The sequence below is a fragment of the Dendrobates tinctorius genome, unplaced genomic scaffold, assembly GCF_039654945.1.
Source record: "Dendrobates tinctorius isolate UK_male_01 unplaced genomic scaffold, ASM3965494v1 ptg000103l, whole genome shotgun sequence".
Lineage (NCBI taxonomy): Eukaryota > Metazoa > Chordata > Amphibia > Anura > Dendrobatidae > Dendrobates > Dendrobates tinctorius.
The window spans coordinates 52,237-124,325 of NW_027361771.1; the positions used below are offsets into that span (position 1 = coordinate 52,237).

General features: G+C 46.6%; 1 long non-coding RNA gene and 1 other non-coding gene across 2 annotated transcripts; both read left to right on the plus strand.

Annotated features, from left to right (window-relative positions):
* The first annotated feature begins 17,136 nt into the window (after nucleotides 1–17,136).
* Nucleotides 17,137–56,781, plus strand: LOC141099850 (uncharacterized). Its single transcript, XR_012234549.1, has 5 exons — nucleotides 17,137–17,205; nucleotides 44,256–44,300; nucleotides 45,476–45,517; nucleotides 45,827–45,881; nucleotides 55,502–56,781. It is a non-coding gene; the product is annotated as an uncharacterized lncRNA (long non-coding RNA).
* Nucleotides 45,679–45,749, plus strand: LOC141100235 (small nucleolar RNA SNORD49). Its single transcript, XR_012234657.1, has one exon. It is a non-coding gene; the product is annotated as a small nucleolar RNA SNORD49 (small nucleolar RNA).
* Nucleotides 56,782–72,089: the final 15,308 nt, after the last annotated feature.

Genomic DNA, 72,089 nt, shown 5'->3' on the forward strand with positions numbered 1-72,089 from the left:
CCAGGTCTAGCGCCTCCCATATTCTTGCGCCCCCGCCCTCCTGCTTGCTTCATGCCTCCACGGGTGCTTCATGCATCGTGCTCCTGCACAGGCGTACTTCACTGCCCTGTTGAGGGCAGAGCAAAGTACTGCAGTGCGCAGGCATTGGGAAAGGTCAGAGACCCAGTGTCTGCGCACTGCAGGAATCTGCTCTGCCCTCAACACGGCAGAGAAGTACGCATGTGCAGGAGCACGATGCCAGGGAGGCATGAAACAAGCAGGAGGGCGGCGTCGCAAGGAGATGGGAGGCGCCGGACCTGCAACACCAATGAGACCGAACTGCACTGGACCGACTCCCCGGCTGAGTATAATAAAACTTATTTTTCTTGTCTTGCAGATCGGACCGGGGGCTTATCTACAGCATTATAGAATGCTGTAGACAAGCCCTGAAAGGCAGTGGCCACATCTTATATCGGCCAAAAGTGCTGACAGATTCGCTTTAAAGAAAAACAAAGTTTATTCTGCAGTATAAAAAAAGTGACAAAGATTCAACCTTTCAAAAGGTCTTCATACAACTCTTCCATAAAAGCCACCTCTATGGAGTGTACGGCTTAGACCTGTTTCACACTTCAGTTTTTTGTCTTCAGTTGAAATCCACTAAAGAATCCAAAAACGGATCCGTTTCCGTTTTGCAACAAACGGATGTCACCGTACCGTTTTTTGGACGGATCCGCTGAAGTTGCAAAGGGCAGGAAATTTAAAGGAACCGTGGTCTGGATGGATCCACTGAAGTTGCAAAGGGCAGGAAATTTAAAGGAGAAAGAGAGAGAGATTTTACGCCGCTTCCAGAACGCTATTGAGGGTTAAATGTCTTCTCAGATTAAATTTTCCGGGCATGCGCACTTGAAAAAAGCGGTCCGCCGCTACAAAAAAAGTTATATAGTCCGTCTGCTCCACCCGGGAGATGCTAGAATTCAAACGGATACGTCAAAAAACGGATACAACGGACGACCATCAGTCAAAATCTGCCGCTTATGCAAGTCTAGGGAAAAAGAACAGATCCGCCAAAAAAGGGGCGGATCCGTTTTTTTTTCCGAAAACTGGCGGATTTTGATGGACATAAAAAACTGAAGTGTGAAACAAGCCTTAATGTGGGCATCTGGAGACTGGACAGAGTTACCTTTGGTCTCTGTGCTGCGTCTTTGAATAAAGTTCTCCTTGCCCGGGCTGAGTGTGGGTGGGCATCCCTTTCTTCGCAGGTTTGTTGTACCATATTCTTTCCATTTGATGATGATGGACTTGATGGTGCTTCAGGGGATAATCACAGATTGGGACATTTTTTATAACCTAACCCGGACTTGTGCTTCTCAACAACTTTGTCTCTGACTTGTTTGGAAATCTCCTTGGTCTTCATGGTGTTGTTTGGTTAGGCTAGGTTCACATTTCGTTAGGGCATCCGTTAACGTTAGGTAGCGCTCAGGTACCATGCGCTACCATACGTTAGCCCATACAGTTCTATGCACAGCGAACGGGTCCAACGCACCCAAAAACGCTGCAAGCAGTGTTCGAGGGTGCGTCATGAATTAAGGCATACTTTCTAACGCATGCCGATTTTTGACATGCGTTAGTATGTGCTACATTCATTGCGGGTAATGGATGCGTTAATGGATCCGTTACATACCGTTAGTGCCGCTATGTAACGGATATGTCAGGGCATTGCCCCCTAACGCAATGTGAACCCAGCCTTAGTGGTGCCTCTTCCTTAATGTTGTGGCAGCCTCTGTGGCCTTTCAGAAAAGGTGTATATAATGACTGACCATATGACACTTATATTGCACGCTGGGGAACTTCCTTTCACTAAGCATGTGACTTATGAAGGTAACTGCTTGCACCAGAAATTTTTCAGATGTAGAATAAACTAAAATCAGCAATTCACTCACTTTTTTTAGGGTTCAGTGTGCAGTAAAGTGATAAGACCGTTTTATACTTTTCAACAGTACGATAACAGCGACAGTGATTTATATATTTTTTACACACAAAACTATATTTTACAAAAAATGAATTTGTTTTTGCATCGTACTATTCTGACAGCTGTAATTTTTTTGCTGAATGAGACATCTTAGTGCTTGTTTTTTTTTTGCAAGACAGTTTGGTATTTTCCTTTTCTATAGGCTTTTATTACATATGACTTTTTGATTGCTTTTTATTCCATTTTTGTGTGTTAGTGTAAGGAGAACGGGGGCTAATTTAATGCCCTGCACTCCTTGCATACATCCCTGATATATTTCATATGTCATGTAATGTTTATACATTGTATATTGCATTGTACTTATGTTCATGTGTTGTAAAGATACAGGGATAGTGTAGAACTTAGACCAGTAGGGGGAGCACAGCAGAATAGAATAGGGATTAGTTAGACCAATAGGATTTTGTTTGGTTAGGAGGGGCTAGGAAAAGAGTAGTTGGGGAGCGTCCTAGAGTTAGTCAGTGTGAGCTGGGAGCAAGGACAGGACAGTCGTGTCCAGGGGGAACATTTAAGCCAAGGAGCCTAGCAGTCTAGGGCCTTAGAGCTGACATTCACACAGTGTGGTGGAATATCTTGGCAGCATCAGAATGGTAGCAGCTAACTTCGTGGGAACAACCCTAAATGTCTGATGCCTACAACCTGGTAAGGAATGGAAGAGCCATTTCTCGACTTCACCTTTGGAGAGGGAAGAAGGCAGGGAACTCCTGAAGCGGCTTAGTGTGACCAGAAAGGAAGCTGTGGGACCGGTGGATCCAGTGGATATTTCTGGAGGAGTGAGAGACAGTATAGGGAACGAAACGGAATGGTGATATTCTGTGAAGAATCTTGTGCTGTTTCTGTGACTAAACTGGACGAACTGAGTAAAATTGTTTTGTTGAAGATGAACCTGGACTCTGACTGTCTTTGTGTAATGTTAAAGGAAAAGGACTCCCTGCAGTATGAAATGGACCCTGACTTGCAAGAGAGTGAACTACTGTGTGTTAATAGGGCAGAGGGTCAGGGTGTGCCAGTGCTGTCACTCTCAACCACGACTACCCCCTTGGCCTCCGTTTCATTAGTATGATTAAAACACAACAATTTTATAGACTGGGTCGTTCCAGATGCAGCAATACCAATTGTGTACTTTTTGTTTTAACACAAAGGCTGCGTTTTTAGTGTCGAAACAGTGCTTTTTTTTTATATATACAGCTCTGGCACAAATTAAGACACCACTGCATAGTTTTATAAAAATCAGCTTCTCTACATGTCTGACATTCCAGTGTCAGTTGCATTCCAACCAGAGTACACCTCATTCTACTTAATGTGCTTCTGATTAGGTGAACACCTGAACCAAATCTTATTTAACGAAGGAAAGTATAAAAACCCTGCTGTGGTGTTCACAATCCTCTTGCAATAGGACAAGCTGGATGGCAAAACAAGTGCAAGTAATATCCCAAAAGTAATAGGAATGAAAAAATAACATTTAACCATGCCAAAGGAGTTGAAAAGTCTTGAGTGAGGAAAAGAAGGGCTCAATTCTGGCTTTACTAGCAAAGGGATACAGTGAGCGTCATGTTGCCTCCATCCTTAAAATTTCTAAGACGGCAGTCCATTACATCAAGGTCAAGCAGCAGATATTGGGGACAACAAAGCTACAGACCGGCAGAGGGCGAAAACGACACTCCACTGACCATCATCTTATTCTAATGTCACTCAGCAACCGCAGGATGACATCAAGTGACCTACAAAAGGAATGGAAAATGGCAGCTGGGGTGAAGTGCACAGCAAGAACAGTTCGTAAGAGGCTCATAGAGGCAGGGCTCAAGTCATGTTAAGGTAGAAAAAAAGCCTTTCATCAATGAGAAGCAAAGGAGAGCCAGGCTGAAGTTTGCCAAAGACCATAAGGATTGGACCATAGAGGACTGGAGTAAAGTAATCTGCTTTGATGAGTCTAATTTTCAGCTTTGCCCAACACCTGGTCGTCTAATGGTTAGACGGAGACCTGGAGAGGCGTACAAGCCACAGTGTCTTGCACCCACTGTGAAATTTGGTGGAGGATCGGTGATGATCTGGGGATGTTTCAGCAAGGCTGGAATTGGGCAGGTTAATCTTTGCGAAGGACGTATGAATCAAGCCGCATACACGGTTATCCTGGTCCTGGAAAATCAGTTGATTCCTTCTGCTCAGGCAATGTTCTGCAGCTCTGAGGACTGTTTTTTTCCAGCAGGACAATGCGCCATGCCACACAGATATGTCAATCAATGTGTGGATGAAGGACCACCACATCAAATCCCTGCCATGGCCAGCCCAATCTCCAGACCTGAACCCCATTGAAAACCTCTGGAATGTAATCAAGAGGAAGATGGATAGTCACAAGCCATCAAACAAAGTAGAACTGCTTACATTTTTGTACCAGGAGTGGCATAAGGACACCCAAAAGTAGTGTGAAAGACTGGTGGAAAGCATGCCAAAACGCATGAAATCTGTGATCAAAAATCATGGTTAGTCCACGAAATATTGATTTCTGAACTCTTCCTGAGTTAAAACATTAGTATTGTTGTTTCTAAATGATTATGAACTTGTTTTCTTAGCATTACTTGAGGTCTGCAAGCACTGCATTTTTTTGTTATTTTGACCATTTTTCATTTTCTGAAAATAAATATAATATTTAGTGCTTGGAAATTCGAAGGCATGTTGTCAGTAGTTTATAGAATAAAAGAGCAATTTACATTTTACTCAAAAATATACCTATAAAGAGAAAATTAACACAAAAGACCCAAATATGCAGAAACTAACTCAATATCAAATAAGAGCAAAAACAAAATTCGTGGATAAAACACCACCCAGAGTAAAGGTCACAAAATATTTATTGATGTAAAAATACAAAAAAAAATTTCAGAACTGCAAAGTGCCACAAAATCAGAGACACGTTAAATCCATATAGCAGCCATAAAAAATGCAATATTACATAGCGACACAATTTTCAAATATTCTTCCTTTTGCAAAATGCAAATAAGAGAAGGGCCACAAACATGCAATATCTAGTCATATGCACTAAACATGAAAGGACTAGGATACAACAATATAAAATATACATTAAAGTGCATAGCAAGTTTTATATACATAGTGTCATAGCCTCCCATGAGTGCTGCTATTCTGCTGTAATTTCACCAATGTAAACCGCTAGGTAAATAATAGATAATACTTACATAAAAGGGCAATAATGGAGAGTAACTCTGTCCCTGCTACCCCAACGCACGTTTCGTTAAGACTTCCTCAGGAGACGTGCTGCGGGTTGAGGGTTCTGACTATGTAAATGAACGCTGGCCAAAGAAAACCCTGATAATAAAAGCCGGCTAATTAAACCACCTGAGCGCTGATGCATGGGACTGTGTTGAAGGAACCATGAAGAGGGCGGCGCATGCACCACCGCCCGGACATCCGTTAGGACTATCATGCCAGGTGGCAGTGGAGCGCAAACTACCCACGGTCGTTATGGAGACGGCACATGCGCTGTGCGATCCCGTTGCCGTCAGCCCGATGATCCGATGTCAGGGAAGGCGGCGCAGGCGCACCATGGTTAGAAGACTAGTGCTATAAATACTGCGTGAACTGCAAAGACAGTAAATGTGCACAATGCACTAAATAAGTGTGGGTACAAAGTATGAAAGTGTAAATTACAGCACAACCATTATGAAGTGCATAATTAATTATGTGCCTATGTATAATATTCTATAATAAATATGCAAACACATAGCGTGTCATAAATGCCAGAAAAAAGTGACAAGTGCTGCAGACAAATAAGTGAATAAGCAAGTATATAATAAATATACATATCAAACCAATGTGCATAATATTAATATGTGATTAAAAGACATTCTCCAAAAGTGAAAATTATCACATATAACAATCTTCAAGATGTCATTGCCACATAAAATGTCAAAGTGAGTGTGGAGGAACAGGACCCGTTCCTCCCACGTCACCAATGTGACGTAACTACACAGGCACAGCTCTCCGGCGCCCCCTTTGTCTCTCAGGTCAGTAAGGGAACTGCACCTAGAGCAAATGGCTGCCGGGGAGGATGTCCTGTTACCCGCTGGGTATTCTAAGATTCGTAATCAGAGTAAAAGCATCAGCCCAAGATTAATTTTATGGTTTAATTGCCTTAAGGGCGCACTAGATAATTACAGAAATATACAGTAAGCTATACATTGGAATTACAGTGGATTTGCAGTCAGAGTAAAATATAACAATAAGGGTACAAGACTTAGAGATATTAAGCTGGAGGTCAATTTACCAGATTGTAGGTTGCATCTGGGTGCTGGGAGCTCTGCAGTCCACAGGTACAAGAATCTTAGTTGCCGGACAGAACCCAAAGCGCGGCCGCTGCTCCTCTTGGCAGATCTGTCCCCAGTTCCTTGTTAGATCATCATCGTCTGGTTCTTCTGAGAAAGAGTGAGTCTCTGCCATGTGCTGCTAGTTCTTAAGCACGCTAGGCTCCTCCCCCTGTGTCAGGGGGTGGGCTAATAATCTCCACCCTTTAGCTCCCTGCAGAACTTATTCCCAATATCTAAGAAAGGGGGTAACTTTCAACAGCATGATCGGATCAGGACATGAGAGGTACCAGTGAATGCGGTCTGTTTTGCCTGTCGTGTGGAGAGCAAACATGGCCCCATTGGGTTGCAGTGGATGGCCAATCTCTAAATCTCAGGTCCCAGAGCCCTCACCGACTCAGGAGTCGCACTGCCAGATGCGCGATTCCTCAGGGTCACTCGGATATTTTCCATGAGTCCATAACTCGAAAGGTGTGCTCATAATCCATGATCCTAGGATGGAGTCGGGGCGGCTGGGAGAGACAATGGATGTGTATTTCTGTGTCTAGCTGACAGGTATATTCTAATTGAAGCCCCCAGGCCCCTTCCTGCCCCATGCTCGCGTGGCTCCTACTCAAGCTTTGAAGTTCTGTTTTGGGCCTTATCTCATTATCATACTAAAAGGCCTTGCTATTCAACATTGGAGCACTAAATCCTGCTTTGTTCATCACAGTGAGTGATACATATATTATTAAAATATGCAAAAAAAAGTGAACATAGTACACAATGCATAAAAATATAAAAAAGAAAAGACAAATAGAATTTCTCTTAATATGTCCATAAAAAGTGAAGATAGTACCATACTTCATGACCTCATAGCCACATAAAACAACCAGGAACGGCACAGCAAGTTGAAAATTACGCCAACTAAAAAGCAAGAAAAACATTAATAAAAAATAGTTTTAAAAAAACCCAACCAACACCCATAAAAACCGTGAGGAGAACATCCTATAAAAAAGACCCGAATCCGAAACTCTCATTGAGGCCCATGGGAGTAACTGTATTTAGTCTATAAATCCACTGACTTTCTACTCTTGCTAAAGCTCTTGATAGATCACCACCCCGTTGCCCCAGAATAACCTGATCAATGGCCTTAACCTGCAACTTACTTGCGTTACACTCGTGGAACTGAAAGAAATGTCTAGGAATAGTTTTTAAAGATGTAACATCTTTTGTACCTTTTGTCCTTTCAATATCACATATGTGTTCCCTTGTTCTGATCTTTAGCTCACGAGTTGTCATTCCAATGTAGATCTTGCTGCAAGGGCAATAACTAACCCCTTTCGATGCACACATGAGGCGGCAGCGGATTTTATAGGTACGAGTACCTTGAGAATTGGTAAATTCCTTGGATTTCACATGATTTAAGCATCCCTTACAAAAGGTGCAAGGAAAAAAGCCATTTAATTGTGTTAAATTTGTGGCATTTGCCTTTCCTTGAGATGAATAATGGCTTCTCACAAGCAAGTCCCCAAGAGTATCTGCCCATTTTGCCGTGATTATAGGTCTACTGGGAAGAATATTTTTGAGAATGGGATCAGAGTGCAAAATGTCCCAATGTCTAGAGATTATTTCTGTAAACAATTTCCACTGACAATTGTAAGGGGTAATTAATCTAACATGGGACTCATCCTTACTTTTGGTGGATTGTTGAAACAAGAGGTCACTGCGGGGAGTCCAGATTAGCTCTCTATAACTATAAGGCTATGTGCACACGCTGCGGTTTTTGCTGCGGATCTGCAGCCGTTCTGCAGTGTACAGTAGCATGTTATCCTATGGGATTTACATTCTGCTGTGCACATGCTGCAGATTTTTAACTGCGGAAAAGCTGCGGTTTTGAATCCGCAGAAAGAATTGACATGTCAATTCTTTTCTGCGGATTCTGCTGCGGTTTACCATCTCCTCCATTGTAGAGATGATAAACCGCAGGGAAAACTGCAGGCCAATCCGCAGGTTAAAACCGCAGGTCATTTTACCTGCGGTTCCGCAGATAAAAAATCCGCAGACCAATCCACAGCGTGTGCACTTAGCCTAAAGAGAAAAATCAGACAAACCAAAAATTTTGCAGTGGTCTCTTAATTTTTGCCAGAGCTGTATATAAACCTGTTCACTATGTGGGATATGAATATTCTTTACTTCGATAACTAGTCTCATGCACTGCAGTAATTGTACTTGCTTACAGCAGGCTGTAACAGCCCACCATACCTTGGGGTCATCAGATGACCTTAGGGTTACCAGGGCAATCATCGGCGGCTGCATTTACAATAGAGAGAGGGCTGATCGTGTCAGAGAGGGTCTTTCCACCACTTAGATGCCACTTTAGAGATTGACAGTCGTATTTAAGGGGTTAACCGGTCCCGATTGGGTCTAAAACCAGTCGTGTTCTAATACCGCAGGGTGTCATCTGTCATATACAGCTGTCACCAGCGGGGGCACTATTCCCTTACTCCCGATTAACGTTTTAATATGACGATGAGGGATGAGGCTCCTTTAAATGGAATCTGTCACCCCTTTTTTGAGATATCATATACAGTTGTGGCCAAAAGTATTGACACCCCTGCAATTTCTGTCAGATAATACTCAGTTTCTTCCTGAAAATGATTGCAAACACACATTCTTTGGTATTATTATCTTCATTTAATTTGTCTTAAATGAAAAAAACACAAAAAGAATTGTCCTAAAGCCAAATTGGATATAATTCCACACCAAACATAAAAAAGAGGGTGGACAAAAGTATTGGCACTGTTGGAAAAATCATGTGATGCTTCTCTAATTTGTGTAATTAACAGCACCTGCAACTTACCTGTGGCACCTAACAGGTGTTGGCAATAACTAAATCACACTTGCAGCCAGTTGACATGGATTAAAGTTGACTCAACCTCTGTCCTGTGTCCTTGTGTGTACCACATTGAGCATGGAGAAAAGAAAGAAGACCAAAGAACTGTCTGAGGACTTGAGAGACCAAATTGTGAAGAAGCATGAGCAATATCAAGGCTACAAGTCCATCTCCAAAGACCAGAATGTTCTCTGGACAGATGAGACAAAAGTAGAGCTTTTTGGGCAAAGGCATCAACATAGAGTTTACAGGAGAAAAAAAGAGGCATTCAAAGAAAAGAACACAGTCCCTACAGTAAAACATGGTGGAGGTTCCCTGATGTTTTGGGGTTGCTTTGCTGCCTCTGGCACTGGACTGCTTGACCGTGTGCATGGCATTATGAAGTCTGAAGACTACCAACAAATTTTGCAGCATAATGTAGGGCCCAGTGTGAGAAAGCTGGGTCTCCCTCAGAGGTCATGGGTCTTCCAGCAGGACAATGACCTAAAACACACTTCAAAAAGCACTAGAAAATGGTTTGAGAGAAAGCACTGGAGACTTCTAAGGTGGCCAGCAATGAGTCCAGACCTGAATCCCATAGAACACCTGTGGAGAGATCTAAAAATGGCAGTTTGGAGAAGGCACCCTTCAAATATCAGGGACCTGGAGCAGTTTGCCAAAGAAGAATGGTCTAAAATTCCAGCAGAGCATTGTAAGAAACTCATTGATGGTTACCGGAAGCGGTTGGTCGCAGTTATTTTGGCTAAAGGTTGTGCAACCAAGTATTAGGCTGAGGGTGCCAATACTTTTGTCTGGCCCATTTTTGGAGTTTTGTGTGAAATGATCAATGTTTTGCTTTTTGCTTCATTCTCTTTTGTGTTTTTTCATTTAAGACAAATTAAATGAAGATAATAATACCAAAGAATTTGTGTTTGCAATCATTTTCAGGAAGAAACTGAGTATTATCTGACAGAATTTCAGGGGTGTCAATACTTTTGGCCACAACTGTAATGATATCATTCAATTGTGTGTCACAAGGATTCTCTTAGTATTTTTGCTTCCCCCTGACCCTGCACCTTTCATGCATAAATACCTTTTTTATATCGGTTCAGATGTATGTAAACTGCCGCTGTCCGGTCCGCTGGGCGGGGCTTATTCAACTCTCCCTGTCTTGCTCTACGCATTTCTTCTTGTGTAGAGCAAGACAGGGAGGGGGGAAGCAAGTGAATAAGCCCCGCCCATCGGACCGGACAGCGGCAGTTTACATACATCTGAACCGATATAAAAAAGGTATTTATGCATGAAAGGTGAGGGTCAGGGGGAAACAAAAGTACTAAGAGAATCCTTATGTGACACACAATTGAATGATATCATTATATGATATCTCAAAAAAGGGGTGACAGATTCCCTTTAACAACCTCCGTTTTAATGCATAATGTGTAGAACAAGAAGAACCAATCTATTAAATTTGATATTCAATCCAAAAATTAGGCGGTGCTTATAAAAATATACAATCAATGTTAAAATCTCTGACAGCAGCATTTACCATGATTGCACTGGAACCGCGTCACTAATCCCACCCATCGGTGCTCGTGTCACATGACTGCAGGTCGCCGATGGGTTGGCATGACAACCTGGGGTCTGCAGCAGACCCCTATGGTTGTCTTTGCCGAATAGCTATGAGCGCCGCTCATCAGTCGGTGCTCATAGCAAGTGAGCATTTCTGCTACACAGCAGGGTTGATACCAGCAGCTGTCAGTGCCTGGACCCACCGGAGAATCCTCCGGTTCTCTGGTGGGCCAGTCCGACCCTGAGTGAAGTGTGAGGCAGTGACCAGTGTCACATGTAAGGGTCGCTGTGTGTTCCCCCCAGGATGCGCACGGAGGCATATCTAGGCCATAAGAGTGCATTGCAGTCATAGGCATAGCTTTGGCTGGAAAGCAGACTAAAGTGAGTATAGGTCTTGGACATGCTGGTTGTCTAAGGCAGATTTAGGGAAAACCTGCTCTGGGCTTTTGTGTTTGAAACAGACTGCAAATGGTAGTGGTGCAGTCCGTTTAATCCCCAGCCCGGGTTTTCCATGTGGCAGCTGAAGGCCACAGATTCAAGTTAAAACCCCTGCAGTATAGTGATTGGAAGTGTCAGGTTCAGGGTCAGTGTCACTCAGTCACGTGTTTAGAGGAGTACAGAGCAGGAGGCTCTGCAAAGCTTTCCCCTGTGTGAGGCAACACAGGCAAGCGGAGCCAAGGCAGCTGGAAAGCCTGGCACCCACAGCTTACACAGTGGTGCAATCGCCCACAGCAACTGGTCTGAGGAGGTGGACTAGCATGTTTGTTGGCTGTAATCCAGAGGATATGGTTCCCGACTGCGAACCGGAAGATATCGTATTCTGTGCATTATTTGTGAGTTAAACATTAAAGACTTTTGCTTTGAACTTTGCTGAGTCACTGCCTCATCACTGCATACGGTGTTACCGGTGCACTACAGAGGCTACACTTTGAATGAAACCTATTGAGCAGTCAGGTAGGATCACTTGTGTTCCAGGCTGGAATGTATTACATGTCATAGGCTCAGGTGCGCCTTAGCGCCTAACTTGTGTCCCAGCATGAAACGTCTAAGCTCCTGTACATCTCACGTACATCCCAGTTTGGAATGATTGAAGATGCTCAGACCTGAGGAATATGCACAGGCCTGATGACACAGTATGGTGCCGGTGAGGACACATGATGCAGTGGCCAGATTATCAGCGGGATGCCCCGTTTATACCTCTAGTGCCTGAATGTGCAGATGTGGGCTCCAAGTGCCTATTACACATGCACTTTTAGAGAAATGGAGGCACAACAGGCTCATATGATTACTGAGGTTATAAATTTTGGGGAATAAACTAGTTTCTTACTTGATAATCAGAAACATTGGATGAAGCAATATATATGTCAAAAAACAATATATACCATTAGATATTTAATATTGAAAGATTAATGACATATGTATGCTGGGATAAAAAAGGCAGACCAATTGGAATAAATCAGAAAACCCAAAAGAAAGAAAGCATCGAACATGAGGTCATAATTAAGTACAGCACGTGAACAAGAAGTTGAAAAAATTCTTTATGTAATTGGCAACAACATGGCACAACAACGGGTGCACCACACGGATTAAAATACATGAAATTGAACAAATAGTTAAAAATATATGGTCTAGACCACCATGGGGGTTATATATGGGTAGTAGGAAGAGGTATATATACTGTAGATCGTAAGGGGGTAACTCTATAAGTGAAAGACCAATGCCTGGTATCAAAAAAACTAGATAAAAGATGAAAAATGAGGATGATAGAAGGTGTCAGGAACAAATAGAAGAAATGATGATTGGTGCATCAAGCTGTGTGCACATGATTACATCTATAAGTACAATATAAGTACGAATAAGTCAAAGGGGTAAGTATGAAGTAAATGAAGTCATAATTGCAGGACAACTGCACACAAAATGCTGATGGCAGTTTAATGGTACGTACAAATAAACAGCATAACGGTCAAGCCATTCCAGTAAAGACCAGAAGTATTAAATAAGGCATCGAAGGAGGCAAAAGGTCTCATCATACACGCATGTTTGAAGAGTACATTACCCAGAAGGTACAGAAATCCAAGTGTGGCGCACACCCCGATGTGCATTTCGGATATAATATTTTGTCAAGCTTAATGACATCACTGCCGGTCACTGATGCTGCGCTCACAACAGTTCATTCACCAGTGGTTCTCACTTGGCACCGTCCAGGTTGAAAACTATTTATCCCCAGACATGGATTACGATGTCGGACAGGTGATAGGGATTTTTTATTTTGTATTTTTTGTTTATTTTTGTTTTATTACAGGAGACGTTTTCTTCAATGGAATGGGCGTTAGATGAATATAACTGTGTTTGTCATTTTTTAAATAAAAATGGAAAAGTGTGATCTGCTTTGATTCAAATAAAAGACTTTATTCTAGCTGTGTTTTTATTTACCAGATAACTATAGGATTAGTAATGGATAGGTGTCTTATAGATGCTTCTCCATTACTAAGCCGAGGCCTAGTAATTACAACCAGACAATACAAAGGTGACATCAACCACAGAAATAAAAACCACACTTGCCTCCGCTACAGGGAAAGTGGGAAGAGCCGGGCAAAGTGCCAGAATTGACGCATCTGCCTTTTCTAGGCAGCTGTGGGCTGCTATTTTTAGGCTGAGTGGGCAATATCCATGGCCCCTTTCCAGCCTGAGAATACCAGCCCCCAGCTGTCAGCTTTAGTAAGGCTGGTTGTCAAAAATAGAGGGACCCCACGCTGTTTTTTTTTAAAAATTATTTCTATATATAATTTTAAAAAAACTGTGGGGATCCCTATATTTTTGATAACCAACCTTGCAGAAGCTGACTGCTAAGGGTCTGGCTGGTTATCAAAAATACCAGAAAGCCCATGCCGATTTTGTTATTTATTTATAGCGCAGGAGTCATCTGATGAATAATCCCATAAGCTGGCGCCAGCTCTCACTGTTATTTGCGGCAGCAGGTGTAGGCTGATGGGAGTAATAGTCTCATCAGCTGCTGCCTGCTCTCACTGTTATCAGTTGAATACAACTCTCAACATGCTCTCCCTACTCGCGCTGATCACCATCAGAGCAGGAGAGAATGATGACAGCCGTCTTTAGCACCGGGTGATGGGGAACAGCACTAACTGTACCGCTGCTTCCCTGCATCAGTACGTGTGGTAATGATGCGGCACACGGTTGTCACAAGTATTACACACAAAGACACTGAAACCTTTGGTACAGTTTTTTCTGTTACCGGAAATATCAGGACGTGTGAAACCGGCCTTAGAGCAGTTATCTCAAACTTGGCTGGGTATTTGGGCCACATATAGAAAAAATTAGAATTTGGAGGGCCGCATTCTTTGAAGGACAAAGTGACATTTCCAGTGGTACCATTTTTTTTCCTATACACCTTTTGAACACTTTTGCTGTATTTATTTTATTTTTTTAGAGCTTGGGTGATTTTGGATGTGGTGATAACAAATGTGCATTTTTTTTGTTTACTTTAGCTATATAAAACAGCATCTTGCAGTAATGTCCCCCATCCTGGTCCCCATCTTTTAATAATGCCCCATCCTGGTCTTCTGACCGGTGCAGAAACTAGTCCCACCACTGGACTGAAACACACACAAGGGAAAGTAACAAAACAGGGAACACCATTTAGCTCTGCTCTGTTGCTCTTGCTCCTAGCAACAGAGTCCACCACCAGAATGCAGCTTTTCCTCCAGATTTGCTGCAACCTCACCAGGCCTTGTCAGAGCTGCAAGGAACTCTCTCACTAGCTGCTTCCTCCACCAAGGATGGTTGGAAATGAATACTATCACCAACCCTGATTGCAACACCTGTGACTCTTTTATAGCAGAGCCAGCAATCACACCAGCAATCTAATCATGTGCACTTAACTAAAGAAACAGAGTGCAATCACGCTCACCACCACCGGGGGGCAAATTTAGAACAAAAGACACCACAGTGCAATAATCCTAATGGCCACCGGGGGCAAAAACCAAACCTAAGCACAGAAAAAAAAGGTTACCTGTGCTTTATATCAGTCCTGATCCAGCATGGATCATGACAATAGTAATATCCTCAACCTGTGGTAATGCCCCATCCTGGTCCTCTTCTTGTACTAATGCCCCATCCTGGTCTCCTTCTTGTAATGCCCCATCCTAGTCCCCATCTTGTAGTAATGCTCTAACCTTGTCCTCTTCTTGTACTAATGCCCCATCCTGGTCCCTTTCTTGTAGTAATGTGGCCTTGTCTTCATCTTGTAATGCTGCCCCATTCTTACCCCCATGTTGTAGCTATGTCCTCATCCAGGTCTCCATATTGTAGTTATGTCCCCATTCAGGTACCCATATTGTAGTTATGTCCCCACATTGTAGTTATATCCCCATCCAGGTTTTCATATTATAGTTATGTCCCCATCCAGGTTTTCATATTGTAGTCATGCCCCCATCCTGGTCTTCAAATTGTAGTTATGTCCCCATATCCAGGTCCCCATAGTGTAGTTATGTCCCCATCCAGGTTCTCATATTGTAGATATGTCCCCATCCAGGACCCCATATTGCAGTTATGGACCCATCCAGGTCCCCATAATGTAGATATGTCCCCATCCAGGTTCTCATATTGTAGATATGTCCCCATCAAGGACCCTACATTGCAGTTAGGTCCCCATATTGTAGTTATGGACCCATCCAGTTTCTCATATTGTAGATATGTCCCCATCCAGGTTTTCATATTATAGTTATGTCCCCATCCAGGTTTTCATATTGTAGTCATGCCCCCATCCTGGTCTTCAAATTGTAGTTATGTCCCCATATCCAGGTCCCCATAGTGTAGTTATGTCCCCATCCAGGTTCTCATATTGTAGATATGTCCCCATCCAGGACCCCATATTGCAGTTATGGACCCATCCAGGTCCCCATAATGTAGATCTGTCCCCATCCAGGTTCTCATATTGTAGATATGTCCCCATCCAGGACCCTACATTGCAGTTAGGTCCCAATATTGTAGTTATGGACCCATCCAGGTCCCCATAATGTAGATATGTCCCCTATTGTACCGTTCTTCATATACACATAAAAGAGAAAAATAAAAAAGATTCTTCTCACCTGTCCTTTGTTCCATCTACATCCTTACTGTACATGTGGCTGAAGGCACTGTAGACCCCTTGAAGATTGCGACCCGATACAAGAGCTGCTGCCGGCAGCATTTTATTTCGGTTGAATGTGTGACCTTGGACACACATTCAATTGAAATGTATTGCCGCGCAAGGTCTCTCTGTACAGCAATCCCTATGTCAGCCACCGCCAATCAGAGGCCAGCAGCTGACATCTGCATGCTGGAGCATGACAGTGATATCATACGCTGCCGCATACAACATATGTCCCTGCGTACACAATGTTAAAGATAGGTACGCAGAATGCATGCAGAAGGAGGCGGAGCTTAAGGAAAGAAGTCCGCAGCAAACGCTAATGTGAACTTAGCCGTACAGATAGGTTTATTGTAAAATCTGTTTCTACCGCCCCGTCCTGGTTTATTCCTTCTCCAAAGTGACGTCTTCTATGTGTATAATAGGAAGAATTATTTATTAATGGAAAAAGAAAACCCTAAGGGCCGGTTACCAGGATGGCATCACGCTTTTCTCCAGAACGACTATGGCAGCGGTCCAGCAGCCAAACCCAAACTGCACAAATTCCAAGTTACCCCTTGTAAATAAGGAGATCGGAGGAGAGCGCCGGGGACATTACCATTAATATTGGGCTGGGGGAGAGATCGCACCAAAGGATCCGTGATACAGATGCTGGACTCGATTATGCCTTTATTTCTCCATAGGAGGTTAATCGTCCATTTAATTTCTAATTAACTGCCGGCTTAATGGGCCAGTAATATGCAAAGCCTGAAATCTCATTATCTCTGCACATCAGCGGTTCAGCATTTCTAGCCTCTAATGGATCTTTGTGCCATCAGCAGTAATTCACTTCATGGCAGACCCCATCATGGCAGACCTGGTCATACAGGTGACATTTCACAAGGTACATGTTTTACTAAAGTGCCACTTAGTGGTCACTATGCTTCATTACAAGGTTCAGCTATAGCTGAACAGTGCCACACAGTGGCCACTCTGCGGCATTACGATGCTCACATATCGCTAAACAGCGCCACTTAGTGGTCACTCTGCAGCATTACCTGTTATCTGACTGGGAGGAAGGAACACGATTACATTTTCGTCAAAATCATTCACAAGTGTAAAAATAAGACGGCTTTACTTCATGTCATCACTTACCAGGATGATATTGAATCTTGGAGCGCCTTTACAGAAGTGAGCATGCGTGTTAGCCCACTAATAACTACAATTCCCGAAAGGCTTTGTGTAATATCGCGATAACCGTAGACGTGATTTAAACGCTATGAAAGTTTGCTTTACGGCTGTGTTTGTCTGGCGCGCAGCGGCGGCCGAGGAGGAGGTGAGGTGGGGGACGAGTAGTAGGCAGCAGTCCGGGGTCATCCTAGCTAGGTGGGCATATTGGGGTCTGTCCCTGCAGCGCCCCCTTAGGCACGCTCCAGCAGTGTGCATCAGTCCGGTCCCGGGTGCGTCTAGAGTGGAGTTGCTCCTGTGAGGCCTTCCGGTAACTCCACTCTGCACTGAGGGTCTCCCGGTAGTGAGGGTCCCCCCGTAGTAATTCCAGTCTAGACAGTGAGGAGGATTCCAGGAGCTCCGCAGTCGCCTCATTATAGGAAGGGGTAGATTGGGGGTCTGCAGTGAGGGTCCCGGGGTCGTAATGAGGCACAGGAATAAATATTACAGGACTTATTTTCTTTTTAATGAGACTACACCAACTTAATGCCATAATTTCAGTGCTTTTTAATGATTTTGGGCAGGGTGTTTCTTAAAAGGGTTTTTCCACAAATAAGTTAATTTTAATCAATAGATCTTGGACTAATAATAACTTCCACAATTGAATGTATTTAATGAGGAAATCTGGGACTTTACGAAAAACCAAAAAAAAGTGTCTAAGCACTAAAAGGCAGGTGAGTGCAGTGTACCTGCCTGTGGTGTCCGGCGCCGTTCTTCCCCGGCACAGAGCGGTCAGAGATGCTCTTGCTGGGGATTCAGAAGCCTCTGCTGACGTCCAGACTACGGTGTGGAGGAGTCTATTCTGGTCCCCTCTGATGGGATGTCCAAGGTCATTCTCATTAACAGCCGGACCCCCGCTACCTAAATGGGGAGCCTACTGTCGGAAGTCCCGCCCTGTTCTGTCAGCAGAGGCTTCTGAATCCCCGGCAGGAGCGGTCCGGGACCACTGTCGGGGAAGAATGATGCTCTGCACAACAGGCAGGTAAGCTGCAATTACATGCTTACTAATCCTAAGGTACACTTTTTTTTTTTTTTGTAAAGTACCAGATACATCCTTTAAATTAAATATCCCTGTGCTGAGATAATCTTATAAATGTGCCCCTGCTGTGTAATGGCTGTGTCTGACCGTACTCAGCTCCTGGGCAGGGGAGGAAGCAAGAGAGCATACAGGCAGGACAGCATGGTGTCTGAAATTATTTATTTTTTTTTTTTTAAGTTAAACATTTAAAGAGAGGCAGAGAAATGCTTTTTCTTAGGGTATGTGCCCACAATCAGGAATTGCTGCGAGTTTGACGAACATTTATGCACCGTCAAACCTGCAGACGCCAGATATTAGTTTAGTCGATGGGATTTCTAGAAATCCCATGTCCACTATGCCATTATGTGCCCTTCAGATCACCTGGAAAGACTAACATGCGGCATGTCTTTCAGTGAACACATGCGGACTCACTTGCGGTCAATAGAATGGAGTGAGAATACACTGCGTCCAAAGTGCTGCAACTTCTGGATCGTGGGCACACAGCTGTGATCCCATGTTGTAATGGCTGTATACTTTCTTTTGCTTCCTCCCCTGCCCAGGAGCTGTGGTATGATCAGACCATGTCCCTGTACGGTCAGACACAGCCATTACACAGTACACAGCAGGGGCACATTTATAAGATTATCTCATAGTAACATAGTTATTAAGGTTGAAGGAAGACTTTAAGTCCATCTAGTTCAACCCATATCCTATCCTAACTTGCCCTAACGTTGATCCAGAGGAAGGCAAAAAAAACCCATGTGGCAATCAGTAAGCTTCACATTGGAGAAAAAAAATTCCTTCCCGACTCCACATACGGCAATCAGACTAGCTCCCTGGATCAATGCAATATTAAGGAAACTAGTGTATATACCCTGTAATATTATACTTTTCAAGAAAGGCATCCAGTCCCTTCTTAAATTTTAGTAGGGAATCACTCATTACAACATCATATGGCAGAGTTCCATAGTCTCACTGCTCTTACAGTAAAGAATCCACGTCTGTGATTATGCTTAAACCTTCTTTCCTCCAGACATAGAGGATGCCCCCTTGTCCCTGTCACAGGTCTAAGAGTAAAAAGATCATTAGAAAGGTCTTTGTATTGTCCCCGCATATATTTATACATTGTAATAAGATCACCCCTAAGCCTTCGATTTTCCAAACTAAATAACCTGTCTTGGTATTGCAGACCCCCCAGTTCCAGGGCTGTGGAGTTGGAGTCGATATAAAATGGACTGACTCCGACTTCTAAAATATATAATAAATTGGGTACAGTAGTTCAATGCAGAACGTGCTGAATATTTTTTCATAGGAATTTGGGAAAGTTATGAAATGTCCTACAAATGGCTGTTCTATTCCTGATCTAAGGCTACATTCACACAAGAACAGGTTCTTGCTATTGTAACGGACAATGCTTCAAACATAAGTACAATTAAACTGATGAATGAGAGTAATGAACAACAACAGCTAGAAGAAAATTTAGGATTCAGTAAGTTTGAGATGGAAGGCCACAGTGTTGTTCATGTAACTGAGGAACAAACAGATATTACAACAGAACAGCAAAATTATACTTTAGAAATAGATGATCTTGTTGAAGCTGCTTCAAAACACTTTCCTATTCATCACATGCGCCGTGTTGTGCACCAGGGACCGGCTTGAAGCAAGACCATTCTTCCATGGCCCGGCAGGGCGGGGATGGAGGTGTGACAGGGGTGGGGCTTTGGTCATAAGGGGGCGGGGCTATGGTCATGGTTGTAGTTTAGCAGTGCATAATTTATAACATTTTTAATGTGACTCAACTCACCATAGGTTTTGAATGAGTGGGAGCACCTGGCTTGTTTCAGTGGGAGCACTGGGCTACTTCTACTGATGACCGTCACTGCTATTGATGATTGGAACCTACAAGGAAGTGGAGCATTGAGCACTTAGAAAAATTGTACTGGAGTTCTGTACATGCTGATTATTTTCTAATCATCAGAAAATGTATGTGTGGTTCCCCCCGTCCTGTCCAGCTCTGTGTGGCTCCCCCTGTTGTATGCATGGCTCCCTTGTCCCATCCTGTATACATGGCTCTGCTCCCACCCTCCCATCCTGTATGCATGGCTCCCTTGTCCCATCCTGTATACATGGCTCTGCTCCCACCCTCCCATCCTGTATGCATGGCTCCCCTGTCCCATCCTGTATGCATGGCTCCGCTCCCACTCTTTCTCCCCTGTATGCATGGCTCCCCTCCCACTCTCCCTCCCCTGTATATATGGCTCTGCTCCCACTCTCCCTCCCCTGTATATATGGCTCTGCTCCCATTCTCCCTCCCCTGTATATATGGCTCCGCTCCCACTCTCCCTCCCCTGTATATATGGCTCCGCTCCCACTCTCCCTCCCCTGTATATATGGCTCCGCTCCCACTCTCCCTCCCCTGTATATATGGCTCCGCTCCCACTCTCCCTCCCCTGTATATATGGCTCCGCTCCCACTCTCCCTCCCCTGTATATATGGCTCCGCTCCCACTCTCCCTCCCCTGTATATATGGCTCCGCTCCCACTCTCCCTCCCCTGTATATATGGCTCCGCTCCCACTCTCCCTCCCCTGTATATATGGCTCCGCTCCCACTCTCCCTCCCCTGTATATATGGCTCCGCTCCCACTCTCCCTCCCCTGTATATATGGCTCCGCTCCCACTCTCCCTCCCCTGTATATATGGCTCCGCTCCCACTCTCCCTCCCCTGTATATATGGCTCCGCTCCCACTCTCCCTCCCCTGTATATATGGCTCCGCTCCCACTCTCCCTCCCCTGTATATATGGCTCTGCTCCCACTCTCCCTCCCCTGTATATATGGCTCCGCTCCCACTCTCCCTCCCCTGTATATATGGCTCCGCTCCCACTCTCCCTCCCCTGTATATATGGCTCCGCTCCCACTCTCCCTCCCCTGTATATATGGCTCCGCTCCCACTCTCCCTCCCCTGTATATATGGCTCCGCTCCCACTCTCCCTCCCCTGTATATATGGCTCCGCTCCCACTCTCCCTCCCCTGTATATATGGCTCCGCTCCCACTCTCCCTCCCCTGTATATATGGCTCCGCTCCCACTCTCCCTCCCCTGTATATATGGCTCCGCTCCCACTCTCCCTCCCCTGTATATATGGCTCCGCTCCCACTCTCCCTCCCCTGTATATATGGCTCCGCTCCCACTCTCCCTCCCCTGTATATATGGCTCCGCTCCCACTCTCCCTCCCCTGTATATATGGCTCCGCTCCCACTCTCCCTCCCCTGTATATATGGCTCCGCTCCCACTCTCCCTCCCCTGTATATATGGCTCCGCTCCCACTCTCCCTCCCCTGTATATATGGCTCCGCTCCCACTCTCCCTCCCCTGTATATATGGCTCCGCTCCCACTCTCCCTCCCCTGTATATATGGCTCCGCTCCCACTCTCCCTCCCCTGTATATATGGCTCCGCTCCCACTCTCCCTCCCCTGTATATATGGCTCCGCTCCCACTCTCCCTCCCCTGTATATATGGCTCCGCTCCCACTCTCCCTCCCCTGTATATATGGCTCCGCTCCCACTCTCCCTCCCCTGTATATATGGCTCCGCTCCCACTCTCCCTCCCCTGTATATATGGCTCCGCTCCCACTCTCCCTCCCCTGTATATATGGCTCCGCTCCCACTCTCCCTCCCCTGTATATATGGCTCCGCTCCCACTCTCCCTCCCCTGTATATATGGCTCCGCTCCCACTCTCCCTCCCCTGTATATATGGCTCCGCTCCCACTCTCCCTCCCCTGTATATATGGCTCCGCTCCCACTCTCCCTCCCCTGTATATATGGCTCCGCTCCCACTCTCCCTCCCCTGTATATATGGCTCCGCTCCCACTCTCCCTCCCCTGTATATATGGCTCCGCTCCCACTCTCCCTCCCCTGTATATATGGCTCCGCTCCCACTCTCCCTCCCCTGTATATATGGCTCCGCTCCCACTCTCCCTCCCCTGTATATATGGCTCCGCTCCCACTCTCCCTCCCCTGTATATATGGCTCCGCTCCCACTCTCCCTCCCCTGTATATATGGCTCCGCTCCCACTCTCCCTCCCCTGTATATATGGCTCCGCTCCCACTCTCCCTCCCCTGTATATATGGCTCCGCTCCCACTCTCCCTCCCCTGTATATATGGCTCCGCTCCCACTCTCCCTCCCCTGTATATATGGCTCTGCTCCCACTCTCCCTCCCCTGTATATATGGCTCTGCTCCCACTCTCCCTCCCCTGTATATATGGCTCCGCTCCCACTCTCCCTCCCCTGTATATATGGCTCCGCTCCCACTCTCCCTCCCCTGTATATATGGCTCCGCTCCCACTCTCCCTCCCCTGTATATATGGCTCCGCTCCCACTCTCCCTCCCCTGTATATATGGCTCCGCTCCCACTCTCCCTCCCCTGTATATATGGCTCCGCTCCCACTCTCCCTCCCCTGTATATATGGCTCCGCTCCCACTCTCCCGCCCCTGTATATATGGCTCTGCTCCCACTCTCCCGCCCCTGTATATATGGCTCTGCTCCCACTCTCCCGCCCCTGTATATATGGCTCTGCTCCCACTCTCCCGCCCCTGTATATATGGCTCTGCTCCCACTCTCCCGCCCCTGTATATATGGCTCTGCTCCCACTCTCCCGCCCCTGTATATATGGCTCTGCTCCCACTCTCCCGCCCCTGTATATATGGCTCTGCTCCCACTCTCCCGCCCCTGTATATATGGCTCTGCTCCCACTCTCCCGCCCCTGTATATATGGCTCTGCTCCCACTCTCCCGCCCCTGTATATATGGCTCTGCTCCCACTCTCCCGCCCCTGTATATATGGCTCTGCTCCCACTCTCCCGCCCCTGTATATATGGCTCTGCTCCCACTCTCCCGCCCCTGTATATATGGCTCTGCTCCCACTCTCCCGCCCCTGTATATATGGCTCTGCTCCCACTCTCCCGCCCCTGTATATATGGCTCTGCTCCCACCTGTATATATGGCTCTGCTCCCACTCTCCCGCCCCTGTATATATGGCTCTGCTCCCACTCTCCCGCCCCTGTATATATGGCTCTGCTCCCACTCTCCCGCCCTGTATATATGGCTCTGCTCCCACTCTCCGCCCCTGTATATATGGCTCTGCTCCCACTCTCCCGCCCCTGTATATATGGCTCTGCTCCCACTCTCCCGCCCCTGTATATATGGCTCTGCTCCCACTCTCCCGCCCCTGTATATATGGCTCTGCTCCCACTCTCCCGCCCCTGTATATATGGCTCTGCTCCCACTCTCCCGCCCCTGTATATATGGCTCTGCTCCCACTCTCCCGCCCCTGTATATATGGCTCTGCTCCCACTCTCCCGCCCTGTATATATGGCTCTGCTCCACTCTCCCGCCCCTGTATATATGGCTCTGCTCCCACTCTCCCGCCCCTGTATATATGGCTCTGCTCCCACTCTCACCGCCCTGTATATAGGGCTCTGCTCCCACTCTCCCGCCCCTGTATATATGGCTCTGCTCCCACTCTCCCGCCCCTGTATATATGGCTCTGCTCCCACTCTCCCGCCCCTGTATATATGGCTCTGCTCCCACTCTCCCGCCCCTGTATATATGGCTCTGCTCCCACTCTCCCGCCCCTGTATATATGGCTCTGCTCCCACTCTCCCGCCCCTGTATATATGGCTCTGCTCCCACTCTCCCGCCCCTGTATATATGGCTCTGCTCCCACTCTCCCGCCCCTGTATATATGGCTCTGCTCCCACTCTCCCGCCCCTGTATATATGGCTCTGCTCCCACTCTCCCGCCCCTGTATATATGGCTCTGCTCCCACTCTCCCGCCCCTGTATATATGGCTCTGCTCCCACTCTCCCGCCCCTGTATATATGGCTCTGCTCCCACTCTCCGCCCCTGTATATATGGGCTCTGCTCCCACTCTCCCGCCCCTGTATATATGGCTCTGCTCCCACTCTCCCGCCCCTGTATATATGGCTCTGCTCCCACTCTCCCGCCCCTGTATATATGGCTCTGCTCCCACTCTCCCGCCCCTGTATATATGGCTCTGCTCCCACTCTCCCGCCCCTGTATATATGGCTCTGCTCCCACTCTCCCGCCCTGTATATATGGCTCTGCTCCCACTCTCCCGCCCCTGTATATATGGCTCCGCTCCACTCTCCCGCCCTGTATATATGGCTCGCTCCCACTCTCCCGCCCCTGTATATATGGCTCCGCTCCCACTCTCCCGCCCCTGTATATATGGCTCCGCTCCCACTCTCCCGCCCCTGTATATATGGCTCCGCTCCCACTCTCCCGCCCCTGTATATATGGCTCCGCTCCCACTCTCCCGCCCCTGTATATATGGCTCCGCTCCCACTCTCCCGCCCCCTGTATATATGGCTCCGCTCCCACTCTCCCGCCCCTGTATATATGGCTCCGCTCCCACTCTCCCGCCCCTGTATATATGGCTCCGCTCCCACTCTCCCGCCCCTGTATATATGGCTCCGCTCCCACTCTCCCGCCCCTGTATATATGGCTCCGCTCCCACTCTCCCGCCCCTGTATATATGGCTCCGCTCCCACTCTCCCGCCCCTGTATATATGGCTCCGCTCCCACTCTCCCGCCCCTGTATATATGGCTCCGCTCCCACTCTCCCTCCCCTGTATATATGGCTCCGCTCCCACTCTCCCTCCCCTGTATATATGGCTTCCGCTCCCACTCTCCCTCCCCTGTATATATGGCTCCGCTCCCACTCTCCCTCCCCTGTATATATGGCTCCGCTCCCACTCTCCCTCCCCTGTATATATGGCTCCGCTCCCACTCTCCCTCCCCTGTATATATGGCTCCGCTCCCACTCTCCCTCCCCTGTATATATGGCTCCGCTCCCACTCTCCCTCCCCTGTATATATGGCTCCGCCTCCCACTCTCCCTCCCCCTGTATATATGGCTCCCCTCCCACTCTCCCGCCCCTGTATATATGGCTCCGCTCCCACTCTCCCGCCCCTGTATATATGGCTCCGCTCCCACTCTCCCGCCCCTGTATATATGGCTCCGCTCCCACTCTCCCGCCCCTGTATATATGGCTCCGCTCCCACTCTCCCGCCCCTGTATATATGGCTCTGCTCCCACTCTCCCGCCCCTGTATATATGGCTCTGCTCCCACTCTCCCGCCCCTGTATATATGGCTCTGCTCCCACTCTCCCCGCCCCTGTATATATGGCTCTGCTCCCACTCTCCCGCCCCTGTATATATGGCTCTGCTCCCACTCTCCCGCCCCTGTATATATGGCTCTGCTCCCACTCTCCCGCCCCTGTATATATGGCTCTGCTCCCACTCTCCCGCCCCTGTATATATGGCTCTGCTCCCACTCTCCCGCCCCTGTATATATGGCTCTGCTCCCACTCTCCCGCCCCTGTATATATGGCTCTGCTCCCACTCTCCCGCCCCTGTATATATGGCTCTGCTCCCACTCTCCCGCCCCTGTATATATGGCTCTGCTCCCACTCTCCCGCCCCTGTATATATGGCTCTGCTCCCACTCTCCCGCCCCTGTATATATGGCTCTGCTCCCACTCTCCCGCCCCTGTATATATGGCTCTGCTCCCACTCTCCCGCCCCTGTATATATGGCTCTGCTCCCACTCTCCCGCCCCTGTATATATGGCTCTGCTCCCACTCTCCCGCCCCTGTATATATGGCTCTGCTCCCACTCTCCCGCCCCTGTATATATGGCTCTGCTCCCACTCTCCCGCCCCTGTATATATGGCTCTGCTCCCACTCTCCCGCCCCTGTATATATGGCTCTGCTCCCACTCTCCCGCCCCTGTATATATGGCTCTGCTCCCACTCTCCCGCCCCTGTATATATGGCTCTGCTCCCACTCTCCCGCCCCTGTATATATGGCTCTGCTCCCACTCTCCCCGCCCCTGTATATATGGCTCTGCTCCCACTCTCCCGCCCCTGTATATATGGCTCTGCTCCCACTCTCCCGCCCCTGTATATATGGCTCTGCTCCCACTCTCCCCGCCCCTGTATATATGGCTCTGCTCCCACTCTCCCGCCCCTGTATATATGGCTCTGCTCCCACTCTCCCGCCCCTGTATATATGGCTCTGCTCCCACTCTCCCGCCCCTGTATATATGGCTCTGCTCCACTCTCCCGCCCCTGTATATATGGCTCTGCTCCCACTCTCCCGCCCCTGTATATATGGCTCTGCTCCCACTCTCCCGCCCCTGTATATATGGCTCTGCTCCCACTCTCCCGCCCCTGTATATATGGCTCTGCTCCCACTCTCCCGCCCCTGTATATATGGCTCTGCTCCCACTCTCCCGCCCCTGTCTATATGGCTCTGCTCCCACTCTCCCGCCCCTGTCTATATGGCTCTGCTCCCACTCTCCCGCCCCTGTCTATATGGCTCTGCTCCCACTCTCCCGCCCCTGTCTATATGGCTCTGCTCCCACTCTCCCGCCCCTGTCTATATGGCTCTGCTCCCACTCTCCCGCCCCTGTCTATATGGCTCTGCTCCCACTCTCCCGCCCCTGTCTATATGGCTCTGCTCCCACTCTCCCGCCCCTGTCTATATGGCTCTGCTCCCACTCTCCCGCCCCTGTCTATATGGCTCTGCTCCCACTCTCCCGCCCCTGTCTATATGGCTCTGCTCCCACTCTCCCGCCCCTGTCTATATGGCTCTGCTCCCACTCTCCCGCCCCTGTCTATATGGCTCTGCTCCCACTCTCCCGCCCCTGTCTATATGGCTCTGCTCCCACTCTCCCGCCCCTGTCTATATGGCTCTGCTCCCACTCTCCCGCCCCTGTCTATATGGCTCTGCTCCCACTCTCCCGCCCCTGTCTATATGGCTCTGCTCCCACTCTCCCGCCCCTGTCTATATGGCTCTGCTCCCACTCCTCCGCCCCTGTCTATATGGCTCTGCTCCCACTCTCCCGCCCCTGTCTATATGGCTCTGCTCCCACTCTCCCGCCCCTGTCTATATGGCTCTGCTCCCACTCTCCCGCCCCTGTCTATATGGCTCTGCTCCCACTCTCCCGCCCCTGTCTATATGGCTCTGCTCCCACTCTCCCGCCCCTGTCTATATGGCTCTGCTCCCACTCTCCCGCCCCTGTCTATATGGCTCTGCTCCCACTCTCCCGCCCCTGTCTATATGGCTCTGCTCCCACTCTCCCGCCCCTGTCTATATGGCTCTGCTCCCACTCTCCCGCCCCTGTCTATATGGCTCTGCTCCCACTCTCCCGCCCCTGTCTATATGGCTCTGCTCCCACTCTCCCGCCCCTGTCTATATGGCTCTGCTCCCACTCTCCCGCCCCTGTCTATATGGCTCTGCTCCCACTCTCCCGCCCCTGTCTATATGGCTCTGCTCCCACTCTCCCGCCCCTGTCTATATGGCTCTGCTCCCACTCTCCCGCCCCTGTCTATATGGCTCTGCTCCCACTCTCCCGCCCCTGTCTATATGGCTCTGCTCCCACTCTCCCGCCCCTGTCTATATGGCTCTGCTCCCACTCTCCCGCCCCTGTCTATATGGCTCTGCTCCCACTCTCCCGCCCCTGTCTATATGGCTCTGCTCCCACTCTCCCGCCCCTGTCTATATGGCTCTGCTCCCACTCTCCCGCCCCTGTCTATATGGCTCTGCTCCCACTCTCCCGCCCCTGTCTATATGGCTCTGCTCCCACTCTCCCGCCCCTGTCTATATGGCTCTGCTCCCACTCTCCCGCCCCTGTCTATATGGCTCTGCTCCCACTCTCCCGCCCCTGTCTATATGGCTCTGCTCCCACTCTCCCGCCCCTGTCTATATGGCTCTGCTCCCACTCTCCCGCCCCTGTCTATATGGCTCTGCTCCCACTCTCCCGCCCCTGTCTATATGGCTCTGCTCCCACTCTCCCGCCCCTGTCTATATGGCTCTGCTCCCACTCTCCCGCCCCTGTCTATATGGCTCTGCTCCCACTCTCCCGCCCCTGTCTATATGGCTCTGCTCCCACTCTCCCGCCCCTGTCTATATGGCTCTGCTCCCACTCTCCCGCCCCTGTCTATATGGCTCTGCTCCCACTCTCCCGCCCCTGTCTATATGGCTCTGCTCCCACTCTCCCGCCCCTGTCTATATGGCTCTGCTCCCACTCTCCCGCCCCTGTCTATATGGCTCTGCTCCCACTCTCCCGCCCCTGTCTATATGGCTCTGCTCCCACTCTCCCGCCCCTGTCTATATGGCTCTGCTCCCACTCTCCCGCCCCTGTCTATATGGCTCTGCTCCCACTCTCCCGCCCCTGTCTATATGGCTCTGCTCCCACTCTCCCGCCCCTGTCTATATGGCTCTGCTCCCACTCTCCCGCCCCTGTCTATATGGCTCTGCTCCCACTCTCCCGCCCCTGTCTATATGGCTCTGCTCCCACTCTCCCGCCCCTGTCTATATGGCTCTGCTCCCACTCTCCCGCCCCTGTCTATATGGCTCCGCTCCCACTCTCCCGCCCCTGTCTATATGGCTCCGCTCCCACTCTCCCGCCCCTGTCTATATGGCTCCGCTCCCACTCTCCCGCCCCTGTCTATATGGCTCCGCTCCCACTCTCCCGCCCCTGTCTATATGGCTCCGCTCCCACTCTCCCGCCCCTGTCTATATGGCTCCGCTCCCACTCTCCCGCCCCTGTCTATATGGCTCCGCTCCCACTCTCCCGCCCCTGTCTATATGGCTCCGCTCCCACTCTCCCGCCCCTGTCTATATGGCTCCGCTCCCACTCTCCCGCCCCTGTCTATATGGCTCCGCTCCCACTCTCCCGCCCCTGTCTATATGGCTCCGCTCCCACTCTCCCGCCCCTGTATATATGGCTCCGCTCCCACTCTCCCGCCCCTGTATATATGGCTCCGCTCCCACTCTCCCGCCCCTGTATATATGGCTCCGCTCCCACTCTCCCGCCCCTGTATATATGGCTCCGCTCCCACTCTCCCGCCCCTGTATATATGGCTCCGCTCCCACTCTCCCGCCCTTGTATATATGGCTCCGCTCCCACTCTCCCGCCCTTGTATATATGGCTCCGCTCCCACTCTCCCGCCCTTGTATATATGGCTCCGCTCCCACTCTCCCTCCCTTGTATATATGGCTCCACTTGGCTCCCCCATCATACTTACCCTCACGTCACTGAACTTCCCTCCCTGCATCTCGCGGCGCTTCAGCTCCTGTGCGGAGCGGTCACGTGCTACCGCTCATTAAGGTCTATGAATATGGACGCCACGCCTATGGGAGATGAGTGGCGTCCATATTCATGACCTTAAATGAGCGGTACACGTGACCGCTCAGCGCTGGATGAAGCCTCCGCGGGATGCAGGGTGAGTATCAGGCGCTGCTGCACCGCCGCCGGCTCCCCTTCTGTCCGCGGATCGGCAAGGGCACTGCAACGGCCCGGTGCTGGGCCGCGGACCGGTGGTTGGGGACCCCTGGTTTATGTGGACCCAAGTCATTGTATACTGCTTGATGATCAACAGCTTACTAAAGGAAAAGAAGCTCTGACTGAGGTAGCAGTTAGGATGAGTGGCCTACAGGAGGACTGCCAGGCACAAGAGGACTTGGGTCCTGACAGTGCAACTGCTGCCGTTTCTTCATCCTCATCCGATGAGGAGTTTGACTTTGACAAGTATTTGGATGACATGGAGAAGGCAAAGCGTTGCCACAAGGAAAAAGATTTCACTCCGTCTCCTATAGCAAGAAGATTGACCATATTTCAGCAAAATGTTTCACTTGCTCTCAAAGAAATAGGAAAAATTCAACCGTTCATCAAAACTGACTGTGCACGAGGCAATTCCTTTATACCCGGAAATTGTTAGAGATGGTGCCCATGTGGTTACGGCTTTGCCTCCAACCCAAGTTAGTGTAGAGAGGTTGTTCTCTAGCCTTAAAATTATTAGGTCAGATGTGAGGTCATCAATGAAGGAGGATCTGATGGAGGCAATTCTAGTACTTAGAACAAATTCATAGACTGCACAAATGTTATTTAGTATGTTTTTGTTGAAAACTTTTTGCCACTTACATAGTTTATTACATAGTGTTATATATACACAATATATATGTAATCGATATTACATAGTGTATTACATGTTTACAATTAGTTTTTTGTGTTCTAAAGTTGTATTCCAACTATCTAAATATCTTGATTATTGTATCATAAAAATGATTAAATGTCTGATGTTCACATCTACAATCAATTTTTCACTTAAATATAAGCAATATATGTGGGAGTCGGTGTAAGGGAAATGGAGTCGCAGGTTTGGCTTACCGACTCCACAGCCCTGCCCAGTTCCCTAATAACCTTGGTCGCTCTTCTCTACACCCGCTCCAGTTCAGCTATGTCTGTCTTATACACCGGAGACCAGAACTGTACGCAGTATTCTAAGTGTGGTCACACTATTGACCTATATAGAGGTAAAATTATGTTCTCCTCATGAGCATCTATGCCTCTTTTAATGCATCCCATTATTTTATTTGCCTTTGCAGCAGCTGCCAGACACTGTCCACTAAATGTGAGTTTGTCGTCCATCCATACACCCAGGTCTTTTTCAGTGACAGTTTTGCCCAGTGTTCTACAATTAAACACATAATTATACATCTTGTTTGCTCTACCCAAGTGCATGACCTTACATTTATCCCCAGTAAAGCTCATTTGCCATTTATCAGCCTAAGCTTCTAGTTTACATAAATCCTCCTGTAATATAAAATTGTCCTCCTCTGTATTGATTACCCTGCAGAGTTTAGTGTCATCTGCGAATATTGAAATTCTACTCTCTATGCCCCCTACAAGGTCATTAATAAATATGTTAAAAAGAAGCAGGCCCAATACTGACCCCTGTGGTACCCCACTGCTAACAGTGACCCAGTCCGAGTCTGTTCCATTAATAACCATTTGTTTCCAATCCCTGAGCCAGCTCTTAACCCACTTACACATATTTTCCCCTATCCCTGTTGTTCTCATTTTATATATCAACCTTTTGTGTGGCACCGTATCAAAAGCTTTTGAAAAGTCCATGTACACCACGTCCACTGCATTCCCTTGGTCCAGTCTGGAACTTACCTCTTCATAAATGCTTATCAGATAAGTCTGACAGGAACAGTCCCTCGTAAACCCATGTTGATATTGGGTCATGAGGTTATTCTTCTTCAGATACTCCAGTATAGTATCTCTTAGGGTATGTGCACACGCTGCGGATTCGGCCGCTGCGGACCCGCAGCAGTTTTAGCTGCGGTGTACAGTACCATTCAAATGAATGGTAAACAAAAACCGCTGTGTAGACGGTGCGGAAAAATCCGTGCGGATTTCCTGCGGTTTTGAAACCGCAGAAAGAATTGACATGTCAATTCTTTCTGCGGAATCCGCAGTGGGTTCCGATCTCCACCATTGTGGAGATGGTGAATCCGCAGGACCAAACCACAGGCTAAACCGCAGATAATCCGCAGGTCTTTTAACCGCAGGTTTTTGCAAAATCCGTGCAGATTAATCCGCAGCGGATTCCGCAGCGTCTGCACACACCCTAAGAAAACCTCCAGGATTTTACCCACAGTTGAGGTTAAACTTACTGGCCTATAATTTCCAAGTTCAGTTTTTGTCCCCTTTTTGAATATTGGCACCACATTTGCTATACGCCAGCCCTGTGGTACAGACCCTGTTATTATGCAAGATTAAAAATAATGGTCTATCTATGACTGTACTTTAGCATATTGGCTTTTTCCTCATCCACTATTTCACCCAGACTATTTTTAAGAGGGCCAACACTATCATTTTTAGTTTCTTACTATTTATGTAGTTAATGAATATTTTGGGATTATTTTTACTTTCTCTGGCAAGGAGTTTCTCTGTCTCAATCTTTGCTGTCTTGATTTTCTTTTTACAGACTTTATTTAACCCCTTCCTGACATCTGGCGTACTATCCCGTCCACGGTATCCGGGCCTGTATGACCATGGACGGGATAATACGTCGGGCCCTTTAATGCGATACCGCTGCTCACATTAAAATTCCGACGCCATCTCACCTTACAGAAGATGGCGTCGGCATCCCGGGCTGCGGTCCCGGTATCCAGAGCGCTGTGATTGGCTGTTCAATTCTGAACAGCTAATCGCAGCGTTTCTCATTGGCTGAAACAATCAGCTTGGCTGAAATAATGTCCTAGGCTGGGATCGAGTACCGATGTACTCAATCCTAGAGCCGGTGCCTGTCAACGCCAGTCACCAGCAAAAAGCACCCGGATTGGCGCTATCGCCGATCTAATCGATCGCGCCAATCACAGTGCACAGCGGCGCTATATTGCCGCTGTGCCCTGCCAGTACCGGCCCGGATCGGTGCTATATTGGCACCGATCCTAGGCTGGAGCCTGATGCAGGGCCTGCAGGAGCTGGCTGGCGCGATCGATTAGATCGGCGATCGCGCCAACCACAGGGCACAGCTGCGGTCACCATGTGACCGCTCTGTGCCCTGCTGGTGACCTGGGCATGACCTGCCTAGTAATCGGAGCTGTGAGCTCCGATTCTAGGCAGTTGCCATGGTCACCAGGCAGATCAGGGATTGGTGGATCGATGTAATCATTCGATCCCACCAATGACGGGTCACAGCAGCGATGTGACCTGCCTCTGACCTGTCTGCAGGGATCCTCACTCTAGCTGAGGATTCCTGCAGAGAGGTCGGACGCAGCAAGAGCTCCTGTGCTGGGTATTGTGGTGCCACAGCTTGTAGCATCACAATCCCTGCAGAAAAGACCGCCAACCGTAAGTGTTCCTGATCCCCTGCCCAATCTATCTTCATCGTCCCTCCACCCTAATCCCCCTTCCCACTATTTTTACCCCCCCCAACCCACTTTTGCGCCACCTCCATGCGCAGCCGCCGAGCGTTGATCGGTGATGTCGTTCACCGATCAACACTCGTGCTCGCGTTTTTTTTTTCCTTAGCCCCCTTTGCGCCACCTCCGTACACACATCTCGCAGCTGCAAAACTTGGATAAGTGACACACGTCACTTATCCAAGCTTGTGCCTGCCGTTTTTCTTTTTTTTTCACCCCCCCCCCTTTGTGCCACCCTGTGCGCACATCCTGCAGCCTGGTTTTGATAAGTGACACTTATCAGCTAGGGCCTGCTGTTTTAGACTTTTTTCCACAGCTTTTTCTTTACAGAAAGTTTACACCAATCACTCCTCCCCCTCACGTACACATACAGTTTTCAATAAAGTGTACACCCAAGCACCATATTTACACAAAAATGTCATCAAATTCATCCCAACAGCGCTATTCAATGGAGGAGGCATATGCTATACTTGCCTCCGACACTGATAGCGATTTGGATGAGGATCCGACTTTTCTTTATTTTTCGGATTCTTCATCCTCTTCTTCTTCCTCTTCCCCCTCCTTATCTTTCTCCTCGGGTCCTGCGGAACCGCCACGCAGACGCTCCAGGACAGAAGGTGAGGCAGTGCCCACCATGCCCGCAGCTGACCCAGTGCTCCCCGTATGGACCTCGCCCCCCCGAAAATTACGAGCCACTGATTCCTGATTTTGTGGCAGAATCAGGAATCAAGTTTGACACCACCGGCCTCACAGAAATTGTCTTTTTCTCTGAGGATTTTGTTAACCTCATGGTGGAGCAAACTAATTTGTACGCTCGTCAATTTTTGGAGCAAAACCCCGCGTTCAACATTTTCAAACTGGTCTCCTGTAGACACAGTTGAAATGATGCAGTTTTGGGGCCTGGTCCTCCATATGGGGATACTGAAGAAGTCGGAAATTCGGCATTTATTGGAGTGTTGATACTTTATACAACACTCCAGTGTTCCTAATGGTCATGGCCTGGACGCGTTTTGAGGCCATCCACAAGTTTCTGCATTATACTGATAATGCACAGTGTCCCGCACGAGATGACCTCAACTTTGACCATCTTTTCAAAGTTCGTCCGGTCATCGAACACTTCAACAAAAAGTTTGCTGAAGTGTACGTGCCCCAAAGGGACATCTGCGTGGATGAGTCCTTGGTTCACTTCAAGGGAAGGCTGCGATTCCGTCAATACCTGCCCAGTAAGAGGGCCAGGTACGGAATCAAACTCTATAAGCTGTGTGAGAGTACGTCAGGGTACACTAGGGTGACCGCAAAAAATCGATGTCGGAATTTTGTTCGTCTGGACCCCACAAAACGATTCCCCTTTCCAGATATTAGCCAAAATTTGAGCTCGATCAAACGACGTTAACCCGTGCCGCTCGTCGCTCAAAGTTTGAAAAAATCCAAATAGAGGTATTTTAAGATTTAGGTATTTTGCATAGTCTGTTAGACTATAAAGAATGTGACAACAACATTGCAGAAATAGCCCTGACCAAATTTTCGAACCATTTGTGGTATTTGAATGCAGAGTTGGTGGGATTATCGTTTTTTGATCCCACCATTACAGACAATGAAAAGTTGTTAATGGCTAATAAATTGCTCAGTAGCACAGATGAACCATCAGAGCACGCTAGGGTTGTAAATCCAAAAGTTAGGAAAGAAAAATTAAAAGAGGTAGGAAGTAACCGACTTTAACGACCTTCTGACAAAAGATGAAGAACAAAAGCAATATGTCCTGCAAGTTGTAAGCAAATGCCGAGCATTATATTCTGACGTTTCAAAAACTACTTTAACAAAAGCTCTAGAATAGATTAGATAACTATGTAAAATTATCAACTCATGTAGGTTAGCGTGCTCTGATGGTTTATCTGTGCTACTGAGCAATTTATTAGCCATTAACAACTTTTCATTGTAATGGTGGGATCAAAAAACGATAATCCCACCAACTCTGCATTCAAATACCACAAATGGTTCGAAAATTTGGTCAGGGCTATTTCTGCAATGTTATTGTCACATTCTTTATAGTCTAACAGACTATGCAAAATACCTAAATCTTAAAATACCTCTATTTGGATTTTTTCAAACTTTGAGCGACGAGCGGCACGGGTTAACGTCGTTTGATCGAGCTCAAATTTTGGCTCTCTCAATATCTGGAAAGGGGAATCGTTTTGTGGGGTCCAGACGAACAAGATTCTGACACTTCCCCCCCCCCCCCCCCCCCCATATGAGATCCGGTCACCCTAGGGTACACCCACAAGATTAGAGTTTACGACGGGAAGGACACCCGGATTGAACCCCCTGAGTGTCCTCCTTTCCTGGGAGTGAGTGGGAAAATTGTGTGGGATTTGGTGCACCCACTGCTAGATAAAGGTTATCACCTCTACACTGATAACTTTTATACCAGCAACTCACTCTACAAATCCCTCTCTGAGCGACATACCGCAGCCTGCGGTACTGTCCGCAAACATCAGAGAGGCCTCCCGAAGACGCTACTTGGGCAGATGCTCCGAAAAGGTGAGAGCAGAGCCCAATGTAGCGACCACCTGCTGGTGGTCAAGGACAAGAGAGATGGCCATCTCTTGACCACCATACACGGTGATGGCAGTACCCTCTGCACTGTACGGGGTACCTCTACACAGGTCCGCAAACCGACATGTGTAGTGGGGTACAACAAAAACATGGGGGGCGTTGATCTCTCCGATCAACTCCTCCAACCGTACAATGCATTGAGGAAGGCCAAGATGTGGTATAAAAGCTGGCCGTGCACATCGTCCAAATGGCAATGCTCAACGCATTCCTGCTGTCACAATGTGCATGCCCCAGCGATACGTCGTACCTTGAGTTCCAGGAGGTAGTGGTTGAGGCCCTGATGTTTGGCGCTCAGGAAGGAGAGGGCCCCAGTACTTATGGAACTGAAGGTGCTTGTATTGTCCCAGGTCAGCATTTTCCGGGGATGGTCCAGCCAACCCCAAGAAAAGGTAAGCCGCAAGAAATGTTTTGAGTGTGTTACAAAAAAGGAATACGCAGGGACACCACTTATCAATGCGACACCTGCCCCGAAAAACCTGGCCTGTGTATGAAGGATTGCTTCAAATTGTACCACACCTCCATGCACTACTAATTTACATTAGATTAGTTGGGGGCACATCTAGATTTGTTCTTTGGGGGGTCTAGTATCCAAAATGATGTCACATGTGGGTTTTTTTCCTGTTTAGGCACATCAGGGGCTCTGCAAATGGAACATGATGCCAGCAGACCATCAAAGTCTGCATTCCAAAACAACACTACTTCCCTTTCGAGCCCTGACGTGTGCCCAAACAGTAGTTTTCTCCCACATGTGGGGTATCGGGGTACTCAAGAAAAATTGGACAACAACTTTTGGGGTCCAATTTCTCCTGTTACTCTTGGGGAAAATTAAAAATTGGGGACTAAATGATCATTTATGTGGGAACAAAACAGGATTTTATATTTTCACGCCCGGGCATTATAATCTTTAGTGAAACACTTGGGGGTTCAAAGTGCTCACCACACATCTATATAAGTTCCTTAGGGGGTCTAGTTTCCAAAATGGGGTCACTTATGGGGGGTTTCTACTGTTTAGTAACATCAAGGGCTCTGCAAATGGAACATGACGCCCGCAGACCATTCCATCAAAGTCTGCTTTCCAAAACGTAATTACTTCCCTTTCGAGCCCTGACGTGTGCCCAAACAGTAGTTTTCTCCCACATGTGGGGTATCGGGGTACTCAGGACAAATTCGACAACAACTTTTGGGGTCCAATTTCTCCTGTTACCCTTGGGAAAACAAAATATTGGGGACTAAATGATCATGTTTGTGGAAAAAATGATTTTTTATTTTCACGCCCAAAGTGGTCACCACACATCTAGATAAGTTCCTTAGGGGGTTTAGTTTCCAAAATGGGGTCACTTGTGGGGGGGGTTTCCACTGTTTAGGCACATCAGACGCTCGTCAAACGCGACATGGCGTCCGATCTCAATTCCAGCCAATTTTAGGTTGAAAAAGGTCAAACAGGGCTCCTTCCCTTCTGAGCCCTGCCATGTGCCAAAACAGTGGTTCCCCCCCCCCCACATATTGGGTATCAGCGTACTCGGGACAAATTGGACAACAACTTCTGGGGTCCAATTTCTTCTGTTCCCCTTGGGAAAATAAAAAAAAATTGTTGCTAAAATATTCTTTTTGTGACTAAAGTCAAATGTTCATTTTTTCCTTCCACGTTGCTTCTGCTCCTGTGAAGCACCTGAAGGGTTAATCTTCTTGAATCTAGTTTTGAGTAGCTTCAGGGGTGCAGTTTTTAGAATGGTGTCACTTTTGGGTATTTTCTGCCATATAGACCCCTCAAAGTGACTTCAAATGTGATGTGCTCCCTAAAAAAAAAAAAAGGTTTTGTAAGTCTTGTTGTAAAAATTAGAAATCGCTGGTCAACTTTTAACCCTTATAACTTCCTAACAAAAAAATGTTGCTTCCCAAATTGTGCTGATGTAAAGTAGACATGTGGGAAATGTTATTTAGTAACTATTTTGTCACATATTTCTCTGTTTTAAGGGCATAAAAATTCAAAGTTTGAAAATTGCAAAATTTTCAAAATTTTCGCCATATTTCTGTTTTTTCATAAATAAACGCAAGTTATAGCGAAAATATTTTACCACTAAAGTGAAGTACAATATGTCACGAGAAAACAATCTCCGAATCGCCTAGATCCGTTGAAGCGTTCCAGAGTTATAACCTCATAAAGGGACAGTGGCCAGAATTGTAAAAATTGGCTCGGTCATGATCGTGCAAACCACCCTTGGGGGTGAAGGGGTTAATCTTCTGTATTTAGTTAATGCTTCATCACTACCTACTTGCTTTAATTCTCTAAATGCTTTATTTTCATCTCTTATTGCGCCCCTTACAGCTCTATTTAACCATAGTGGTTTCCTCCTATTTCTAGCATGTTTTTTCCCATATGGTATATATTGTGCACAGCTCCTATTCAGGATGCTAATATACGTCTCCCATTTGCTTTGTGTATTTTTATGTCTCAGGATATCGTTCCATTTAATTGCACCAAGATCATCTCTCATCCATTGGAAATTTGCTTTCCTGAAGTTTAGTGTCCTTGTAACCCCTCTACTATCTTATTAAAGGACACAGGAACATTTTACTTGCATCTAATTGTGGAAGTCATTATTCCAAGATCTATTTATTAAAGTGAACTTTCATTTATGGGGAAAAACCCTTTAAGTTTTTAATAGAGTGAGCATCAAAAACTGTAAATAATTTTTTTTTTTTTTTTTTTTTTTTTTTTTAATTTGTATTTCAGTAGAACCAACAAATTGGCTTTTTTTTCCCCCTTTGATAAAATGTATTACTTCTGTATTCTAACAATTTGCACATGTCCCCCTGATTGTTCAGTTTTGCTTGATTTCAACTTTTATTTGCGTTGTTTATACAGCACCATGATATTTCACAGCTTTACAGATATCATCACTGTCCTTATTGGGGCTCAGTCTGAATTCCCTATCAGTATGTCTTTGGAGTGTGGGAAGAACCCAGAATACCCAGAGACAACCCATGCAAACAGGGAGACAACATACTAAACTCCTTGTAGATGTTAAATGTAGTGGGATTTGAACCCAGGTGAGAGTCATTGTAACTTACAACACAAGTGACGTGAATTACAACAGAAATCTGTCGGTTACTGGAATAAGTTTGTTTAATTTATGCCGCTCTTATCATGTAAATTGCTGTGCACAATCATGCCTTTCCCTGCAAAGCTGCACTTCTCAAAATGATAATGCTGGCTAACACTTGTGTTCTTACCTGAAAAGTCGAATCCTATCAAAACTGAACCATCACGGTTATATGAATTTTTTATTTTTTTTTTTTTTTTTTATTTTCCAAAACATAAAAATGCACCAAGTTGCACACCTTTATCCTGCTAACACAGAGCCTGATAAAAGGTCATCGAGGGCCGTAAATGGCCCTGGGGCCTAAGGTTCCCCATTCTTGTGCTAACACTTCTTTAAGACAGGCATGCAAAATACTAGTCTTCAGGAATCAGGGCTGTGTAACTTTGCCCAGAAATAAAGAAACTCCATACAGCAACTGCATTCTAGGTGTCTCACTACAGTTATGACTTGATAGGAGTTGCTGCATGGTGGTTCGTAATTTCTGTTCACAGCCCCTATGCACATAAGGCTATAAAGTCGGCAGGTGCAGCCAACCATCCCATGTGTATGGCGGCCTCTCAATAATTTTTGTTTGGGGAGGGAAGCATCCTGCAATTTGGAATTCCAATTTTTGAACCTCTTGTTCTATCTGAAGATAAGCTGCCACCAGAGGAGCCTGGTGTTTGCATTCTAAAAGCACAAAAATGTTTGACGAAGTTCTCCTGTGTATGTGGCAGTCAGGAGAGATAGCTGTTAGCCATCAGCCCAAACAACTGTAGGGCTATCTAATGTGTTTTAGGGCCTTAAAGGGATTTAGTCAGCACAGAATGACTGTCTCTACTTGTGAACACTCGGTTCGTCATGGGGCAGCCAAAACATTTAAAGGGACTGACTGTTCAAACTAAGTCCCGCCACTCGGTACTTCATGGCGTGGCCAGTCATTTAAATACACCTTCACAACTTCTGTTTTTTCCCTCAGTCTCCACCCCCTATTATTTGACAGCTCAAGTATCAAAGAGCCAGAGAAGGGAGGAGATGAGTTAAATGTTTGGCTCCGCCATAAATCACCAAGCCGCCTGTACTTGGTTTGAACACTCATTCTTTGCTGACAGTCCCTTTAAATACACCTTCCCATCTATCTCTGCTCTTCTGTCTGTATGAAGCCAGAGCTGTCAATAAAAGGGAGGAGGAGATTGAGGGAAACAAGCACGTGGGAAGGTGTATTTAACTGAGTGGCCCTGCCATTATGCACCTACCAGCGGGACTTGGTTTGAACAGTCATTCTGTGTTAACAAAGCCCCTTTAAATTACACATGTAAAACTATGGCCCATAGGGTGAGTATTTTTGGTCCCTGACGTCAGGTGGGGCAGTTGATCTGTATGAGGAGTCATTATACTACACCATGTTCCAAATTATTATGCAAATTGTTTTTAAGTGTCATAGCGCTTTTGTTTGTTTTGGTTTTTTTTTTAATGAACCCCATTGATGGTATTGTCTCAGGGTTCTTTGGATCACTTAAATCAATCTCAGATACCTGTGATAATTAGTTTGCCATGTGAGCCCAATAAATGGAAAACTGAATATTCCACACTATTGAGTTTTCAAGTAACATGGGAAAGAAAAAGGATCTCTCTGCTGCCGAAAAGCATCAAATAGTGCAATGCCTTGGTCAAGTGATGAAAACATTAGATATTTCCTGAAAACTTAGCATGATCAATGTACTGTTAAGAGATTTGTGGCTGAGTCTGGGCACAGACGTGTTCGTGCTGATAAGGGCAGAATGAGGAAGGTTTCTGCCAGGCAAGTTCATTGGATTAAGAGAGCATCTGCTAAAAAGCCTTTACAAACCAGCAAACAGATATTTGAAGCTGCTGGTGCCTCTGGAGTCCCTCGAACCTCAAGGTGTAGGATCCTTCAAAGGCTTGCTGTGGTTCATAATCCTACTATTCGGCCACCCGTAAACAGTGTTCACAAGCAGAAATGGTTGCAGTGGGCCCAGACATACATGAAGACTAATTTTCAAACAGTCTTGTTTACTGATGAGTGTCAAGCAACCCTGGATGGTCCAGATGGATGGAGTAGTGGATGCTTGGTGGATGACCACCATGTCCCAACAAGGCTGCAACGTCAGCAAGGAGGTGGAGGAGTCATGTTTTGGGCTGGAATCATGGAGAAACAGCTGGTACAGCCCTTTAAGGTTCCTGAAGGTTTTAAAATGACCTCTGCAAAGTATATAGAGTTTCTGACTGACAACTTTCTTCCATGGTATAAAAAGCAAAAATGTGCCTTCAGGAGCAAAAAAATCTTCATGCATGACAATGCACCATCTCATGCTGCAAAGAATACCTCTGAGCCATTGGATGCTATGGGCATAAAAGGGGATAAACTCATGGAGTGGCCACCATCTTCCCCTGACCTCAACCCTATAGAGAACCTTTGGCGTATCATGAAGCAAAAGATCTGTGAGGGTGGGAGGCAGTTCACATCAAAACAGCAGTCTGGGAGGCTATTCTGACTTCATGCAAAGAAATACAAGCAGAAACGCTCCAAAAACTCACAAGTTCAATGGATGCAAGAATTGTGAAGGTGATAACCTAAATGGGTTCCTATGTTAACATGTAACTTGGCCTGTTGGGATGTTTTGGAGTTAAATAGCTTTTTTGTTCCGTGAATGTGACCTCCTAATGCTGCAAATTCCACAAATGAGCATTTTCAGTTCTTTAAAACATATCAAATGTTTAGTAGAAATTCTACTGTGCTTAATAATTTGGAACAGTGCATTTTGAGTTTTTATTCACTTAGCAGTATAATCTCCAATCATTGGGAGGTTTCGTCAATAAAATTCAATGTATACTCTTAACGGGTGACTTTTATTAGACTGACTGTCATTTGCACTGACCATTTAGGAAAATCAGAGAAAAATATCATTTGCATAATAATTTGGAACATGGTGTATATGGAAGACGTTAGTTTTTCAGAGTTTAGGTGGATTGCAACCTCACCATATCTTTATTGTTGAGACTTTGGGTTTGTTTTGTTATTTCTAGTCCGTCTCTGGTCACAGACGGTGAATTGTATTTTTGTAATAAAGATTGTGTTTTTATCTCGCCATTATACTGTATGGAGCACTATGTGCGGGCCATTATACTGTATGGAAGGCAATTCAGGGCTCATTATACTGTATGGATGACTGTGGGGCCATTATATTGTATGGAACACTAAGTCGGGGGCCATTTTACTGTATGGAAGACTGGGGGGCCATTACTGTAGAGATATATATATCGAGGTTGGCCAATGACTTTATTCAAGCTATTTTTTTTTTTTCCCTTTGTGTGTTTAGTTTGACATTCCTGCTTTAAAGGGACTCTTGTAAGCACAGAATGACTGATAAAGCAAACCACAGGCGCTCTGTTTCATGGCTGGTCCATACATTTAAATACACCTTCCCACCTGCTTGTTTTCCATTTATCTTCGCCCTTCTCTGGCTCTATGAAGCCAGAGCTGCCAATCAAAGAAGGGGGGGTGGGTTTGGAGATGGAGAGACAGCAAGCGGGTCGGCAGGTGTATTTAAATGACTTGTCCCCACCATGAAGCACTGAGTGGTGGGACTTGGTTTGAACAGTCAGTCTCTGCTGATAGTCCTTTTAAAGGGGTTATGCAGTGAAAATGATAGGGTAAGTTACCTGTGAGCATTTGACCTCTGGGACCTGCAATGATCAACAAATTGGGGAATTTTTATTCCCATTAAGAAATGGAACATCTGGTTGGATGCCCAACCACTGCTGCATTCGTTCTCAATGGGGCTGATGGAAAAAGCAGACCCCTTGGCGATGCCATAGGGCAAGAGGGGAGCTCAGATCTTTGTATTATGTATATCGGGGGTTGGCAATTACTTTTACCAAGGGGCCACATGAGAGACTGACTGTTGTAGAGGACCAAACCAATAGGCTGCAATTAATTCTGCTCAATATTACTATTAACATTATTATTTTGCTAAATCTGTCAGTAGTTTTTGCTATGCAATTGGAAAACAGAATGAGGTTGGGGATAAAACACAGATTTCAGCAATGCCTCTCATCGAATCCTGTTGTACACTTGCAATGACTGATTTAGCGCCAGGAAGTTATAATTGCTGGACTGAGCCCAAGAATGACTTTGCCCCCTCCTGTGATAAGCAGCTCACTGTCTCCAGACAATGTATACAGAGTCTGGTGTGTGCAGGGGCAGCTTTCTCAGCTCTGCTGCATTGCTAAATCTAAAAGCTGATTGTGTCAGTACAGCTGCAACCAGTAAACTAAGTGATACATCATTGGACTCGGGGTCTCTTTCTCTAGATCAGGCTGCTTTCAGATGAGGTAGCAAAAAACCTGCTGACAGATTCTAGAGTTGATCAAATTTGTTTGGGTTCCCTCTTATTCGGCAAGCTATAGCGCTTGTCAAATAACAGGCTCTCCATGCATGTGCTGTGACTGTGACACGGCCGCGACACATGCAGCTGCAGCGCTGATCGGCCGGCGCAAATCCAGGAAGCCGGGTTCCCTCTGCAGCTTATTCGGTAAGCGCTATAGCTTGCCGAATAAGAGGGAACCTGAACAAATTCGCTCAACTCTAACAGATTCCCTTTAATTGTATAACTTAATACTGAGCAGAATTCATTTTGGTGACTCTGCTACATGCTGCTTAGGTCTGATTGAAGCTTGTATTCGTACCTCTAGTCCTACAAAGGAAAATTCCACACTTTGACAAAAGTATATAAATAAAATATACTATATACTAGATTATTAAAAACATATTTCATGATATCAGAAAATATATTTTCACAAATTTTAGGGAAATTTAAAGCACATAAAGTGGGTTCTTAGGAACAAGGGGCATAATAATCGTAATAAATGAGATAGTTGATAGCGCACACCAGTAACTGAAATGCTATACATCAAGTAAAGGTTAAATCCAAATAAGTTAAAGTGCATATGCATTTGAGTCAAAAAAATTAGTAAAATACATGTTCCATAGTATATAATAAATACCCAATTATACTAAAAAAAAAAAAAAACCTACTTCCCGACGTCCATTTTGCACACCACTTCCTCAGGAGGGATGAGGACTCTATCCTGATCGATGCCTACTCCATTCCATTTTTTTTCTTTTTAGGACTCCCACCTACAAGATATTTGTTAGCCTGTGATATTGTGGCCCCATGTGGTGCCATAGAAGGTGGTAAATGACTTTAGAGGGTACCAATAATCTCATGATTGCTGCCGCTTTTCCTCCTGGTAACCCGTTGTTCCCAAGATCGGTGGTCTAGTGATTGCTTGGTCTGGTTTTAATGGTATACGTAATTGGAGAGTGGTCACATACCGTTCCTCTTCTACATCCTATTACCTATATGACATGTTCCAGCCATATGTGTGTCTAATGTATCCTGACTCCCGTTAGTTGTGTGTTTTTTTTTTTTGTTTTTTTTTTTTTTTGGGGGGGGGGTGAATGCACTGGTTTACCTGTCATGTATAAAGGCGATGATGTCTTGTTATCCCTGTCTGAAATAATGAAGGACCCTGTACTTACTGAGGCTTTTCTTGGTATTATTAACCATTTCCCGCCTGAGGGCGTGTAGACTAATTCTCCTGAATCTCTTGCAGGTGTCCATTGTAGGATAAGGCTGTCATGACTTAATGTTGCCAAAGGTAAGGTCACAGCTTATATTTCTTGCACATGTCTGCTGCCAGTGTCCTGCAATGATGAGATTAAAGGGAACCTGTCACCCCCAGGGCACTTTTAAGTAAAAGAGCCACCTTCAGCAGCACTTAGGCTGTGTGCACACGCTGCGGAAAAGGTGCGGATTCATCCGCGCAGATTTTGTACAATTCGCAGGTGAAACCGCAGGTCAAAAGACCTGCGGTTTTACCTGCGGATTGCTCTGCGGTTTTGCCCTGCGGTTTTTCATCTCCTCAATGGAGGAGATGGCAAACCGCAGGAGAATCCGCAGAAAGAATTGACATGTCAATTCTTTCTGCGGATTGAAAACCGCAGATAATCCGCGCGGAAAATTCCGCACCGTCTGCACTGCGGTTTTTGATTCCCATAGGGAATCATTGTACTGTACACCGCAGCAGAAACTGCTGCGGGTCCGCAGCGGCCAAAACCGCTGCGGAACCGCAGCAAAATCCGCAGCGTGTGCACACAGCCTAAGGCTGCACTCTGTGAAGGTGGCTCTTTTGTTTCTCACCCCTAGTAATGCCGAAATAATGACTTTTATAAATGGGTCCCCATACCTGTATTGCGTCCCAGATGTATGTTGTGTCCCTCCTGTATCAGGCGCCTCCCATCCGTCCATCATGCCCCTGTGCGCCGCCTCCTCCTGTGTTGTATGCTGGCACGTGCTCTGTGACAACAGTTCTCGGGCATGCGCAGCTGCCCGAAAACTGTCACAGCGCCGGCATACAACACAGGAGAAGGCGGCGGCGCACAGGAGCATGATGGACGGATGGGAGGCGGCTCCCAGACGCAAGACGGGCATGATGGATGGCTGGGAGGCGCCTGATACAGGGGGACACAACATACCTCTTGGATGCAATACAGGTTTGGGGACCTATTTATAAAAGTCGATACTTCGGCGTTACTAGGGGTCAGAAACATAAGAGCCACCGTCACAGAGTGCAGCCTTAGTACTGCTGAAGGTGGCTCTTTTACTTAAAAACCCCCTGGGGGGCAGTTACAGGTTCCCTATAACTTATAAATAGCTGGAATTACCGACAGGCTGTAGGTGGTGACACAGGTCACTCTGAGCATGTAATGTATGTGGTGATTAATGCTATGGATGTGATGTATAATGTGCTAATTGTGCTCTTGTATCTTTCAGGCATGAGTGCATTGGTTTGGGGAAAAAGTGCAGAAGTGGAAGGTAACTTTCAGTTTCATTGTCTACAATGATCACCATACTGCTTGGCCTCTAGACCTTGATCCGATGGCTGTATTATGGATTTGCTTTATGGCAGCTTATATATTTTTGGTACCTGCTTGATTTAATAATGACATGACCCTCTTAGTTCCTCTTGGTTGGTGGCACATGATGAGACCAGGAAATAGGCAGTGCCGTCAGATGCGATAACTGATGAAGAACATTCCTGCTGATTGTCCCCATCTCCTTACTTCTAGAGGCTTGTGGTAGTATGTTATGAGATCTTACATTTTATACTGTTTTCCTTCCTAGTTTCCCCCACCTTTTCGGTATTCCCCAGATATAACAAGATGTACATGGAGGTCAGGTAAGCACGACTGAGTCTATATGTAGTTCGGAGAGCCTGTGATATTACGTTATCCCTGTCTGACATGTTATACATGAAGAGATTCTATAATTGAGGCCTCTCATCATACTTTTAAAGTTATCATAAGATATAAGTACACTTTTGACTGGTTCTCTTTAGCAGTTCTACTCTGAATGTCCTGCATAATTAAAGGGAACCTGTCACCAGAAATAATGCTAATAACCTGCAGATACACGATTAATCTGCAGGTTAACAGTGTTATTATGCTGTCCGGTGTCTGCACTCAGCCAAATGCAGGGCGGAGAAAATGAACTTCATTCTTCCCGCCAGCATTCCGTTTCAGTCATGGAGGCACCGCTGGTTCAGTCACTACTCTGAGAATAGAGAGCAGCCGCTCTAACTGCCACCGACTCTGACACTGGCTTTACCTTGAGGCCATCTGTCAGTCAGGGTTTGGGGTGAGGTAACAGTGGCCACTCTATAGTTTCAGAGCGGTGACTGAACCTGCACCGCCCCCATGACTGAACCCAAATGCTGGCAAGGAGAATAAAGTTCATTTTCTCCGCCCTGTATTTGGCTGCGTGCAGACAACGGACAGCATAATAATGCTATTAACCTGAAGATTAATCCCATATCTTTAGGTTAAGTGTTATTTCTGGTGACAGGTTCCCTTTAAAGTAATTGTTAGCACAGTCCAGCTTCTAAGACCCCATTAAATTGCTGCTTTTACAACAGAAGCTGCAGTTGCCAGCATGAATAGTGACCCTGAGTCCAAGAGATGCTTGTTATTGGTTCTAGACCATAGTTTAGACTCCTGCATGGTGACCGGCCTTTTGCCATGGGACTAATTAGAAAGTTTCTATTATAAGGTAACTCATTACCTTCTAAGGGTATGTGTGCATGGTCAATGTTTGCAGTAGAATTTTTTTTTTTTTTTTTTGGCTGCAAAAAACAGTGTTGAAAGTAAAACTTTTTTTTTTTTACTATTCATCTAAACGGGTAAAAGCACTGAAATAAATCAAATCTTGTAGACTTGAGAAAAACGCTTTAAAGGTTCAAATCTGCAAGGGGAAATATGAGCAGCATGAGACTTGGAGTATGTGCACACGTTGCGGATTCTGCTGCGGATCCTTAGCGGATTTGGCCCTGCGGATCCGCAGCAGATTCTCCTGCGGTGTACAGTACCATTATATCCTATGTAAAACAAAAAACTCTGTGCACATGCTGCGGTACAATCCAGTTCATTTCCGTAGCATGTCAATTCTTTGTTCGGATTCCGCAGCGTTTTATACCTGCTCCATTATAGGAATCCGCAGGTGAAATCCGCACAAAATCTGCACTAAATCCGCAGGTAAAACGCAGGTCATTTTACCTGCGGATTTAGGAAAATCCGCGCGGAACAATCCGCAGGGTAATCTGCAACGTGTGCACATACCCTCAAAGGGGTACTCCCAGATCCTATGTAGTAGGTGTAATACACGGGTATTACATACGTGGTAAGGCCTGTTTCACACTTCCGTTTGTGACCATCAGTCAAGATCCGCCGATTTAGAAAAAAAAACGGATCCGCCATTTTTCTTGGCGGATCCGTTTTTTTCCTCATAGACGTGCACTACCGGCGGATCTTGACGGATGGTTCGTTTGATCAGTTTTTGTACGGATCCGGATTTTGGCGTCCGCTCAGCGGCCCGGACTGAGCATGTAACTTTTTTTTTTTTTTTGTGTCCGGATCCGCTATTTGCCGATTTAACCCGCGTTTCTGTCTGGCTGCTGGACAACATTTTCTTTCTCCCTCTCACTCTCCCTCTCCCCCTCCCCCTCCCTCTCCAATAGGGAGGGAACATAAGGGTGCTGTCATGTCTCATGAAAAAACACATTACCAGGTATGTAATACCCGTGTTTTTCCATCATACATGACGGCACCATGAGAGAGTTACCGAGGTTTGTATTCTCAGGGAGGGATCACTGCTTGTAACACTCTTCTCCCGAATGTGAGTTCAGAGGTAGCAGATAGGCCTAACCTATAATGTTTAAAAAAGGTAGACAGCGAGGACCAAGTGGCCGCCTTACAGATTTGGTCGATGGAGGCGTCTGCTCTCTCCGCCCAGGACGTCGCCATGGCCCTCATGGAGTGGGCTTTTAGACCTCTGGAACAGCCCTGCCTGCACTACTATACGCTAGCATAATGGCCTCTCACCCATCTAGCTATAGTTTGTTTAGAGGCTTTAAGGCCCTTCCTTGCCCCCTGGTATGAGACAACTAAGGCCCTCTGTTTTCTCCAAGGTCTCATTACCTCTAAATATTGCAGAATACATCGTCTAACGTCTAGGCAATGAAGCCTCTCCTCCTTCTGGTTATTAGTCTTACCATCCATTTGTCCTAACCCTATCTCCTGAGCCCTATGAAATTTTGATACCACTTTGGGAAGGTATGCTGGATCTGATTTTAACACAACTCTATTGTCCATGACCTGAGTGTAGGGAGGGTCTGCTGTAAGTGCGTGTAAGTCCCCAACCCTACGGGCCAATGTGAGTGCCACTAATAAGGCTGTTTTTAGTGTTAGAACTTTATCTGATGTTGTGTTTAGTGGTTCAAATGGACTGTCAGAGATGATAGGACTAAATTTAGATCCCAAGGAGGAGGAGTAGGGGACGGGACAGAGTCTGCTCTAGTACAGGCCCGGATAAACCTGGCCACCCACCAATTGTTTTTCAGGTCGCAGTTGAATAAGGCTGCCAGAGCTGAAACGTGTACTTTGAGGGTACTGACAGCTAATCCCAACTCTAAACCTTTCTGCAGAAATTCTAGTACTGCCACTATCTGGACTTCTCCCTCCCGTATTGGGATTTTTTTCCATATCCTTCCATAAATTTTTGTAGTCACTGGTTTTCTGCTACTGAGTAAGGTGGATATTAACCCTGCTGAGAAACCCTTTTTCCCTAACAGTGACCTTTCAAATTCCAGGCTGTCAAATGCAGCCCGGACTTCTGAGGGTGATTGAAGGGACCCTGTGTTAGAAGGTCGTGGTCCTCTGGGAGCACCCATAGGTCTGTCACTGACATCATTCTCAGCCAGTAGAACCATGGTCTTTTCTGCGAAAAGGGAGCTATCATAATTACTCTGGCTCGGTCCTCCCTGATCTTCCTCAGAACTGCTGGAATGAGGCATATTGGAGGGAAGGTGTACTGGAGATCTGATGTCCATTCTATCCTGAAGGCGTCCACTGCCCATGGCCTGTCTGCTGGACTTAGGGAACAGAATTTCTGAACCTTCCTGTTGGCTTTTGAGGTGAAGAGATCTATGCTGGGCTTCCCCCACATGTGCTCCATCTGTTGAAAAATGGACTCTCTTAGGCACCATTCTCCTTGCCTCAAGTGGTTCCTGCTCAGAAAGTCTGCCTTCAGGTTGTCCACGTCTCGGATATGCACGGCCGATAATGAGAGGAACTGGTGTTCCGCCAGAGTCATGATCCTTTTTGCTATTTGCATCAAGGACTGAGAATGGGTGCCCCCTTGGTGGTTTATATATGCGACCGCTGTTTAGTTGTCTGATAGGACTCTCACATGGTGTCCTCTTAGGTGTGTCGACAATCCTTTTAGTGCCCTTTCGATCGCTAGCAGTTCCCAATCGTTTGAGGATAGATTTCTTTCCTCCTGGGCCCATGGATCCTGGAGCCATAGTGTGTCTAGGTGGGCTCCCCACCCCCAAGGACTGCCGTCCGTTGTGACTACTCTGGAGGCTGTGTATGTCCAGGGCACTCCTCTCGGAAGGGACTCTATCTGTAACCACCACCTGAGTGACTGGAGTACAGGGTCCGGGAGGGTGAGCTTCTGCTCTGACGGTAGCTGAAGCCTCAGGTCGTTTTGTAGCACACACCACTGAAGTTCTCTTGTGTGGAACTGGGCCCATTTCACTGCCGGTATGCAGGAGGATAGGGACCCCAACACTAACATGGCCCTTCTCAGTCATTTGTTTTTTTTTGTTTTTTTTAATGTTGTCACGATTAAATTTTTGATTTTTTTCTTCTTTCTCCTCTGAGAGGCGACACTCTTGTCTTACGGAGTCCATTGTTAACCCCAAGAAATTCTGGATCACTGCTGGTTCCAGTTTGGATTTTTTTGAAGTTTAACTGCCATCCCAGCATCTGTAGGGTCTCCATCACTATTTTGACTTGTTCTTGACAGTGAGAGAGAGATCTTCCCACTATCAAGAAGTCGTCCAGATATGGTATCACCAGAGTATCTTTTTCCCTGAGATGTGCCGTGACCTCTGCAATTAATTTTTTGAACACTCGGGGGTGCTATTGCTACCCCAAAGGGCAGAGCCCTGTACTGAAAGTGATGCCATTGAGACCTCATCTGGACCGCCACCCTGAGGTATTTGCGATTTTGTTGTCTGATTGGGACGTGGTAATAAGCATCTTTGAGGTCCAGGACTGCCATATTGCACCCAGGAAAGAGGAGCTTCACTGCCGATCTTATTGTTTCCATTTTGAATGATGGGACTATCAGATATTTGTTGAGGCCTTTCAGATTTATAGTTGTCCTACAGGAATTGTCTGGTTTTTTTTTTTATAAGAAATAGGGGGAGTAAAAACCTTCCGTTCGTTCTTTCCTCGTCCGGAACCTCTTCCAAGACATGTTTGTCTAGGAGTGAGATTACTTCCCCCTCCAGACTTTCATGTCTTTCTTGAGAGGACTGTACTGGAGTCTGCATATATCTTCGTGGCGGCCAGTGGTGGAACCTTAACTCCAGACCTGACCCCACAATTTGTCGAATCCAGGTGCTGGATGAGATCCCCTCCCATGCTGGAAGGAAGTGAGAGAGCCTTCCCCCAATCTGAGAAGGACTGTCACTGGGAGGGTTTTTTGGTGTCTTTGGAGGGCTTGCCAATGTAGAAACCTCTCCCTCCTCTGGATAGCTTGTCAGTTATTTCTGTCTCGATCCCTGTACTGCTGTCTTCTGAATTTTCGGCTTTTCTGAAAGGAGCGCCGAAAGGCCTGAAATTGCTGTTTTGGGAAATTTTTCTTTTTGTCGCCGGCTTTCTCCAACACCAGTCCAAACAGGAAATTTCCCTCACACGGCAGAGAGCAGAGCTTAATCTTCGCCTGTGTATCCCCCGGACAGCATTTGAGCCATACTGCACGGTGTCCCACATTACACTGTTCCAAATTATTATGCAAAAAATATTTCCTCATATTTTCTCTAAATTACTTATATGAATTGCAGTCATTGTTATTTTCCAGTCATCTAATATTCTAGTATAATTGCAATGTTTTTGAACAAACTGCCTATGAAAACAGTATATTTTTAAAAATAAGAAGCACTCAAAATGCATGCTCCAAATTATTATGCACAGCAGAGTTTTCAACCTTTTTATTTTGAACAAAAAAATGGTCAATTGTGACGTTATAAGCATTATCAGCTAATTACAAAATGAATTCAAGCAGTTTTCAAGTTAAAACTTTATTCTAGGTGATGTTACATTTGCACATAGGACCCCTTGTTGGAAAGAAGCTTCTGAACTCTCTCGTCCATTGAATTTGTCAGTTTTTGGATGCTTTGTGCTTCAATTGTTTTGCATGTGGACAGAATTCCCTCCCAGAGCTGTTGCTTAGATGTGAACTGCCTCCCGCCATCATAGACACTCCTTTTGATGATGCTCCAGAGGTTCTCAATGGGGTTGAGGTCAGGGGAAGATGGTGGCCACACCATAAGTTTGTCCTCCCATAGCAGCCAGAGATGCAGATGTGTTATTTGCAGCATGAGACGGTGCATTATCATGCATGAAAATGATCTTGCTGCGGAAAGCACGGTTCTTCCTCTTGAACCATGGCAGGAAGTGCTGTTTTAGAAACTCCACATAGATTATGGAGTTCATCTTTACCCCTTCAGGGATCCTAAAGGGGCCGCCAATCTCTCTCCCCATGATTCCAGCCCAAAACATTACTCCACCTCCTCCTTGTTGGCGCCTTAGCCGTGTTTTCATGGGGTGTCCATCAACCAGCCATCCTCCACTCCATCCATCTGGACCATCGAGCGTAGCACGGCACTCATCGGTGAACAAAACAGTTTGGAAGTCAGTCTTCATGTATCGTTTGGCCCACTGGAGCCGTTTCTGCTTGTGTGCAGTGGATAGAGGTGGTCGACAGGATGGCTTACGCACAGCTGCAAACCTCTGAAGGACCCTGCATCTTGTTGTTCGGGGGAAGTTGGAGGCACCAGCAGCTTCAAAAACTTGTCTGCTGATATGACAAGGCATTTTTGCAGCTGCTCTTTTAACCTGACGCAATTGCCTATTGGAAAGAGTCCTCAATTTTTCCTTATCAGCACGCACACGTGTGTGCTGGGAATCAGCTACATACTTCTTGATTGTGCGATGATCACGATGAAGTGTCTTGGCAATGTTGATTGTAGTCATGCCTTGACCTAAATACTCCACAATTTGTTGCTTCTCAGCAGCCGACACATCCTTTCTCTTTCCCATTTTGGCAAAAAATGTAGGCTGCTTAATAATGTGGAACAGCCTTCTTAAGTAGTCTTGCCTTTATTTGGACACACCTGCCAAACTAATTTGCACAGGTATCTGCAATTGCTTTCAGTGATATAAAGAGCCCTGACACACATCACCATCAATGAGTTTAAATGACAAAAAAATTCTAACCTTATCACTCCTAAACTCTTTTTGCATAATAATTTGGAACACAGTGTAGTTAATGCCGCTGATTTTGCTGCTAGCCTGGCTGAATCTACTGAAGCCTCAGCTAAAGACTGCTGCTGCTCTGATGGCCGGTATTGCCTCTAAGATAGACTCCCTGTGGACTCCTTGTTCTAACTGATCCTCCAGGTTATCAACCCACAATTTTAGGGATCTAACCACACAAGTGGCCGCAATGGCGGGTCTTATTGCCTCAGCCGAGGCCTCCCAGGCTGTTTTAAGACAATTATCTGTCTTTCTGTCCAGAGGTTCTTTTAGGGAACCTAAATCCTCAAAGGGTAGGGAGGATTTTCTGGCGACTTTTGAGATCACTACGTCAATCTTCGGAGCTCTATCCCAGGAAGAGGATGCCTCTTCATCAAAGGGGTATCTCCTTTTCAGGGAATTGATTATCTAGGACTTCTTCTCGGGTTTTTCCCATTCCCTTTTTATGAGTCCTTCCACCTGTTCGTTAATAGGGAAGGCTCTACCTTTCTTTTGCAAACCGCTAAACATGAGTTCCTGAGCCGTCTTTTTTGCTCGCTCATCTACCAGCCCCATGGCTTATCTGTAGCTTCCACTGGGAATGCGTCTTCCTCATCAGAACTGCTATTTGAATAGCGGGATTTATCAGAGTCTTCCTCTGACCCTGAGGAGTCCTCCTGCGAGACCACTGAGGGGCTGGACTTATCTCTTGTTTTGCTATCCATATCTGCTGATTTGTAAAGCCCTCACTGATTTACAGACTTCTGACTGAATCAAGGATCTCAGATTATCAGAAAAAGAGGATGTCTCTTCTGCTACTGTTTTTATTAATACAGTCCTGGCACAATCTTTTATTCCAAGATGCTTCTAAGGGACTACTGCATAAGGAACATTCCTTATTCTTAGATTTTGATCTACTCTTCTTAGGGACCTCCTATACTCCACCCCGCCAATGTATGTAAAAAGAGGGGAGAGAGGAGACGAGAGAGAGAGAACAGACATTAGCATGCTGGACTTTCTCGACGCTCACTCACCACTCGGACACTTCAGATCCGGTACCCATTCTGTGGAGGCTGACTGGTCTCACTGTCTCCCAAAGAGATTAAGGACCCCTCCTTATTGCGTTGATGATCCGCCCGAGCAGCTCCCACTGCTACTGCGGCGCATCTGGCTCTTCTCTTCTGAGCACGACCGCTTTTCCTGCACCTCCTGGTGCGGCTGTAAGTGCTCTGGTGAAGGGCTTTCCATTTTGCAAGCTGCTTAGCTGCTGCTGACGAGAGCAGTCACATACAACCCAGTAATGGCCAGGTGACTCCTACCAGCACTTCCAACTGCTTCTAAATAGCAGCATTGCCCCATATTTATTTATTTATTATTTATTTATTTATTTTTTTTTTTTAACACCCGGATGCACCTGCCGGCCGCTTGCGCTTCCTGGATATACCCCCACGCATGCGCACTACAGCTGCCCTCTGTGCGCACCCGGCAACCACATGCGGTGCGCGCTCTCCTCCGGTGCCTGCGCCCCCTTCGGGTGTATGTGTATCACACACACATACCCGGCTGATGAATGCACGTGCGCACCTGGTGACCACTTCTGAGTGTGTGCTCTGTATTATCTCCCCCCGGAGCGCGCCTGACCTCTGTTGTTCGTTCCGCTGTCATCCTGGCCCTGCTCTGCGCTGGCCGGGTGTATCTAGCTGTTGTGCGCCCCTTCACTTCCGGTGTGAGCCCGGCACATCGGCCTGTTCCTGGCGTTCCGGCGCCATGACACCCCGCACCGCTGCCCCCTCCATACCTGCCTGCTGGATCTGGACATGGCCTGGAGGGAGCAATTACACCACTGGCCACCACTGAGTTCTGCAGGTATTTTCCTTCCTTCAGGCGCTTTTTTTTTTTTTTTTTTTTTTTTTTTTTTTTTGTGGCCTGGCGTCCTGAACTCAACAGGGATGGTACACACACGTGGCCTCCGAGGAGTATTAATTCTGTCCGGGCACCGATGTGCCTCACGGGCTGCATGGTCACTGTGTGTCAACAGGGAGGGGCGGGCACAAAATGTGGCCTCCGAGGACTTTCATGGGGCATGTCTGCATCAGGGAGGGTACACGAACCGTGGTCTCCGAGGCATCAAACTTCACCCGGGCATCTGCCTCACGGGCTGTGGCCATGCATTCGCTCAGGGGGGCATAGGAATATATGGCCCCCGAGATGACTACCGGTAGCTGGTGACGGGTGTAGCAGACCGGTGCCTGCCAGTAATCACCCGACCAAGGCCCAGGCATCCTCTTCTTTCGTCAAGAGGTTTTCATCTTGAGGGTTCCCCATCGAGGACAGGAAACCAACTGATGCGGACAGAGGAGCTGCCCCTTTTATCTTGAAAGTTTCCTGTCCTTGTTGGGCGGATCCCCTCTCGTAGTGCCGTCATGTATGATGGAAAAACAATACTACATTTCTAATTGAAGCCATTTGCTATTGTTTTTCTGATGCGCTATGTCTCTTTCCTCATATGCAGGCATTGCAGGATCTTAGCTATCCATGTTTATGACCACTAGCAATTAGCTCACTGTCACCATATCAGTGGTCGTAACCATGGATACCTAAGGTCCTGCAATGCCTGCACATGAAGGAAGAGACATGGAGAATCAGATAAACTATGCTACATTTCTAATTGGAGGTATTTGCTAGTATTAATTTTTCACCTACAGCAAATATTGGGATAGGAGCTTGGAGATGGGAGTACGCCTTGAAGAATTCTCATTCACTTTGGTACCATAAACCTGCATTTTCTCACAGCAGAAACATGCAGAAAACACAATCTGACTTTTTTGTACTATGACATATTTTACTTTTCTGCAGATTTATTTTGGAACCGTTTAAGTTTTCAATCTTTGAAAAGTCGTTTTATGTTTTATTGACAAACTCCTTTCTTCCTTCCTAGATGAGAACTTTCTAGCAGTCGTTATTGTTGCAGGTGTGACATTATCATTTGGAAGCTGTTGCTGTGAACCCAGAACATGCGGTCAAAGGAACTCTCAATGGAAGTGAAACAGACCATTATTAGTCTGAAAAAAAAGAAATCCATCAGACAGATAGCAGAAATGTTAGATGTTGCCAAATCAACAGTTTCGTACATTCTACAAAAAAAAGAGCGCACTGGTGAGCTTGGGAACTCAAAAAGGCCTGGACGTCCACGGAAGACAACAGGGTTGGATGATCTCAGAATCCTTTCCATGGTGAAGGAAAACCCCTTAACAACTTCCACCCAAGTGAAGAAAACTCTCCAGGAAGTCGGTGTTTCAGTATCTAAGTCTACCATAAAGAGAAGACTTCATGAGGGCAAATACAGAGTGGTCACCGCAAGCAATAGAAAGGCCAGAGAAGACTTTGCCAAAAAAATATCTAAAGGAACCATCACAGTTCTGAAAGAGCAACCTCTGGACACGGAAGAGCAACCTCTGGACACGAAAGAGAATCCTCTGGACACGGAAGAGCATCTTCTGGAATTATGAAATGAAGATTATCATGTTCCAGATTGATGGTAGATGAAAGTGTGGAGAAGGCTTGGAACAGCTCATGATTCAAAGCACACCACATCCTCTGTAAAACATGGTGGAGGCAGTGAGATGGCATGGGCATGCATGGCTTCCAATGGCACTCGGTCACTAGTGTTTATTGGTGATATGACTGAAGACAAATCCAGTGGGATGAATTTTGAAGTATATAGGGCTGTACTTTTCAGTTTCAACTAAATGTAGCTAAGTTGATTGGACGACACTTAATATTACAGATGGACAATGAACCAAAACTTACTGCAAAAGCAATCTAGGCGTTATTTAAAGCAAAGAAGTGAAATATTCTGCAATGGCAGTCAATCATCAGATCGTAACCCCATAGAGCAGCAGTTCAGATGCTTAAGGCAAAAAGACCCACAAATAAGCAACAACTGAAGTCAGCTGCAGTAAAGTCCTGGCAAAGTACCACAAAGAAGGAAACTCAGCGTTTGGTGATGCCCATGCCTTCCAGGCTTCAGGAAGTAACTGCCTTCAAAGGATTCTCTGTAATGTAATAAGAATGAACTTTTTATTTACGGTAAAGTTAATTTGTCCAATTACTTTTGAGCCTCTGAAATGAGGAGGCTTTGTAGAAAAATGGTTGCATTCCTAAACAGGATAATTTTTTTCAACCTCTTTAAATTAAACCTGAAGGTCTACACTTCAATTGTATCTCAGTTTCATTTTAAATTCAAAACGGCGGCCTGACGAGGCCAAATCCTGAAGATTGGGCACTGTCCAAATAATTCTGGACCTAACTGTACATTAAATGTGGTATTTTGCTTAGATCAGTGTTGTGAAAAACCTCAGCACACATGTGACAGCCGAAAGAATATTTGGAGAATCAGGTCAATTCTTTTTGCAATATCAACAAAAAGTAGAAAAATTTCCAATCACTAAATTTGCATGTTGCACTGATGAGTTGTGTATTAGACAGTGTGGCTATAGCATGGCTTAATGCTCACATTTTCAACATTTAAATTGCAGCACCAAGAAAACAAATTGTCTAGTAATGGAAAAAATGGATCAGTTGACATGTTACCTTCACTTAATGCCCTGTCACACTAAGCGATATCGCTAGCAATATCACTATAACGTCACTGGTTTTTGTGACGTTATAGCGATATTGCTAGCGATATCGCTATGTCTGATACTTACCTCCGACCGGTTCCCCCGCTGGTTAACACTGATTGCGCGAGAACGTCCTGGACCGTTTCTCGTCGTCAGCTTCCTGCTGTGGAGATGAGCAACACGCGGGCGGGAGGACGTCAGGATCGCCTCGTCTGACAGGTAAGTAGCGACCCCCGACCCCTGCTATGTCGCTGGTGAGATCTGCCTGTGTGGCAGCTCGCTGGTGCATCGCTAAGTGTGACAGTACCTTTAGCCTGCCCAGAGACAATAAATGTCCAGGAGTCCACTGTTAACCTGCACTGATGTTCTAAAATGTGCAGTGTAGACAAGATTGTGACAGCATCTTCCCTCCCCCACAGCTTCATGTACAGCCACATTTCCCACAGAAGAAAACCTGGCTGATTGTTTACTTTTTTAGATCTGTGTGCACAGCACTGAACCAGTGCTTGTGTGCGTACATAGGTCCAGATCCAGTGCTTGTGTGCGTACATGGGTCCAGATCCAGTGCTTGTGTGCGTACATGGGTCCAGATCCAGTGCTTGTGTGCGTACATGGGTCCAGATCCAGTGCTTGTGTGCGTACATGGGTCCAGATCCAGTGCTTGTGTGCGTACATGGGTCCAGATCCTGTGCTTGTGTGCGTACATGGGTCCAGATCCTGTGCTTGTGTGCGTACATGGGTCCAGATCCTGTGCTTGTGTGCGTACATGGGTCCAGATCCTGTGCTTGTGTGCGTACATGGGTCCAGATCCTGTGCTTGTGTGCGTACATGGGTCCAGATCCTGTGCTTGTGTGCGTACATGGGTCCAGATCCTGTGCTTGTGTGCGTACATGGGTCCAGATCCTGTGCTTGTGTGCGTACATGGGTCCAGATCCTGTGCTTGTGTGCGTACATGGGTCCAGATCCAGTGCTTGTGTGCGTACATGGGTCCAGATCCAGCGCTTGTGTGCGTACATGGGTCCAGATCCAGCGCTTGTGTGCGTACATGGGTCCAGATCCAGCGCTTGTGTGCGTACATGGGTCCAGATCCAGCGCTTGTGTGCGTACATGGGTCCAGATCCAGCGCTTGTGTGCGTACATGGGTCCAGATCCAGCGCTTGTGTGCGTACATGGGTCCAGATCCAGCGCTTGTGTGCGTACATGGGTCCAGATCCAGCGCTTGTGTGCGTACATGGGTCCAGATCCAGCGCTTGTGTGCGTACATAGGTCCAGATCCAGCGCTTGTGTGCGTACATAGGTCCAGAACAGTGAATGTGATCACTGTGTGTTGTGAGGAACCAGGAGCAGCTGGGAACTAGAAAGCCCCAAGCCAGTGAAAAAAAAATGTCCAATATACAAATTGTATACCTTTCAATCAAAATTTTTGGAAAAGTTTTTAGCAATCCTTTGTGGACAGGCAAAAATAGACTAGTATTTACAATTTTCATTACATTTTCCACTGTCAATAAAAAAAACTATAAAGATAGCAAAAATAAAACCCCATGTGTCAACGAAAAAGCAAACGTCATTTGAATATCAAGCTGAGAAAATTAAAGCTGTCAAAAGCGCATTTATACTAAAACCTAGAAAAGGGGTAAATGGCCAATCATTAACTGGTTATTGCTATATACTGTAAATGATGTAGAGGAAAAAAATCTTGATTTGGTTACAAGTTCCGGGTGCTGAAATAACGCACTTGCATGCCTCAGTGTACTAATGGCTGAGGAATGCACTACCACACAGAATGAACAATGGCACGGAAATCCAGATCAGCTTTTGGCAGCCAGTGACGTCCCAGATGTGCTCCATAGACACTGCAGGTAATTGATAACATGCCAAGGTGTAAATGCTAGTATTTCTCATGTGGCGCTCCTACTGTATACTGAATCATTCAAAATCGTTTCCATCTTTGACCTTTTGCATGTCATTAAAGTGTCTCTCCTTCCTGCGACTCCCATGATTCCACAAATTTTCTTTCTTGGTGTAATTTCAATGGCAAGGAGTGAAGTAAATTTGCGACTGATAAAGGCTGGGGCTTCACGTTGGGCTGGGCTCACATGGCCTTCAATTCTCTCCTGCAAGAGAGAATCTGGACCGATTATGGAAGTGCTGTCGGATAAAACTGTCAGAGTATAATCCGAGTGAACATGCACTGTGCTTTTATTCTCTTGCATGCGAGAATTGGATCACAGTTGAACAGAACATAGAAAAAAAATAAATTCTCCCATCTTCATTGCGTCAGTCTACGGTAATCGCACTGCACTCGGCTGACATCCGCGTTTAGTCCGCTATTTCACACCCATAGACTTGTATGCATGTGTGTGTGAGCTGAGTGTCACAGCATGAGAAAAAAAAAATCACAGATCTGAGCTGCCACATAGAGTAACACTGCTGAGTTTTATCCAAAAACAATTCACATAGCCATGTTATACCCTCATGTGAGCGAACACTATAACTGTGGCTTTTAGTGAACTAAGAAAAGGCCCCTCCGTCTAATACCCTCGTTGTAAATGGCCTACAATTCACCTTGTTTATTACTCGGTATATTGGGCGGCATGTAGTTGCCACTAGGGGGCATTATTTACATATTGATTTGAACAACTTGTAATAAAATCATTGTGACCTGCGTTTGTGTAGCACATAAATTTATAGGTTTTCTTTTTGATGCAGTTTGCTGTAGATTTCATCCATTGCTCTGTAAAATCTACAAAAATTCCACAGTACACGTGGCAGATTTTTTTTCACCCTGTGAATGGTATTCTTATCCTCCCCATACACTTACATTATACCGCTGGGTCCTGCAGAGTTTTAATGGACGGTGCAGATGGGCAATGTACCTGTGAAATAGTGAATGGGAACCTGGCAAGTGCCTATAGTATATGCAAATAGGCCTAATTCTGGCCAAGCACATTTGCCGACTATGAGGACCATTGGATAATTTGGTGGGTATCCTCTGTATCTTTTTATGTGCTCTGTGTGATCCCTCAAGCACTGTTATGTTATGTTAGTGCTATAAAGATTATTATCCACGTCTGGTTCAGTAGAGCAAACGCCAAAAAAAATCTCTATGTCAAGTAGCAATATATATAAAGTGCTCTCAGTGAGAGAAACAAAATAGGAATCTTGTGGGTATGATACCTTTTAATGGCTAACAAATAATAGTGAATGCTGTTACAAAGCAAGCTTTCGGGACTGCTTATGTCCCTTTGATATCAGCCTGATGAAGGGACGTAAGCAGTCCCGAAAGCTTGCTTTGTAACAGCATTCGCTATTATTTGTTAGCCATTAAAAGGTATCATACCCACAAGATTCCTATTTTGTTTCTCTCACTGAGAGCACTTTATATATTTTTTTCTACTGGCTAACACGGTACCAAACCTCTTTTTTCATTTTACTAAGTAGCAATATCAAACATATTTGTTTGGGCATCCCTTGTTGAGTTACAGATTAGACTGTCTTATCAGAACATTGTAATCCATTCACTGCTGCAAGCTTGTTTTCACCTTCATGACCAGGACAAATTTTACAATTCTGACCATGGTCACTGTGGTGGTATTGAATGTGGTAATAAATCTGGAATTCTTCAACGGATCCTATTGATTCTGAGATTGTGTTTTTTGTTTTTTTTTTTGTGACATATTGTACTTCATGATGGTAGTAAAATTTGTTAGATGGGACATGGTTTTTTTGTGAAAAAATGGAAATTTGATGAAAATATTGAAAATTTAGTAATTTCCTAACTTAATTTTTATTCCCTCAATCCAGTAAGTTATGTCACAAAAAATAGTTAATATTTCCTACATGTCTACTTTACATCAGCACAATTTTTTAAACAATATTTTTTAGAAAGTTAGATGGGTTAAAAGTTGACCAGCAATTTCTAGTTTTTCCAACAAAATGTACAAAACATTTTTATTTTTCTCCTTAGGGACCACATTTCATTTAAAGTGACTATGAGGGACCTATATGACAGAAAAAAAACAAAATTGACACCGTTCTAAAAACTTGCACCCCCTAAAGATGCTCAAAACCACATTCAAGATGTTAATTAACCGTTCAGGTGCTTCACAGTAATTAATGGAATTCGGAAGGAAAAAATTAACATTTAACTTTTTTCACAAAAGTTTACTTTAGACCCCAATTTTTTTATTTTCACAAGGGTAACAGGAGAAAATGGTCCCCAAGACTTGTGCAATTTCTCTTGATCACGCTGATACCCCACATGCTGTCCTTTTCCTTGTGATCCTCCTTGAGATTGTTCTACTCCTTCATTGGAGTTCAGCTGTGTTTAATTAAGCTGATGGGACTTGATTTGTAAAGGCACACATCTGTCTATATAAAGGCCCGTCACACTAAACGATGTCCCAGCGATCCTACCAACGATCCGACATGATGGGATCGCTGGGACATCGTTAGGCTGATCGCTGGTGAGCTGTCACATAGACAGCCCCAGCGATCAGGACCAGCGACGCTGGAGGCTGGTTTCTAATGTAAATGTCGGGTATCCAGGAGCCGCGCGACTCCTGGATACCCGCAGTTACTTTGGAAACCGGCGTACACGCTGGTTTCCAAGGTAAACATCGGGTATTTAGGAGCCGCACGACTCCTGGATACCCGACGTTTACCTTGGAAACCAGCGTGTACACGCTGGTTTCCAAGGTAAACAGTGGGTATCCAGGAGCCGTGGCTCCTGGATACCCGACGTTTACATTAGCAACCAGCGTCGCTGATCGCTAGTCTCTCGCTGTCACACAGTGATGCGCGCTGGGCAGCGGGAGACCAGCGATCGAAAAACGACCCAGGCCGCTCGAGCACGATCAGCGATAACCGGCAGGGGGGCTGGTTGCTGATCCCCCATCACACACAGCAATCTCGCTGGTGAGATCGCTGGTGAGATCGCTGATGTGTCACAAAATCAGCGATCTCGCTAGAGAGATCGCTTAGTGTGACGGGGCCTTAAGACCTCACAGCTCACACTGCATGTCAGACCAAATGAGAATCATGAGGTCAAAGGAACTGGCCAAGGAGCTCAGAGACAGAATTGTGCCATATATTGTCACATTTACACAATAAAAACTATTTTATAGAAAAAAATTATTTTTGCATCGCTTTATTTTGAGAGCTATAACTTAATTTTTTCGCTGATAGAGCTGTATGGTGGCTTGTTTTTTGCATGTCAAGATGATATTTTAAGTTATATCACTTTTATTTACATTCATCTTTTTGATCACATCTTATTCCACATTTTGTTTGGCAGTAAGCTGAACCTGTCAGAGCTGCAGACACAAGCTTGTTAGACCATGCACTGCATATATTCAAGCAAAGTGGCAAGCCCAGAGCAGAATGGAAGCACGGGGACAGGAGGGGAACATGGGGCAGAATGAGAATGGTGACACATGGGCAGGATGGGAACACAGGGGGCAGGATGGAGACAGATGGGGCCGGAATATGGGGCAGGATGGAGATACATGGTGCAAGATAATGGGGCAGGATGGAGACAGATGTGGCAGGATCATGGGACATCCCATGGGGCAGAATGGATACTCATGAGGGCAGGATGGGAGAACATATAGCTGGACCACTGGCGTAACTACCGGGGTAGCAGCAGAAGCGGTTGCTTTGGGGCCCGGCCTATATAGGGGCTCCGATCGGTGATACCCCAGGAGCGGACCTGCTGCCCGTGCAGTCCGTGCGTTGCACTAGGGCGCCCCTCCAGCACCGCATGGCTAATTATTCAAATTAGCCATGTGGAGCTCCAGGCGCAAGGAGGAGAGGAGCCAGCCCTGAGCCTGAGGTGAGATGATATCAGCGTCAGTCACGCTTTGCTGCGCTGCTGCTGTGGGGGAGGAGACACTCTCACTCACTGTGGCGCCAGCCGGACGGTGGCTGCAGCCGCAGGTCAGTCAGTCAGTGTATGATGTACAGTCTGTGTGTGTGTATGTGTGTATGTATGTGTGTCTGTATGTATGTCTGTGTATGTATGTGTGTGTAGGTTAGCCCGGCCCTGGAGGAGATGCAGACATGAGAAGACTGTGATGAGGAGAGAAGGCCATGATGCCTGGGGTGATGGGAGAAGGCCATGGGGGGTAATGGGAGAAGGCCATGGGGGGTGATGGAAAGATGGCATTGATGGGGAGAAGGCAATGATGGGAGTGATGGAGAGAAGGCAGTGATGGAGCAGGCAATGATGGGGAGAAGGCAGTGATGGGGTGATGTAGCAGGCAATGATGGAAGTGATGGGGAGAAGGCAATGATAGGAGTGATGGGGTGATGGAGCAGGCAATGATGGGGGGAAGGCAATGATGGGGTGATGGAGCAGGCAATGATGGGATGATGGAGAAGGCAGTGATGGGGAGAAGGCAATGATGGAGAGGGCAATGATGGGGTGGTGGGGGAAAAAGAAATGGGTGTGGTGGGGGAGAATGCACTGGTGGTGGTGGAAAGGGCAATAATGGGGGTGATGGAGGAGGAAATCATGGAGGTGGTGGAATGGGCAATGATGGGAGTGGTGGGGGAGAAAGCAAAGAGTGGTGGGGGAGAAGAAAATGATGGAGGTGGTGAAGAGCGTAATGATGGGGTGGGGGAGATGACAATAATGGGATGCGAGGGGAGGAGGACAATGAGGGGTGTGGGGGATTGCGATGCTAGGAAGGGGGACTTATAATGGCCTTAGGAACAGGGGGAGGTGGAGGAAGACGTTATCGCTTATTATGTCTAACACAGTCCCTTAGTGTATAGTGGACTCACTAATTCTGTATAACACCACCCTTAGTTTCCTCTTTTATTATGTATAACACGTCCCTTATTACGTACCATCCTCTCTAGTTATATATGGTGCCGTCCCTTATTATATAGCTTCCTCTGCTATGTATAGTGCTGTCTCTTACATAGTGTATTCTTGCTAATTTTGTTATTTACAGTGCCCTCTTTTATTACATAGTCCCCTCTCTTGTTAGATATAAAATGACTGCTGATGGAGCAGCCGGTGACCAAACTACCAGTCCATCAGCTCCTCCATTAGAAAGGAAGCTTTCCCATGCTCTATCAGCCATCATTGCATTATACAGCTAACAAGACAGGACGGTATGTAATAAAAAAACAGGGCTCTATATAATTCAATATGTAAGGGACGGTACTGTACATAAGAGAGGGCATTGTGTAAGGGACAGCAATATACATAATAAAGGAGACTAATATATATACATGTGTGTGTGGCTATATAATATATATATATCTCTTTGAAGCCATAAAAGGAGGGGGGCCCCAGACACATTGGCCAATGCTGTCTTGGGGGCCCGATGCGTGTAGTGTAGGGGATCCGGGGCTTCGGCAGAAGAAAATGTACACTATGATTTTGCAGCCTACGCTGCATTTCTGTGCCTGCTGTACGGAGCGAAGCACATATTGGGCCCGCCTCCCTGCCTGCAGCCAGTCACAGAGTGTATTGCTTCAGACTAGTTCAGTCCCGCCCCTTCCCTGAGCCCTCGCTGTCTATTAGCTCTCTGCAGACCTGCCTGCCGCATGGACCTCTGGGAATGTCTTGAAGGGGGTGTGTCTTTGAGGGGGCCCCGTTTAAAAGTTTGCTATGGGGCCCAATCAGTTCTAGTTACTCCCCTGCTCCGGTCCCTAGTGCAGTGCCAAGTACTGAGGTGAGAGACTCGTGCGAGCTTCTCGCATGTCTGACCCCGGCCTAATATGCAATGTGCTTTCCTTTTTTTTTTTTTTTTTTTAATATTTAAAAAAAAAAAAAAATGGCGTGGGCTCCCGCACAATTTTCTGCTCCAGAGAGGGAAAGCCAGCAACTGGGGGCCAATGTTTATAGCCTGGGAAGCGGTTATTACCCATGGATCTTCCCAGGCTATGAATATCAGCCCGCAGCTGTATATTTAGCCTTTACTGGCTATTAAAATAGGGGAATCCCCCCAAAAAATTACATGGGGTCCCCCTATAATTAATAGCCAGAAAGGCTATGCAGACAGCTGCGGGCTGATATTCATAGCCTAGGAAGGTTCCATGGATATCGGCCCCCCCCCGGCTACAAACACCAGCACACAGCCGCCCCAGAAATGGTGCATCTGTAAAATGTGCCAATTCTGGCACTTAGCCTCTTTCTTCCCACTGCCGTGTAGTGGTGGCATACGGGGTAATAATGGGTTGTCACCTTTCATTGTACGGTGGTTTACAGCGGGGCCGGTAGCATTGGCACCGGTCCCCGTTGTAAACCAGTTAACCCCTTGTGATGGATTGCAGCGAGGGACCTGACTGAACGGTGGAGAGGAATGGTTTCATAGACGCCGGTAGAGTTCACAGCGATGATGGAGAGAGCATCAGCTGATGCTCCCTCTCCCATCATTCACTTTCCCCTCATGTATGATGATGCTCCAGTGTCGTATGGGCCCTAATAATGCTCCATATATAATGGGCCCCAGTTCTAATGCTCCAGTGTATCGTGCCCCATAGATGCTGCTCCAGTGTCTGATCTGCCCCATTTGGAATGCTCCAGTATATGATGGGCCTCATGGATGATGCTCCAGTGTCAGATGTCTCCCATTTGGAATGCTCCAGTATATGATGGGCCCCATAAATGCTCCAGTGTCTGATCTGCCCCATTTAGAATGCTCCAGTATAGGATGGGCCTCATGGATGATGCTCGAGTGTCAGATGTTCCCCATTTGGAATGCTCCAGTATATGATGGGCCTCATGGATGACGCTCCAGTGTCTTATGGGCCCAAATAATGCTCCATATATAATGTACACCATTTCTAATGCTCCAGTGTATAATGGGCCCCGTAAATGCTGCTCCAGTGTCTGATGTCGCCCATTTGGAATGCTTCAGTATATGATGGGCTCATTTTTAATGAACCGAGGCATGGTATGTGGAAAGAGCTCCATGGAGTTATCTGAAGTGTGTGTTGCCGCATCCATAACTTGTTGTGGGTGAATGACACAAGGAAAGGGGTTGCTCCTGACCAGAAGCCTTCACTGATGACTCAGTGCTTGGATTTTTTTTAAACTTCAGAAGAGTAGGCGATAGAGCTGGAGGCTGTTACAGCAATGTAAGCCAAAAAAGTTCCTGATGCTCCGGCTTTAAAAGCAGTCTACCTACTCCCAGAAAAGGGAGCCTTACAGGCCTTCCGGAGCTAGACCATGACACAGGCTCAACACCTCCTGCCTTAGCTGCTATTGTGCTTTTGGCACTACCAGCAGATGCACCACCACCATCAGTACCAAATGGCCCCCCCACACCCGCAGCCTCTTCCATCATACTTCCTCATGTTTTGGAAAATGGACCCAAAATACCAGCAGATTTATGGTACTGTATCAGAAGCGTACAGCTCTAGACAGTCTAGGAATAATAGTACATTTCCGTATATTTCATGAGTCATACACAGACGCTCACAGGCTCAGTATGGATTACACAATAAAATAAAAAGTTGAGAAAGGGTGCAGTATCACCAGATACAAGGTATATATAGTATAGTGTAAACATTCTGAATCTCCGTATATATTTCAGGAGGCAGACACAAACGCTCTCAGGCCCAGTATGGATTACACAAGAATATGAAAAGCTGTAAATGGGTAATGTAACACAAGCGTACAGCTGTATACAGTGTTGGGGTAATCTTAAATTTCCAAATATATTTCTGGAGTAACAGACAGACATTTACAGGCTCATTATGGATTACACCTGAATCTAAATAGCAAAAAAGGTTACTGTATCAGAAGCGTACTGCTCTATACAGTGTTGGTCACATTTGAAATCTCTGTATATATTTCCAGAGTCACCCTAAGACGCTCACTCAGTCTGGTTTTGACCATAATAAAAAATGTTAAAAATGTACTGGATAACAAGATAGCAAGTATATAATAGTGTGCAATTAAAATCTCCGTTTACATAGTCCCGTAGTCACTCTCAGACGCTTAATCAGTATGGATGTGACCGTAACACTAAATGTGTACCAAAGGTACTGTATGACAAGATACAAACTGGATCGAGTATAGGGTAAAAATTGTTATCTCCGATTCAACGTCTATATAGAAGGCGGAAACCACACACGCTCACTCATTATGGATGATACCTTAATAAAAAAAATTTGAACAAAGGTACTGCATCAGCACATACCAGGTGTATCCAGTCTAGGGGTAATTGTAAATTTCTGTCTACTCTTCTGGAGTCAGACACAGACACTCACCAGCTCAGTATGTATTACACCAGAATTTAAAAAGTAGAAAAAGGGAAAGGTATTCGAGGTGTACACCAGTATACAGTGTTGTGGTATTTTTAAATATTCGTATATATTTCAATCTGAGTAAGCCAGTCCAGACTCTCCGCTACTGCAAACTACATGGCTAAAAGTACAGACGGAAAGTCGAGTGTTTGCAGAAATGTGGGAATTACTCATTGCTGGAAAACATGACGGTAGATGTTGCAGAGGCGATGCAGACCCTCACTGTGTCTGTGGAGACAGCGAAAATGGTTCTTTGTGAAGAAAGGATAGCTTTATCGCAGTAGTTTGGATCACATCACCGTTACTTGTCTCCATCAAATTGTGATCACAGGGAGAGATGTAGACATAGTCCTCAGTGCCTATCATGATGTGTCTGGGCATTTTGGAGGGCAAAAGACAGAAGCCACAGTCCGTAGGCGATTCTATTGGATTGGCTTGAGATGAGACATTGAAAAATGGTGGCAGGAATGTCACACGTCTGTGACTATCACAACTGTGAAAGGTGATCATAAAGCACCACTGCATCCGCTTGTAAGTTGACGTCCATTACAAATGGTAGCCATTGATCATCTGAAGGTAGAGGCCAGCAGGATAGGCCATAGCTACATCTTAACCATCATCGATCAATACACCAAATTTATATTGGCCGTCCCTGTGAAGGAATTAACTGCCCAGACTACACAGCGGTGGAGCAGGGAGAGGTAAGTATTGCAACTTGCAAATGCTGTGTCCATGACCAAACGGGGGAACACGTGGGTGACAGTACTGGCACAGGGCCTCTCATAGTACGCTGTTGTGTCTGACAGCGAGTGGCCCCCCCCACCGTCAGAGACACTGTGTTGTACTATGAGGGGCCCTGTGCTAGTGCAGTCAGCCATCAGTGGGCCCATCCACCTGTTCAGAGCAACAGCACCTGCCCGGGTGCGTCAGGTGTTGACCTCAGCCCTTGGGGGGGGTGTTGGTCAGCCCAGTTACGGAGGTTTAAAAAATGGCATATGTTGATGTGTAGGCTGGACATTCAGCAGCTGTAAATGGCGGAATTGGGCAAGTCAGAGGAAGAAGAGAACAAAAGCGAGGCAGTTTTCTGGCAACCTATGTGTCATCAGGGGAAGTGGTACAAAATCCTTTGAAACCCATGCATGGTTCATTTTAATGAAGGTTAGATCATCAACATTTTGGGTCGACAGACGGGTCCTTTTTTTGTCAGGATTGATCCAGCAGCACTGAAGACTCTTTCAGATAGCACACTAGCAGCAGGGCAAGCGAGCTCCTGTAAGGCATATTGTACCAATTCAGGCCAGGTGTCCAGTTTAGAGGCCCAATAGTCAAAGGGGAATGACCTGTGAGGGAGAACATCGATATGGGAGGATAAGTAGTTTGTCACCATAGTTGACAACTGCTGTCTCCTGTCACTTTTAATCGATGCAGTATTAGGAGTCGTGTGAGCGGTACTTGAGAAATCAGTCCACAACATGGTCATGAAACCTGTCTCCAACGTCACTTTGGCTGTGTGCACCATGAACACCTCTTCCATTGTGCCCACTACGGCTCGAGGGAGAAACAGCACCGCTGCTATGTGCTGGGAAAGCCTCAAACAAACGGTTTACCAGAGTTGCTTGTTTGTTCGCCAATATTATCTCGAGGTTCTCCTGTGGCATGATGTTGTGCAATTTGCCTTTGTAGCGTGGATCGAGGATGCTGGCCAGCCAGTAGTCATCATCCTTCATCATTTTGGCAATGCGGGGGTCCCTTTTTATGATCCGCAAGGCATAATCGCACGTGGGACAATGTTCCAGGTGTCAATAATGCACTGCCACTGCTGGGTGGAGGAGCACTTTCTGGAAAATCCACATCCCTACAGTCATGCACAAACACTGTACCTGACCTTGGAACGCCAACATTTTCTCTTGCCCCCTGAGACGCATCCTTCTGCCCAAAATAATCATCCCCCTCATCCTCCTCTTCCTCTTCTTCCTCCACCTCGTCCAGGACAGTTCCCTGACCAGACAATGGCTGACTGTCAGCAAGGCTTCCCTCCTCCTCCTCCTCCTCCTGTTCCTCCTCCGCTGCAGATGCCTGTTCCTTAATGTGCATCAAACTTTGCATGAGCAGATGCATAAGTGGGATGCTCATGCTAATGATGGCGTCATCTGTGCTTACCAGCCGTGTGCATTCCTCAAAACACTGAAGGACTTTATAGAGGTCTTTCAGCTTTGACCACTGCACACCCGACAATTCCATGTGTTCCCTCAAACTGCCTGGCCGTGTATCATCCCACAAATGCATTACAGCCTGCCTCTGTTCGCACAGCCTCTCAACCATGTGCAGGGTGGAGTTCCACCTTGTTGCAATGTCTATAGTTAGGCGGTGCTTGGGGAGGTGGAGCAATCGCTGCAGCTTCTGTATACGACTGGAGTGTACGGCCAAGCGATGGATGTGTGAGCAGAGTCTTCGCACCTTATGGAGCAGGGATGTTAACTCCGAATAATTATTAAGGAAGCACTGCACCACCAGGTTCAAAGTGTGAGCCAAGCAACGTATGTGTGTGAGTTTTGCAAGGCCTATGGCTGCCACAAAATTACGGCTGTTACCACTGACTACCTTGCCTGGCTCAAGATGTAGACTGCCCAGCCATTACTCAGTTTGTCGCTGCAAGTAGTCAGCCAGTACCTCCGCAGTGTGTCTGTTGTCGCCCAAAGACATCATCTTTAGCACCGCCTGCTGACGCTTACCACTAGCTGTTCAATAGTGGGACACCTCATGTGCAACACTGCCAGCTGCGGATGAATTCCTCGTGCGACTGCGCTCTGTGGACGAGCTTTCGCTTATGGAGGAGGAGGGTCGAAAGCCTACAGCCAACTGTTTCCTATACCGTGAGCTAGGCAGCACTGTTCCACCGCCGCTGTCCCCTCTGGAGCCTGCATCCACCACATTAACCCAGTGCGCAGTGATGGACACATAACGGCCCTGGCTATGCCTACTGGACCATGAATCTGTTGTGAGGTGCACCTTTCCACTCACTGATTGCTTGAGTGCATGGACAATGCGGTCTTTCACATGCAGGTGGAGGGCTGGGATGGCTTTTCGAGAAAAGAAGTGCAACTGGGTAGGTCATAGCGTGGGACTGCGTAGGCCATGAGCTCGCGGAAAGCTTCACTTTCAACCAACCGGTAGGGCATCATCTCTAACGAGATTAGTTTGGCAATGTGTGCGTTCAAACACAGTGTACACGGATGAAAGGATGAGTACTTTCTTGTCCTACTCAGAGTGTCTGGTAGCGTGAGCTGGAATGGGGAGCTGCATATGGGGGAACCAGCGGTGGACCGGACGGAGTGAGAGGGGGTTGGTGATGTATTGGTGGTGATGGCCTATATTCAGTGTTGCGTTGCAAAACCATTGAAATTCCCTGAGTACTTCGGCCTTGCGACGACACCTCAACATTTAGTGCTGGTGGTGTGCTTAACAGTGGCGATGGTCTTACAGTGGGGGAAGCGATGGAGCGTTGCTGGCTACGTTCAGTCGGTGCACATGTGCTACCTGAGGTTTTGAAGTCCGTCCACGCTTGCAAATGCATGTTGTTTAAATGTCTAAGCATGCAACTGGTATTCAATTTTCTGAGTTGTTTACCTCGGCTAAAGGTCCTTCCGCACTTCTTACAGGTTGCCTTTGCCTCATCAGTAGGATTTTGGACAAAGAAATGCCACACTGCACTCTTCCTACTATGGTATACATTTTCTGGCCTTGCACTCTGTGCTAACTTGACTGTCTGGCCAACCTGTCCTGCAACTCTTTTTTTTTTTTTTTTTTTGTTCCACATTTTTGCTCAGCTACGGGCCTGCCAGATAACTGCTGCTGCGATGTCAATGCCTGCTGCTGATCCTTCTCCTTATCTGAACTATTGCCAGCGCCACCCTCCTCCCCCAATGGATGCCAATCCGGGTCAAGAACTGGGTCATCCATCACCTCCTCTTCAAAGTCATCTGCACCTTCCTCTTTACCTTCCTCTGTGTCAGCGTCTAAGGTGGTATAGTATGCGGGAAGGGGCACCTGAGTTTCATCAGTGTCAGATTCTGGCTCAGTAGACTGTGAGGGCAATGTAGTGATCTGACCGTCTGGGTCAATGTACCAGCAGAATCATCTAGCAGTGGCTGTGCATCAGTGCACTCCATGTCAGATTCATCTTGGACTGGGGAATTCATGATTTGACTGGCTAACCCAGGCATGGTATGTTAAAAGAGCTCCATAGAGTAATCTGAAGTGTCGGCTGCCGCATCCTTCACTTTTGGTGGGGGTGAAGGACACAAGGAAAGGTGTTTTTCCTGACCAGAACCCTGCACTGACGACTCCATGCTTGCAGGTTTGGAACGTTCAGAAGAGGAGGCAATAGAGCTGGTAGCTGTTTCGGCAATGTACGCAAAAACCTGTTCCTGAAGCTCCGGCTTTAAAAGCGGTTTTCCTACTCCAAGAAAAGGGAACCTTACAGGCCTTCTTGGGCCAGATGATGATGCAGGTTCAACACCTCCTGCCTTAGCTGCTATTGTGGTTTTGCCAGAACCAGCCGATGCACCACCACCATCAGTACCAGCCGCGCCCCCTGCCCACGTCTGCGGCCTGTTCCACCATACTTCCTCATTT